Genomic DNA, 72,089 nt, shown 5'->3' with positions numbered 1-72,089 from the left:
TTAACCCAGAATCATCACAGGCCAATCCTAGTTGCAGAACTTGAGGACAGCTCCTTTTCTTCATTCTGCACTTCTAAATCTGATGAAGATCAAGAAGACACTGCCACCGGCCCAAGGAGGAAGCTCGTCGCCAAGAATCCTCATGCGTCTTCATCATCATCCAAGAAGTGAAAGTCTTCACGGGGCATTAGTCCTCAGTTTTGTCCTTTTTGTCACTTGATGACAAAGGGGGAGAAATCTGAAAGTTAGTCTTCACGCGGGATATAGTTTGGGGCTTATGAACTTTATTAAGTTGCAAACTCTTGGTTCTTCTGAAGTGATTTATGTAATGAGTTGTAACTTAAGCCCGATGGTACTTTGATGCTTTTGAACGTTTTTCTTCGCATGCTTATTCCTCAAAATATTAATGCACGCATGATGAAATTCGTCAGATACCATTTCTCATCATGCATCCTCAAATTCTTCATATTATATGTCATATGTATGCATGATTTACAAGACTCAGGGGAGATCTCCATGATATAAATCATCAATTTGCATTTGCTGTGAAAAGCAAAATCGTCAAGATATGCACATCTTCAGGGGGAGTCTCTCTGTATCTTGATTTCAAACTCCTCAAAATGAGTATTTACCCTTCATATTTTTATCCCCGTTGAAGACTTAACCTAATTGTCATCAACCACCAAAAAGGGGGAGATTGTAAGTGCATCTAGTGCCCCTTACTGATTTTGGTGGTTTGAAGACTTATAGGTTAAGTATCTAATGTGTTCATGAGTGTACACAGGATCTATAAGTTGCTGAGGAGTTTGAAATATACGATGAATATCGACCCCTAAAAATGTATATCTTTGGCTGAAGAAATTGGTCTTCTGCTGAAGACTTTGATTGCGAAGAAATTGCAATGAAATTGATATTCCTCATGAAGATATTGAAAATGAGGAATTTGGTTTGTCCTGAAGAAAATCAATCCGAAGACTTTGAAGCGTGAAGATTTATTCTTTCTATTTCATTTTCTTCACTCATGAGTCATAGGAACACCGTAATGTTAAAGGGGGTCGAGGTAACACTTTGGAATAAATTTCCTCATGATGCTCAACCTAAGCCTAATCCTACCAAAAGCCTCAAGTGAGGAATATGAGAGACATGTGGACTCTCACAGTTGAGGATCCCGACCGTTGCCGCAATTCGCGCCACATCACCGTTCTTATCCACACCAACAGTCACATTATTTAAGGGCATTAATGTCGAATCATGTCGGGATGCTCCCAGGCTATAAATAGCCGCCCCCACAACCATTAGCTGGTTGGCTACTCCGTGAGAAACTGGCACTTGTCATTTAGAGCAACCCAAATTCCTCAGTCTTCGAGAGTAAATCATCGGTGAGGAAATACCCCAAACACCAAACCACAAACCAATAACCAAGTAATTGAGCATCACTGAAGAATTTGTTCATGTGTGGCACTGAAGGCATTTACCTTTGAGGACAGTGCATCCTCCAGACGGTTAGGCATCATGGTCTAGATCAATCCAACAGTCAATTCTGGATCGCCAGGTGACCAAGTTTGTGAGGGTTTGGAAGTCTGCCCTGAAGACTTACCATGAGTGTTGGGCGAGGACTGTGTGTTGTTAGCTCAAGGAGAATACGGTAGGGACTGTGTGTCCTTTGGATTCAATACCAAGCCGCTCCAAACTAGACGTACAACTATCACATCAGTTGGAACTGGGTCATCAACCATTGTCTTCACTGTGATACGGGTTCTATTTCTTCAACTCTTTCAATTCCTCAATATTGTATGTTGAAGATTTTCATTGTCACTGCTTGAAGAATTTCTCTAAAAATCTTGAACCACAAATTCTTCATGCGAGTTAATCCTCACCTGCTTTCTCTGTGCCTGCGTACTATGCAAACTGTTTTTATATTCCTCATCTTGAAAACTGCTGTAGTGATACTTTGCATCCCTGATCCTTTGCTGTTTCCGCTGCAAGTTAGTCATCAGTGAGGAATTTCCTCAAAAGGAATTTCCTTAGTGATGAAATTCTAAAAATCTCCTATTCAAGCCCCCTCTAGTCAATATAATGCACTTTCAGTCCTTGCAGTGGGCGTGGGCGTAGTCATAGGTGGACTGGGTTTACTTCTTGGCTAGCTGTGGGCATAGTCATTGGTGGACTGTGTTGATTTCCTTTCCAGCTGCGGGCATAGTCATTGGTGGACTGTGTTGATTTCCTTGCCAGCTGTAGGCATAGTCATTGGCGGACTGAGTTGATTGCCTCAGTCTTCTCCCCATCGCGGAGCGTAGGTCTACCACTAGGCGTGGGAGGGACCCCTCCGCGTCCTCGGGGGACCCGAGGCATATACAGCCTCAGCTTGTTATTACGCGAGTGTCACGATCTTCTCCCTAGCGCGGAGCATAGGGCTGGGACTAGGCTTGGGAGGGACACCTCCGTGTCCTCGGGGGGCCTCGGGCATATACATCCGCAACTCCTTATTACGTGAGAGTATCATGGGGCGGTGTATCTGGGAGGTCACGAGGACGCTTTGTCCTCCCGAGTGTCCCTACCGCCGAGGCCTAGGCGCCTGATTCCTTTTGGGTCATTAGTTAAGATTGCTGACTTCTTCTTCTTCGGGAGTGAGGCAGGGTGTCTGTTGCCTCAGGAGACATGCAAGGATAAGCTTGAGACGGAGCCCCCAAGCGGGTGGACGACTGCCCAAAGATGCAAGCAAGGTAGAACGTTAGGGTTCGAAGTGGGTGCGATAGAAACAACTAAAGGATACGTAAATGAAAGTGGCGGATGGGGAGTGACCTGAACTCCTGGAGGCCACATGGCACTGTGGGCGCCCTCGGACAGAGTGAGCCACAAAGTTACTTGGCAGCAACCAACAAAAATTCACCTGGCGGCCATGCCGCTGAAGGGCCGAGGGCGCCGACGTCGCCCTATCTCCTGCTTCCACGATCCCGACCCTCACAGTTCCACCGTCTCCCGAGCCTCGGGACCTTCTCTTGGCCCGAGAATCTCCTCCTCTTCCTCACCACGCCCCAGCAGGCAAGGCATGAGCATGGCCCGTTGGAGCCGCCGGTACGTAGCAGTCGCGTTCCCCAGCCCGAAGGGCTTGAGGGTGCCTGTGCCCAGGCACACCCACCGATGGTGAGTTTGTGCGGGCCAGAAGGGGCCTTGAGCCACGGCTCTGTCAATTGCGAGCACGTTGATGCAGATGCGGGGCCGATCGACCATGCCGATGACGGCGACTGCGATTGGTGATGTAGGGCAGTCCCTGCCTCACACGGCCTAGGCCTCTCGAAGTTCTTAGATTGCTCTGATGACGGACTCACGGGAGCTCGGCGAACGCGCGCCGGAGTGCGACCTTGGGTTGTGCTCGAGCGCCACCCTCGCCTCACTGGTCAGACCAGGAACCTCCTCGGTGGGAGCCCCAGGCCTGACCCAAGGGGGGCACCAAGCGCGCCTTCCTATGTGATGGGAGGCATGACCCTGTCCCCGGGCATGGAGCCCACAGTCCCAGGGCGCTCTATGAGGAGGAGCTGCTTCTTCTTCTTGCGTAGGTCCTCGCGAGGTGGCTCGTCTTCTTCGTCGTCTGAGCGTTCCGCCGCCGCGGCACGGTAGGCGTGCTCGAGTGTACAGATGACATCCTTCTCATCGCAGGCGATGGTGATGATGTCGCCGCTCCGTGGCATCTTGAGGATGTTGTAGGTGGGTCATTGCCATGAACTTGGTGAGACCCTGGTACCCAAGGATCGCGTTGTAAAGCAGGTGGATGTGCTCGACGTCAAAGACGATGATTTCAGTGTGGTAGTTCTTGCGCTCGCTGAAGGTGAGTGTCAGACGCACCTGCCCGATGGGCACGGTGGACCCGTCTGTGACTCGTGAGGAGGGCTTGGTCGGCATGAGTTGTTCGTACGGCAACTGGAGTGTATCAAAGGTATCGACCAAGAGGACGTTGAGCCCCTCTCCACTGTCGATAAAGGTCTTGGTGATGAGGACGTTGCTGATGGTCGGGGTGAATATCATGGGGAGCTTGCCGACCATGAACGAGCACCTGAGCTGATCACTTGGGTCGAAGGTGATGGTGGTCTGGCACCAGTTGAGGGAGTGCATCGCTTCAGGGTTCGGGAGAGCGGAATTCACCTCTCGGGCGAACTGCTTGAAGGCGCGGTTCGAGGCTGGGGTCTGGGCGCCGCCCCGACCTCCTCGAAGCCCCCAACCCCATCATTATGCCTATCTTCGCCCCTCCTTCTGGGTGGTGGAGGCAGCAGAGGAAGCCCAGCATCACGAGGGCGAGCCTCACAAGGTCGTCCCGAACCTGGTCGCGCCAGCTGTCCTCCTCAGGCTGGTCGTGCCAACGGTCTTCATGAGGTTGTTCATGCCACCCCTGACGCAGCTCCAGGTCATCCCAGCGCCCTTCACTGCGACCACCGCCGTGCGCGGGGCCTCTCTCTCCCAGTCCGGGGCGCGTGCTGAAGTGCTCGGCATGGACCAGTCGGATCTCGTGGCACTCAAAGGTATCATGGCCGCTGGTGCCATGGAAGTTGCACGTTGGCACCCCTCCCGACGGGCGCTCTCCCCCTCGGCCGCGCTTCGCATCAGGCTCGGCTGCGAGCACCGCCGAAGCCTTGGTCTTTGTCTCCTTGGCCTTGGTCTTCTTCTCTTCTGGTTCCGCCGCCTGGGGCCCGAGGCGCGACAGGCGACCTTCTTAAGCCCTGGCGCACTTGTTTGTCAGGCTAAACATCTCTAGTGCAGTGCTCATTTCATCACTCATGGCAAGCTCCTCCTTCATCTTGAGGTCGGTGACTCCGTCGGAAAAGGCCGAGATGACGGACTCGTCCGACACCTTGGGGATCTTGCGGCGCATGGCTGTGAAGCGTTGTATGAACTTGTGCAAGGTATTCCCCTCCTGCTTCTTGATGCGCCGCAAGTCGTTCATGGTGGGAGCGCGGTCACGGATGCCCTGGAAGTTGGCGATGAAGCATTCACATAGATCATCCCAGGAGGTGATGGACGCCCTTGGGAGGTTGAGGAGCCAAGAGAGCGCGCCGCTCTTGAGCGCCATGAGGAACGAGCACACCATGACCTTGTCGCCCCTCCTGCCACCCTGATACTCAACGTGTAGAGTTGCAGGAACTCGGCTGGGTCCATGGTGCCGTCGTAGCGTGGGGGAACGTCGGGCTTGAACTTGCCGGGACATGCAGTTGGGTAGAGCTCAGGGGCGATGGATAGGCACCCCACCGGTCCAACGGGTGCAGCGCGCGCGACGGCAACCTGCTCCTGTTGCTCCAATGGGTCGGCTTCGAGCGGGGCACGCTCGCGGCGCGGGATTTGTAGTGCCGGTACGGCGCGCATGTCGGCGCGTGGCCGAGGAACCACCTGACTGCTTGCTTCATCTCCTGGCCTCGCCCTGGACGAGCTTCCTGCCTTGTCTCGGGGGGCACGGCACGCTGCGTAGGTCGGGTTGGAATGTCTTGCTCCTCGTCGTTTGCCAGGGACGGTTGGGGTCCAAACGAGCAGGAGAGCGTCGCAGGATCACTGGTAGCGACGACGAGCTTCTTGATACGCCGGAGCTAGTTGTTGTGGCGATCAGGGGCGGGCCGATAGCGGAGCAACTAGGCGGCCATGGCAAGCGCGCGTCGGCCATGCGGCATCTCCGGCCGGGCGCACGAGGCCGACTAGGAAGCCCGAACGAGCGACGGAGTTGCGGTGCGGCCCTTGGGCATCTCGGTAGCCGGCTGGGAGGAACCTTGTTGTTCTTTAGCGTCGGGTTATGACCCACAAGTGTAGGGGATCTATCATAGTCCTTTTGACAAGTAAGAGTGTCGAACCCAACGAGGAGCAAAAGGATCTGACAAGTAGTTTTTAGCAAGGTATTCTCTGTAAGCACTGAAATTATCAGTAACAGATAGTTGTGTGATAAGATGATTCGTAGCAAGTAGCAAGTAACAATAGTAACAAAGGTGCAGAAAAGTGGCCCAATCCCTTTTGTAGCAAGGCACAAGCCTGGACAAATTCTTATAGGAGGTGATGCGCTCCCGAGGACACATGGGAATTTCTGTCAAGCTAGTTTTCATCATGTTCATATGATTCGCGTTCGCTACTTTGATAGTTTGATATGTGGGTGGACCGGTGCTTGGGTGCTGCCCTTACTTGGACAAACTTCCCAATTATGATTAACCCCTCTCGCAAGCATCCGCAACTACCAAAGAAGAATTAAGACAAAATCTAACCATAGCATTAAACTAGTGGATCCAAATAAGCCCCTTACAAAGCAACGCATGAACTAGGGTTTAAGCTTCTGTCACTCTAGCAACCCATCATCTACTTACTACTTCCCAATGCCTTCCTCTAGGCCCAAATAATGGTGAAGTTTTATGTAGTCCACGTTCACATAACACCACTAGAGGAAAAACAACATACAACGCATCAAAATATCGAACGAATACCAAATTCACATAACTACTTATAGCAAGACTTATCCCATGTCCTCAGGAACAAAAGTGACTACTCACAAAGCATAATTATGTTCATGACCAGAGAGGTATTGAATAGCGTCAAGGATCTGAACATATAATCTTCCACCGAGTAATCCAACTAGCATCAACTACAAAGAGTAATTAACACTACTAGCAACCTTACAAGTACCAATCGGAGTCGCGAGACGGAGATTGGTTACAAGAGATGAACTAGGGTTTGGAGATGAGATGGTGCTGATGAAGATGTTGATGGTGATGAGTCCCCTCCAATGAGAGGAGTGTTGGTGATGACGATGGCGACGATTTCCCCCACCGGGAGGGAAGTTTCCCCGACAGGACGACCCTGTCGGAGCTCTAGATTGGTTCTGATCAAGTTCCGCCTCGTGGCGGCGGCGATTTCTCCCGAAAGCCTCCTCTTGATTTTTTCTGGAACGAAACCCTCCTTATAGCAAAAGAGGGGAGCCAGAGGGCCAACAGGGAGCCCACAAGCCCCCTAGGCGTGGCTAGGGGGTAGGCCGCGCCTAGCAGGCTTGTGGCCTCCTGGTGGCTCCCCTCTGGTACTTCTTCCGCCCGGTATTTTTTATGAATTCCAAAATAATTCCTTGTTGATTTTCACTGCTTTTGGAGTTGTGCAGAATAGGTATCTCAAACTTGCTCCCTTTTCAGACCAGAATTCCAGTTGTCGTCATTCTCCCTCTTCATGTAAACCTTGTAAAATAAGAGAGAAAAGGAATAAGTATTGTACCTGAAGTGTAATAACAGCCCATAAAGCGATAAATAACAACATAAAAGCATGATGCAAAATGGACGTATCAACTCCCCCAAGTTTAGACCTCGCTTGTCCTCAAGCGAAAATCGAGATCAATAAATATGCCCACATGTTTAGAGATAGAGGTGTCGACAAAACATAATAGAGACATGCAGGCATCATGATCATAATCAGAACAACAATATCATCATATAATCTCTTATGCTAAAGTGATAATTCCTTCACAAAGTAAAGTATGGATCAAGAACCTTATTTAGAATTAACAACCAATAGCCTTTAGTCAGTGAAGCAATTGCAATTTATTATAACATCGGAAAGAGTCAAATAAGAGCTTGTAAAGAAAATCCACATACTCAATCATCCTTTCGTCTTCTACAATTTCTACAACTCACGTGGTACTCGTGAGATCAAAGTTTCAGTCAGACACAGAGAAAGATAGGGTCTTATAGTTTCGCCTCCCAACTATTTACCTCAAGGGTAATGTCAACAATAATAATTCATGAATACTTACTTTCAAGTTGAAATATGAATATAGATCTTTCCCTAGCATATGACGTTAGCCAAGATAAAGGCGAAATAAGGAATTGGTGTAGATCACCATGACTCTTTCAAGGGCAAAAAGTAAAGGTACAAGATAGGCCCTTCGCAGAGGGAAGCAGAGGTTGTCATGCGCTTTTGGGGTTTTGATGTGTGTCCTCTTAATGTGAAGGAACGTCACTTTATATTGCCTCCTGTGATAAAGAACTTTATTATGCATTCTGTCGCTTTTATGTCTTCCTCATCACAGGTTCGTACAAAGCTTATTTTCCACACAATAATAGATCATACATATTTAGGGAGCAGTTTTTATTGCTTGCACCGATGACAACTTACTTGAGGGATCTTATTCAATCCATAGGTAGGTATGGTGGACTCTCATGGCAAAACTGGGTTGAAGGTTTATGGATGCACAAGTAGTATCTCTACTTAGTGCGGAAGTTTGGCTGAGAGGAGGTGGAAGAAAGCGTCACATGCTAAGGGGTCTCTAGTCATATAACATTGTTCGGAACCAAGCAAACATAATTCATTATGTTGTCTTCCTTGTCCAACATCTACTTCTAAGCATACAATAGTTTAATGAGTGTTCACAATCATAGACAGTGTCAAAGATGATATATTTATATGTGAACATCTCTTTCTTTATTACTTCCTACTAATTGCAGCAATGACCAAGGTCTACGTTTGTCCAACCACAACAAGTTTCAATCAACATTCTTTTTATATGTGGAGCCATCACTTCCCATAAGATCATTACATGATCTTTCATGCTTTTGTTCTTTTATCATTCTTTTCTTTAGATCATGGCATGAAGCAAGGCCCTTAACTAAAACACTCATTATTATAAGACTCACGAACTCGAATACATAGGGGTGACACAAAGCAAAACTCAAGCCTAGATCACTAAGAACTTTATTCTACTAGAGAAAGATGAGACCAAAAAGGATCGAACTAAGAAAAGGTAAAAGCAAAAGATGTGATGGTGATAGGATACCGGGGCAACTCCCCCAAGCTTGGCACAAGCCAAGGGGATTGCCCATACCCGTGCTTAGTTGTCTTCCTTTGGAGGTGATGGTGGTGGAGTTGTTGCAACCTGGGTTTGATCCTCCGTCTTCCAAGGCATAGGTGCTCCATCATGGAAAGATGATCGAGTCTCCGGAATCCTCAAATCTGCAGCCAACCGTATTGATTTAAATCTATACTCATACTCACAGTTTTGGTTCTGCAGGTCATAGACCTGGGCTTCGAGGTGATCAATTCTGTCATAGAGCCTGGAGAGGTGCTTCCCGATGTCATTGGCATCGATCTTGTGCTTGTTGGTGAACTCAGTGATCATCGTGTGGTTGGCGTTGAGTCCGCGTTCCACCATCCCTTGGCACTTGAAGACATGTTGCTCCATTGCTTCGAGCCTCGCCTCCACGCTTCCGGCCTTCTTGGCCCCCTCAATATCATGGATGTGCAGCACCCCCTCACACATCTCGATAGATTGAGGCTGTTGCAGCACTCCCGCGTGGTAGGGAATGATGATCTTCTTGAAGAACTTGTCCCTCAGAGCTTTTGGGGACGCCATAGCGATCTAGATCTGTCTACACAACAGCTCAAAACGAAAACAGAGGAAATTTGCGTGATACGAGGGTCAGACCTTTCGGGAGAATATATAATGATTTTTTTCTGACCAGAAGGAGTACTCCGCAAGAAAACGGAGTCCGGGAGGCACACGAGGTGGTCACAAGCCCCCCAGGCGCGGCCAGGGGGGTGGCCCGCGCCTGGCAGCCCTGTCGCCTCCTCGTGCACTTTCCAAACTACTTTAAATTTTTCTAATTTTTTAAAAGTTCCAAAACAGAGAAAAATTCCTAGTGGAAAAGTTTTGGAGTTGGTTTACTTACCGAATCACATACCTCTTCATTTTCGGATTCTAAAACAGGCTAATAATTATCCCTTATGTACTCCTCCGGAGTTATGGTATTGATAATATTGCTTTCAACATTTATGGGAGTACCTGAGATATAATTCTTGATTCTTTGCCCATTTACCAATCTCGGAAAATTACCTTCCGTGTTGTTGATCTTGATGGCACCGGAATGATATACTTCCTCAACAATGTAAGGACCTTCCCATTTAGAGAGAAGCTTGCCTGCAAAAAATCTTAAACGAGAATTATATAGCAAGACATAATCACCTACATTGAACTCACGTTTTTCTATCCTTTTATCATGCCACCTCTTAACCTTTTCTTTGAACAACTTGGCATTTTCATATGCCTGAGCTCTCCATTCATCAAGTGAGCTAATATCCAATAACCTCTTCTCACGAGCAAGTTTGAAATCAAAGTTGGGCTCTTTGATTGCCCAATAAGCCTTATGCTCTAGCTCAAGAGGTAAATGACATGCTTTACCGTAAACCATTTTGTACGGAGACATGCCCATGGGATTCTTATAAGCAGTTCTATAAGCCCACAGTGCATCATCGAGCTTCTTAGACCAATTATTTCTAGACCTATTAACAGTCTTTTGCAGAATTAGTTTAATCTATCTATTACTTAGCTCTACTTGACCACTGGACTGAGGATAGTGGGGAGATGCAACTCTATGGTTGACATCATACTTAGCAAGCGTTTTACGGAAAGCACCATGAATGAAATGTGAACCACCATCAGTTATTAGATATCTAGGGACTCCAAATCTAGGGAAAATAACTTCTTTAAGCATCCTGATAGAGGTGTTGTGATCAGCACTACTAGTTGGGATAGCTTCTACCCACTTAGTAACGTAATCAACAGCAACTATGATATGAGTATACCCGTTGGATTTTGGAAAACGTCCCGTATAATCAAAACCCCAAACATCAAATGGTTCAATGACAAGTGAATAATTCATATGCATTTCCTGACGTTTACTGATATTTCCTATTCTTTGACATTCATCACAAGACAAGACAAACTTACGGGCATCCTTGAAGAGAGTGGGCCAATAGAAACCTGATAGCAATACCTTGTGTGCAGTTCTATCTCCCACATGGTGTCCTCCGTAAGCCTCGAAGTGGCACTTCTGTAGGATCTGTCCATGTTCATGTTCAGGTACACAACGTCTAATAACACCATCTACTCCTTCGTAATAAAGGTGAGGATCATCCCAAAAGTAATGTCTCAAATCAAAGAAGAATTTCTTCTTTTGCTGGTATGTGAAACTAGGTGGTATATATTTGGCAACGATATAGTTTGCATAATCAGCATACCACGGTGTACTACGTGAAGTATTGATGGCATTCAATTGCTCATCAGGAAAGCTATCATCAATAGGTTGTTGGTCATCAAGAACATTCTCCAACCTAGACAAGTTATCTGCTACGGGTTCTCAGCACCCTTCCTATCGACAACATGCAAATCAAATTCTAGTAGCAAGAGAACCCATCTGATAAGTCTAGGTTTAGCATCTTTCTTTTCCATGAGATACTTCATAGCAGCGTGATCAGTGTGAATAGTGACTTTGGAATCAACTATGTAAGATCTGAACTTTTCACATGCAAACACGACTGCTAAAAATTCTTTTCAGTAGTAGCATAGTTTCTTTGGGCACTGTCTAGAGTTTTACTAGCATAATGAATAACATTCAACTTCTTATCAACTCTTTGTCCTGTGAAAGCACCCATAGCATAATCACTAGCATCACACATGATTTCAAAAGGTAAGTTCCAATCAGGTGGTTGACCTATAGGCGCAGTTATCAAGGCCTTTTTAAGTATTTCGAAGGCTTCCTCGCAATCATCGTCAAAAACAAAAGGAATATCCTTTTGCAAGAGATTGGTAAGAGGCCTAGAAATCTTAGAGAAGTCCTTAAGGAACCTTCTATAGAAACCTGCATGACCAAGGAAACTTTTTATACCTTTGATATCTGTAGGGCATGGCATTTTCTCGATCGCATCAACCTTAGCCTTATCGACTTCAATACTTCTTTCAGAAATTTTATGTCCTAAGACGATGCCTTCATTAACCATAAAGTGGCACTTCTCCCAATTCAAGACAAGATTGGTATCTTTACATCTCTGCAAAACTCGATCAAGGTTGCTGAGGCAATCATCAAAAGAAGAACCGTAAACGGGGAAGTCATCCATGAAAACCTCAACAATCTTTTCACAAAAGTCAGAGAATATAGCCATCATACATCTTTGAAAGGTAGCAGGTGCATTACATAAGCCAAAAGGCATACATCTGTAAGAAAAGGTACCGAAAGGGCAGGTGAAAGTGGTTTTCTCCTGATCAAATTGTGCAACGAGTATTTGGGAGAAACCAGAATAACCATCTAGAAAGCAGAAGTGTGTGTGTTTAGACAGTCTTTCTAGCATTTGGTCAATAAAAGGCAAAGCGTAATGATCTTTCCTAGTGGCTTTATTCAATTTCCTAAAATCAATCACCATCCTATAGCCAGTGATAATCCTCTGTGGGATCAATTCATCCTTATCATTAGGGACAACGGTAATACCTCCCTTCTTAGGGACGCAATGCATCGGACTTACCCAATCACTATGAGCAACATGATAGATAATACCTGCTTCCACGAGCTTTAGTATTTCTTTTCTTACTACCTCTTTCATCTTAGGATTTAATCTCCGTTGATGATCGGCAGATGGTTTGGAATCAGGATCGATTTTAATTTTGTGCTGGCATAGAGTGGGACTAATGCCCTTAAGATCATCAAGAGTATATCCAATAGCAGCACGGTGCTTCCTCAGAGTTTTTAGTAACTTCTTTTCTTCATGCTGTGAGAGGCTAGCACTAATAATTACATGATATATCTCTTTTTCTTCAAGATAAGCATACTTAAGAGTATCAGGAAACTGTTTAAGCTCGAACACAGGATCACCCTTTGGTGGGGGTGGATCTCCAAGCAGTTCAACAGGCAAATTATTCTTAAGGATAGGATGTTGTTCAAAGATAACTCTATCTATCTCGTTTCTTTCATCCATATGCATATCATTTTCATGCTCAAGCAAGTATTGCTCTAAAGGATCAGTAGGAGGCACATCAATAGAAGCTAGAGCAATAATTTCATCCTTACTAGACAACGCTTTTTCATGAGGTTGTCTACCAAACTTGGATAAATTGAACTCATCTGACATGCCTTCAAAGCCAACAGTTACAGTTTGCTTCTCACAATCAATATGAGCATTGACAGTATTGAGGAAAGGTCTGCCAAATATGATGGGACAAAAGATATCTTGTGTGGTAGCAAGAACGAGAATATCAGCAGGATACTTCGTTTTACCACACAAGACTTCAACATCTCTAACAATTCCCAAAGGGCGGTAGTATCTCTATTGGCAAGCTGAATAGTGACATCAATAGGTTCAATCTCAACAGGTGCAATCTCGTCTTTAATTTCATCATATAAAGATTGAGGTATTGCACTAACACTAGCACCCACGTCACATAAACCATGATAAAAATGATCTCCTATCTTAACAGAAACAACAGGCGTGCCAACAACAGGCGTGCCAACAACAGGCCTATGTTTGTCTCTAGCATGTGGTTTAGAAATTCTAGCAGCATCTTCACAGAAGTGAATATCATGGCCATCAACATTGTCAGACAGGAGATCTTTGATAATAACAATGATAGTTTCAACTCTAATTTGCTCAGGGGGTGTAGGTGTTCGAATGTAGCCCCTACATATCACAGTTGAAACTTTAGAATGATCCTTTCTCCTAACAGGGAAAGGTGGTTTCTCAATGTAAGCACTAGGAACAATAGGATCATTATAAGCAATGACTTTCTATTCAACTGGATTGGGTTTAACTACATTGACTTCTAAGGTAGGATGATATTTAAACCACTTCTCCTTAGGGAGATCAATATGAGCAGCAAATGATTCACACAATGAAGCTACTGTCTCAGAGTCAAGTCCATATTTAGCGCTAAAATCACAAAAAGTATTTGTTTCAACAAAGGATTTAACGCAATCAAACTTGAGATTCATACCTAACTACTTACCTTCATCAAACTCCCAATCTTCAGAGTTGCATTTAATTCTTTCCAATAAGTTCCATTTGAAGTCAATATCTGTCTTCATAAAAGAACCGGTACAAGAAGTGTCAAGCATGGTGCGATTATCATGAGAAAGCCGAGCATAGAAGTTCTGAATGATAATTTCTCTCGAGAGCTCATGGTTGGGGCATGAATATAACATTGATTTAAGCCTCCCCAAATCTTGAATGATACTTTCTCTGCCACGAGGCCAAAAATTATAAATATAATTCCGATCACGATGTACCAAATGCATAGGATAAAACCTTTGATGAAATTCCAATTTCAATCGGTTGTAGTTCCATGATCCAGTATCATCACATAGCCTATACCATATCAATGCTTTATCCCTCAAAGATAAGGGAAAGACCTTCTTCTTCACCTCATCCTCGGGCAAATCTGCAAGCTTAAATAAACCACAAACTTCCTCTACATAGATTAGATGCAAGTCGGGATGTGATGTTCCATCTCCTGTAAAAGGATTAGCCAGCAGTTTCTCAAGCATACCCGAAGGAAATTCATCGCAAATATTTTCAGTAGCTGCAACAGGTTGAGGAGAAACTCCTTGTGCTTCCGTTCAAGGTGAAGATACCCCGAACAAACTCCTCAAAGTATTAGTTTCCATAGTAACAAGTGACAATAAATTTCAGCACACTATATAAATGTTTCCTTGCCAAATCCCACTTACCAAAGGCGCTTCACTCCCCGGCAACGGCGCCAGAAAAGAGTCTTGATGACCCACAAGTGTAGGGGATCTATGGTAGTCCTTTCGATAAGTAAGAGTGTCGAACCCAACGAGGAGCAGAAGGATCTGACAAGTAGTTTTCAGCAAGGTAATCTCTGCAAGCACTGAAATTATTGGTAACAAATAGTTGTGTGATAAGATGATTCGTAGCAAGTAGCAAGTAACAATAGTAACAAAGGTGCAGCAAAGTGTCCCAATCTCTTTTGTAGCAAGGGACAAGCCTGGACAAACTCTTATAGGAGGTGAAGCGCTCCCGAGGACACGTGGGAATTTCTGTCAAGCTAGTTTTCATCATGTTCATATGATTCGCGTTTGCTACTTTGATAGTTTGATATGTGGGTGGACCGGTGATTGGGTGCTGCCCTTACTTGGACAAACATCCCACTTATGATTAACCCCTCTCGCAAGCATCCGCAACTACGAAAGAAGAATTAAGACAAAGCCTCCTCTTGATTTTTTCTGGAACGAAACCCTCCTTATAGCAAAAGAGGGGAGCCACAGGGCCAACAGGGAGCCCACAAGCCCCCTAGGCGCGGCCAGCGGGGTAGGCCACGCCTAGCAGGCTTGTGGCCTCCTGGTGGCTCCCCTCTGGTACTTCTTCCGCCCGGTATTTTTTAGAAATTCCAAAATACTTCCTCGTTGATTTTCACGGCTTTTGGACTTGCGCAAAATAGGTATCTCAAACTTGCTCCCTTTTCATACCAGAATTCCAGCTGCCGGCATTCTCCCTCTTCATGTAAACCTTGTAAAATAAGAGAGAAAAGGCATAAGTATTGTACCGTGAAGTGTAATAACAGCCCATAAAGCGATAAATAACAACATAAAAGCATGATGCAAAATGGACGTATCATCAGGCCCCGTGGCAGCGTTCACCATGGGCGATGGTGACCGGCGCGCACCGGCGGGGCCCACTGGCATTGTCTGAGCAACGCAGCTTGCGCGGCACTCGGTGCGAGCTCGGCAAGCGTGAGCCATCGGAGCGACGAAGCTTGGTGAAGGTGGATATTGGAGGAAACCTTGATACGAACCCTACCTGGCGCGCTAAATGTCGGATTTCGGGCTTCGCAAAAGCCGAAAGGCTCAAACTGAGGGGCGTGTACGAAGATCTCTCACGGGATCGCCTCACCTAACTCTCTACTCGCTCGGGATGGCAGAGAACTCACTCGATGGTGATGAAGACATAGAATACGATACTTTACCCAGGTTCGGGCCGCTGATAAGCGAAATACCCTACTCCTGCTTTGGTGGATTCCCTCTCGTGGAGGTTGGTGGATGAACTAGTACAGTGTTCGAGGGCCTCCGGAGGCTGGGTGGCCTTTGTGTGGTGCGAGGTAGCGAATGAATGAATCCCCCCTATGAAGTAACCTACTCTCTATATATATAGTGGTGCCCCCGGTCCTCTTCCCTTATCGTTTCGGCGGGAAGGTATCCCACAATAGCCAATTTTGAAGGGGAACAGGGGAACATGCTCCCCTACCCAAAGGTAGTCTTCGGCTGCAAAGTGGCTGCCAGCGCTGTAGGGACGGGTCCAGGGATGACATATGTCCTGCTGGCGGGCGGTGATTGCCTTGTTGCACCAGAAAGGAAACCTTTGGAAGATGCCTTGGGAACCCCGGTTCGTCCTTGCCCCCTTTGCACTAAAGGGGAAACTGCTCCCTCCTGCTGTCTCCTGCTCGCCTGTCCTTCCTTCGTGTCATCCTTGACTCCTGAGGCCGGGTCTAGCCTCGAAATATCCGCCGCTCCAGAGGGGTCTTGATGAGGCTTGGGCCCTCGCGAGGATCTTGCCTTGAGTGGTGTCGCGCCCGATTGTGCTTACTTGATGAAGTGGGCTAGCCCTGGGCCACAGGCACGCAAGTCTGGGTACCCCCATTCCCAGAACGCAGATAGACATTATGTTCACCTCCTTAATTATTATTATTATAGCTCTGATCTTGGACATGTTGATGTTGTGTGAGTAGTAAGTATTGTTCCTAAGGACATGGGAGAAGTCTTGTTATAAGTAACCATGCAAAGTTGGTATTCTTTCTATATTTTGATGATATGGATGTTGTTACTTGTATGAGTGGTGTCATGTGAACATCGACTAGAGACACTTTACCATGTTATGGGCCTAAGGGAAGTCATTGTGGAGTAACAAATATATGATGAGTTGCAAAAGTGTAGAAGCTTAAACCCGAGTTTATGCATCGCTTCATAAGGGGCTGATTTGGATCTACATGTTTCATGCTATGGTTAGATTATTCTTAATTCTTATTTTGTAGTTAGGATGTTATTTAAAGTAATAAAAACACCTTAGCACTGGTCCACCCACATATCAAATCATCAAAGTAGCGACCATGAATCAACTTAATATGATGAACCTAACTAGAAAAAAAATCCATGTGTCCTCGGGAGCTCTTGCTTACAACACTTGCAGAGAATTCCTTGTTGAAAACTACTTATCATTTCCTTCTGCTCCTCATTGGGTTTGACACTCTTACTTACGGAAAGGACTACGATTGATACCCTATACTTGTGGGTCATCAACACCCCCACTTAGCTTCATTTGAACTTTCATACACTTATAGCTCTAGTGCATAACTTGCATGGCAATCCTTACTTCTTTCATTGACATGTCCCGATGGGCATCTCCATAGCCCATTGGAACGCCTAATTGATGTGAGACAGTCTTCTCCACATTGACCCTTTGATATCTACCACCATATTCTATGCCACCTTATGCTATATCCATGGCTCACGCTCATGTATTGTGTAAAGAATAAAAAGTTGATTCACTTTGAAAAAGTATGATCCAATTGCTTTACTTGAACATCGTCGTGCTTAACATTTGTATTAATGTGGAAGAGACGGAGCCATGCTTTGCTATATGAAAGACTAATGGGGGTGAACATTATTTTAGTATCTTATACTTTCAAAGATCGATGATTTTGTTGCTTGTGCTTATAACTATTACTATGTTGATCTTTGTTAATTCATCGTTTCTTAATGAGCATAAATGCAAAAGATTACATATTGGATAGCATGTTGATGACCCACAAGTATAGGGGATCAACTGTAGCCTTTGTCGATAAGTAAGAGTGTGAAACCCAAGAACGAGCTAAAGGTAGAACAAATATTCCCTCAAGTTCTATCGACCACCGATACAACTCTACGCACTCTTAACGTTCGCTTTACCTAGAACACGTATGAAACTAGAAGTACTTTGTAGGCGTGATAGGATAGGTTTGCAACAAAATAAAGAATACATAAATAAAAACTAGGGGAACCTAAGATAAAGAAACAACTTAGTTGGTCTTAGTAGAGATCTTTTTGTCACAAGAAGGTTATTTGTCCCTAGGCAATCGATAACTAGACTGGTAATCATTATTGTAATTTTATATGAGGGAGAGGCATAAGCTAACATACTTCCTCTACTTGGATCATATGCACTTATGATTGGACCTCTAGCAAGCATCCTCAACTACGAAAGATCATTAAGGTAAAACCTAACCATAGCATTATAAGGTATCAAGTCCTCTTTACTCCCATATGCAAGAACCCACCTACTCGGGTTTATGCTTCTGTCACTCAAGCAACCCACCATAGGAAAATCATGAACACATTCAACACCCTACAGCGGGGATCCCTCGCGCTTGCAAAACACGGAGAGCACCATAGGATAGCACCAATAACAAACACATGCAACTCAAACCAATCATGATCATCAATCAACCCATAGGACAAAACGGATCTACTCAAACATCATAGGATAGCCATACATCATTGGAAAATAATATATAGCGTTGAACACCATGTTTAATTAGAGATTACGGCGGGGATAAAGGGTGCTACACCGCTGCATAGAGGGGGAGATAGTTGGTGATGACGGCGACGAAGTTGTTGGTGTAGATCGACATCACGACGATGGCCCCGGTGGTGTTCCGGTGCCACCGGGGGAGAGGGGAGAGAGTAAACCTGAGAATGGTTTCATACTTGAACCATACTTAAACCATACCCATACATTTATCTCTCAAAACCATACTTAAACCATACCCATTTTATGTCATTTTCAACCCAACCAAAACTAAACCCATTATTTTTTCCACCCAAACCAACTTAAACCCAATACATAATCGTGGGTTTAAAACCAATACATAACTATGGGTTTGATTTAATGTACATATAATTGCACAAATTGACAAGTTAAGAAGCAAATGAGATAGAAAAGGTTTAAGTGCATCTACAACAGTTTGAGAACAAAATTATCCTTGAGATACAGTTAACACACAACAAAAGGCAAAAAAAATGACCACATGTGAACAACTCACTAACAAGTGTATTAAAACAAAATTACTTGGCCAAAGCACAAGCAAACACTTCCAATTTTCATGTGGTATTTCCCCGTAATACATAATTACACAGTGCATTACAACATGCATGCGGATCCAAGATATTCGTTCTCGGTCATCGTTGATTATTGCACATAACCAATGCCTAGAAACCGGTTTGGACCCATAGTTTATAACCGTTTATAACCAAACTGTTTAAACCCATAACCAACTATACCCAAACTGGTTTCTCCACATACCCAAACCAAAACCAAACTAAAAAAAGCTCAGCCCAATAAAACCTAAACCAATCAAACCCAAAGTAATAACGGAACCGTTACACCCGGTTTTCCAATAACCATTCCCAGGTTTAAGAGAGAGAGCCCCTCCTTCTTCTTCTTCCTTGGCCTCCCTCTAGATGGGAGGAGGGTTTCTTTTCTGGCGGCAGAGGGGCGAGAGCCCCTCCGAGATTGGATCTCTCTCTATTTCCTTTTGTTTCTGCGTTCCCAGATTCTGGCCTTTCACCGTTTCTTGTATTCCCGGAGATCCATAACTCCGATAGTGCTGAAATTTTAACACAATTTGTATCCAGAAAAAGAAGTGCACCAACTGCCTTACGGGGTAGTCACAAGCCTGCCTGGTGCGACCTACCCCCAGGCTGCACCCCTATGGCTTGTGGCCCCCTCGTTCACCGCCTTCTGTTGATTCCAATTCACAAAATTCACAAATATTCCCAAAAAACTCTCCTTAAGTTTTTGTCCTATTTGGACTTTATTTGATATGGATTTTCTACGGAAAACAAACATGCAACAAACAGGAACTGTCACTAGGCACTGGATCAATATATTAGTCCCAAAAATAGTATAAAAAGTTGCCAAAAATATATGAAAGTTGTAAAATATTGGCATGAAACAATCAAAAATTATAGATACGATGGATACGTATTAGCATCCCCAAGCTTAATTCCTGCTCATCCTAGAGTAGGTAAATGATAAATATATCATTTTTGATGTGGAATGCTACCTAGCATAATCTTGATCCTACAATCTAATCATGGCATGAATATTAAGACACGAGTGATTCAAACTAATAGTCTAGTTTTAACATAATGACTTCAATACTCAAACATGTCAACAAGCAACCTTGTCTTTCAAAATATCAACACTAAAGAAAGTTACCCCTAGCCCATCATGCTCAATCATTGATCCATTCATGAAACACACTCAAATATTAGCAATGCCCAATGCTTAAGTACGATCATAGTGTTCCCTAGTTGGTGCTTATAAGGGAAGATGGAGACTCAAAGAAAAAATAAAAATTACATAAAGTAAATATATAGGCCTTCGTAGGGGGAAGTAGGGATTTATAGAGGTGCCAGATCTCAAGGTTTAAATTGAGAGAGAAAAATTCTTTTTGAGTAGCACGCTTTTCCTGTCAACAAAAACGACAAAGTAGCTCACAATACTTTCAATGCTAGATACATTATAGGAGGTTCCCAAACAGAATGGTAAAGTTTTTACTCCCCCTCCACCAATAAATCACACTCCATGGCAAGCCAAATCCACGGGTACCGTCCATACCAACAACATCCCTGGGGGAGTTTTGTTTCATTATATTTGATTTTATTTTTTTGCATGGAACTGGGCATCCCGAATACAACCCACTTTCTCGTGAATGATAGTGACTCAACACATATCGTAAGAATAAACCACCTAGCATGGAAAAATATTGGAAACTCCCCACCGTTTCATGAGCAGTATGGGCACACAAAATAGAAAAATTATTTTGAAAATTTAGAGATGGCACATACAAATTTTCTTGGAACAGCATGGAAATACCGCATATAGGTAGGTATGGTGGACTCGTGAGGCAAAACTTGGTTTAAGGATTTTGGATGCACAAGTAGTATTTCTACTTAGTACAAATGAAGGCTAGCAAATAGATTGGGAAGCAATCAAACCAAGAAATGAAAATTCACATAAGTGAGCATTGAGTCATAACTAACACCGAATAATGCACCATATTAGGATGTAACTTCATTGCATAACTATTGACTTCCGTGCATGCATAAGGAATCACAAACCTTAACACCAATATTCCTACTTAAAGAATAATTGCTCACTAACATGACTCTAATATCACCATCTTTATATCGCAAAACTATTGCAAGGAATCAAACATACCATATTCAGTGATCTACAAGTTTTATGTAGGATTTTATGACTAACTATGTGAATGACCAACTCATGTTAACTCTCTAAATAGATATAAGTGAAGCATGAGAGTTTAATTATTTCTACAGAAGATATGCCCATGCTCTAACAAATATAAGTGAAGCAAAAGAGCATTCAACAAATGGCGGTTTTCTACATGTAGAGAAAGAGGCAATCCAAACTTCAAATGATATAAGTGAAGCACATGAAGCATTCTATAAAGCCATACTCAAAAGATATAAGTAGGTGCAAAGAGCCTTCTATAAATCGACCAAGGATTTTATCATACTAGCATGGTGCATTATTAAAATAAAAATAAAAAAAGCACACGACGCTCCAAGATTTATGCATATCATGTGACAAATAAAAATATAGCTCCAAGTGAAATTACCAATGGTTGTTAGAAGAAAGAGGGGATGCCTTCCGGGGCATCCCCAAGCTTAGTTGCTTGGGAGTCCTTGAATATTACCTTGGGGTGCCTCGGGCATCCCCAAGCTTAGTCCATTTCCATTCCTTATTCCTTCATCCCTGGTGATCTCACCCAAAAACTTGAAAACTTCAATCACACAAAACTTAACAAAACCCTCGTGAGATCTGTTAGAATTAATAAAGCAAATTACAACTTTAAGTACTTTTTCCAACCAATTCGTAATTTTATTGCATTGTATTTGTTGTAATATAACTTTTCCATGGCTTATACCACCGATACAATCGATAGTTTCATCAAAACGAGCAAAACAATGCACCAAAAACAGAATCTGTTAAAAACAGGATAGTCCGTTGATAACCCACAAGTATAGGGGATGAATAGTAGCCTTTGTTGATAAGTAGGAGTGTCGAACCCAACGAGGAGCTAAAGGTAGAACAAATATTCCCTCAAGTTTTATCGACCATCGATACTACTCTATGCATGCTTAATGTTTGCTTTACCTAGAACAAGTATGAAACTAGAACTACTTTGTAGGCATGATAGGATAGGTTTGCAAGAAAATAAAGAATACGTAAATAAAAACTAGGGGCAGCTAAGATAAAGAAACAACTAAGTTGGTCTTAGTAGAAATATTTTTGTCACAAGAAGGTTATTTGTACCTAGGCAATCGATAACTAGACCTGTAATCATTATTGTAATTTTATATGAGGGGGAGGCATAAGCTAACATACTTACTCTACTTGGATCATATGCACTTATGATTAGACCTCTAGCAAGCATCCACAACTATGAAAGATCATTAAGGTAAAACCCAACCATAGCATTATAAGGTATCAAGTCCTCTTTACTCCCATATGCAACAACCCACCTACTCGGGTTTATGCTTCTGTCACTCAAGCAACCCACCATAGGAAAATCATGAACACATTGCAACACCCTACAGCGGGGATCCCTCATGCTTGCGTGACACGGAGAGCACCATAGGATAGCACCAATAATAAAACATGCAACTCAAACCAATCATGATCATCAATTAACCCGTAGGACAAAATGGATCTACTCAAACATCATAGGATAGCCATAGATCATTGGGAAATAATATATAGATTTAAACACCATGTTTAAGTACATATTACAACGGGGAGAAGTGGTGTTACACCACTCCATAGAGGGGGGGGGGAGTTGGTGATGACGGCGGTGAAGTTGTTGGTGTAGATCGTCGTCACAATGATGGCCCCGCTGGCGTTCCGGTGCCACCAGGAGAGAGGGGGAGAGAGCCCCCCCCCCCTCCTTCTTCTTCTTCCTTGGCCTCCCCCTAGATGGGAGCAGGGTTTCCCCTTTGGTCCTTGGCCTCCATGGCGGCGGAGGGGCGAGAGCCCCTCCGAGATTGGATCTCTCTCTCTCTCTGTTTCCTTTTGTTTCCGCGTAACCACATTCTGGCCTTTCACCATTTCTTATATTCCCGGAGATCTGTAACTCCGTTGGGCAGAAATTTTAACACGATTATTATTCGGAAATTATCTTTCTTACAGCGAAAGAAGGGCACCGGTGACCACAAACCTGCCTGGCGCGACCTACCCCCCAGGTCGCGCCCCTATGGCTTGTGGCCCCCTCGGACACCGTCTTTTGTTGATTCTACTTCCCAAAATTCACAAATATTCTTGAAAAAATCTCCATAAGTTTTTATCCCGTTTGGACTTTGTTTGATATGGATTTTCTGAGAAACAAAAAACATGCAACAAACAGGAACTCGCACCGGGCACTGGATCAATATGTTAGTCCGAAAATAGTATAACAAGTTGCCAAAAGTAAATGAAAGTTGTAGAATATTGGCATGAAGCAATCAAAAATTATAGATACGACAAATACGTATCACATGTCACTTAAAAAAAATTGTTTTTATTGTTTACGTACTCGAAGACAAACATGAATTAAGCTTGGTGATGCTTGATACGTCTCCAACGTATCTATAATTTGTTATTGTTCGATGTTGTTATATTATCATCTTAAGATCCTTTTTGGGTCATAATGCACCAATTTACATTATTTTGAGTACTAACTTATTAACCTAGTGCCCAGTTCGAGTTGTTGTTTTCTACTTGTATTTTTGTTTTTCAGGTTTTTAGTACCAAAGGAAGTCCAATTGCTATGAAAGTTTTTAATGACTTTTTCTGGACGAAAAGAAGACCTGGAAGCTTCAGGAGGAGACATGAAGCCACACAATGAGCCACAAGGCAAGAGGGCGCGACCAGGTGTGGTGGTCGCGCTCTCATGCCTTGTCGCCTCCCTCTGGCCCCTCTTACCTCGTTCTCTGGTCTATAAATTCCCAAATGTTCCAAAAACCCTAAATATATCCACGAAAAACACTTTTTATGCTACTGCAATTCTTTGTTCCACGGTGATCCCATCAGGAGCTCCGTTTTGACCCTCTGCTGCAGGGGATCAATCACGGAGGGCCTCTTCATTAACATTGGTGCTCTCGTGATGATGTGTGAGTAGTTCACCATGGACGTGGGTCCATAGTTAGTATCTAGATGCCTATCTCTCTCTCTCTCTCTCTTGATCTTCCATACAATGATCATCGCATCTTCGCTTTGATTTATCCAATATAATTCTTTTGTATGGTGCATGATATGTCTCCAACGTATCTATAACTTCTGATTGTTCCATGCTAATATATTATCATTTTAGGGTACTTTTGGGGTATTTATTTACCAAATTATATTATTTTTCAGCACTAACCTGTTGACCCAATGCCCAATGCCAGTTGTTGTTTTATGCATGTTTTCACATTTCAGGTTTTCCATACCAAACAAAGCCCAATTGACGTGAAACTTTTTGGTGATTTTTTATCGACCAAAAGAAGACCGAGGGTTATAGGAAGAAGGTTGTTGGCCGCACTAGGGGCCCACAAGCCAATAGGGCACGACATGGGAGGGGGTGTGATGGCTTGTGCCTCCCTCGTGGCCCTCCCGACTCCATTCTTTGGCTTATAAATTCTCTTATAGCCTAAAACATCAGAAGGAGTCCCGAAACACTTTTTACGCAGCCACATGTCTCTGTTCTGACGGGAGGCCATCTGGAGCTCCAATCCGGCACCCTGCCAGAGGGGGATCGACCATAGAGCGCCTCTTCATCAACCTTGGTGCCCTCATGATGATTTGTGAGTAGTTCAACACAGACCTACGGGGCCATGGCCAGTACATAGATGGAAATCTCTCTCTCTCTTTGATCTTCAATACAATGATCATCACATCTTCATTTTGACCATGATGTAATTGCTTTTGTGCGGTGCATTTGTTGGGATCCAATAAATTGTGGGTTTATGTTAAAATTATTCATGATAAATATTTGAGTCTTCTTTGAATAATTATATGATTCGTATGTGCATGATTATCATAGCTTCATAATTCTCTCCGATCTATTTATATAGTTTGGCCAACTGGCTAGATATTTCTTCTGTGGGAGAGGTGCGGTGTAGTAGGTTCAACCTGGCAAATATTCCAGTGACAGAAGGGGACAAGTTTCGTCTTTGTGTTGCTTCTACTAAGGATAAAATGATGGGGTTTATTCATATTTCTTGAGTTTACTTTGTGTACATCATGTCATTATTCTCCATGCATTACTCTTTTTTACTTAATACCCTAGATGCATGCTGGATAACGGTCGATGAGTGGAGTAATAGTAAGAGGTGCACGCAGCAGTGGGTCTATTTGTTTGTGGACGTGATGCATATATACACATGATCATTGCCGCGAATATCACATAACTATCCACTTTTCTGTTAATTGCCCAACAGTAATTTCTTTACCCGTCGTATGCTATTTTTCATGAAAAATGCCATTACGAAAAACTATGGTCCTCGGGTCTATTCACAACATATTGATAAAACCTTCAATAACTTGATGCCATTTACTTGTTTTTATTTTATCTTGCTATCTACAATTATCTACACACCTCACTCGCTTGCAAATAACAAGATCAAGAGGATTGACAACTCTCTTGCCTGCATTGGATGCAAGGTGTTTGTTCTTTTGTGTGTAGCCACTTAAGACGGTTGTGGTTGATATTCCTATTGGTTTGATAAACCTTGGTTGATATTCCTATTGGTTTGATAAACCTTGGTTTTATAACTAAGGGAAATACTTAACCAGATTGTGATGCGATAACCCATTCATGTTCACAGAAAACCCAACACATATCACAAGTATTCGTGCGTTTGTTGGGATTTGCTAAATTGTGGGTTTATGTTCAGATCATTCATGAAAAGTATTTGAGTCTTGTCTGAAATTATTTTGATTTTTATTTGCATGATCATCATACCTTCGTAAATCTATCTGATCTATTGATTGCGTTGGCCAAGTAGTTTGATCTTTCTTCAGTGGTAGATGTGTGTTGTAGTGGGTTCAACCAGGCAAATTTCTATATCCCAGTGACAGAAGGGGACAAGATGTGTCTTTGTGTTGCTGTCACTAATGATAAAATGATGGGGTTTATTCATATTGATTGAGTTTACCTTGTCTACATCATGTCATCGTTCCCCAAGCATTAATCCGTTTGACTTAATACACTAGATGCATGATGGATATCGGTCGATGGATGGAGTAATAATAGTAGGTGCAGGCAGGAGTCAGCCTGTTTGCTTATGGACATGATGCCTATATACACATGATCATTGTCGTGAAAATCGCATAACTATCCGTTGTTCTATCAATTGACCCACACTAATCCGTTTACCCACGGTATGTTGCCTTCATTTGAGATGCCACTAGAGAACACTATGGCCCCTGGTCTATTCACTTATATATTCAGAAAACTTATAATTTCCTTTCTATTGTTATTTGTCTTTTATTTTATTTTGCAAGTCAAAACTATTTATAGATATCTCTACACCTCATTTTCTTGCAAATAACGAGATCAAGGGGATTGACAATCCTCTTGCCTGTGTTGGGTGCAAGTTGTTTTCTCTTTTGTGTGCACCCACTGAAGACGTTGAGGATTGATATTCGTATTGCTTCAATAAACCATGGGTTCTTAATCGAGGGAAACACTTACCCGCATTGTGCTGCGATAACCCATTCCTCTTCACGGAAAACCCAACGCATATCACAGGCATTAAGGCGGCAACCACCGAGCCGGCAACCGGCAAGCCAGATTTGGCTCCGGCGAACCAAGGGGCCGACAACACAAGTACAATTCAAGGAGCAGAACAATAGATCATGCAAAAGAATAAGATGGTGCAGCGATGTAACGCCCAAGATCCGATCCTATCCTTATTTTGGCTCGAGGGCATCGATAGGGATAGAAGGCATCTCGCGTTTTGCAAGAATGGATATTGTTACAAGTACATGTACAGAAGAGTTGAGTATATGGAATGTCCTTACACTAGCCACAAGCTACAACATGAACATCTCAATTCAACAATACATTCAATCATCATGCAAAAGAGCAGGGTCCAACTACAAATGAAATCAAATGATAAAAGAAACGATGTCCATCCTTGCTATCCCAAGGTGTCATCCTGGAACCCATCCTAGATCGATGATGAAGAAGAAACTCCAAATAGAATAATCATCGCGCTCACGTCAAAGTATCACTTAACCTGTACTTACAACTATTGTTGTAGTAATCTGTGAACCACAAGGACTCGGCAAACTCATTTCCAAAGGTATCAAAACTAGTAAAGTTTAATGGGTGTGTTGTTGTTAAGTGGTGAGGCTGCAGTAAGCAACAAAGCATTTATTTGAGTGGCCAAATTATGAGTACAAGAATAAGAGGGGGTGATCTGCGCATAAATGAACATGAACTAGAATGATCACCAAGTGATCCTGAACAAATATTCATGTCAAACATAACTCCACCGTGACCTCTCTCGGATACACAACTCACAAGAAGAGACAGTCATGGTTATGCACATAGTTGGCAAGTTTTAATTAAGTTTACTTCAAGTTTTTGATGATCGGGTGTTAAACAAAGTTTCCAAGTTGCCAAATAACCGCGGGCACGACTCTAGAAAGATTTAACACTGCAGGGATACTCCAATTAGTCCATCACAAACTACCACAAGCTCCGTCGGAAACCTTGACCACGGGAAACCCGTGATCTCCTCAGATTCTTGGTGGAAAACCTCAACTTTGATATAGCCCAAAATATCCTCGTAATCCCTCCCACAAGACGTTTGAGAAGGGTAAAACAAATCCAGCAAGGCCGCCCAGCGTGTCGACGATCCTAATAGGAGTCGCGTGTCTCTTTCTCAGGACAAGATGGATGAGCAATACGTATGATGGCCAGATAGAAATCCCCAGAGTTGCCCTCGGTGGGCCCGCAAGTGGCTCGGTTTGGGACCAACACCATCAACACTACCCCCCCCATATTATGTTGAATTACTCCTCGGGTTCAGGATGCCCTATGTTTTAATAACGATGTACATTATTACTATGTTGGGCAAATATAGTACCAATGTTGGGCCTTGCCAAGAAGAGTTTTATCCCAAAATGAAAGTCAAGGGGTTCCCATAACAACCTCAAGCATTTTAGGAGCACTCAAATATGGAACATAACACTAGTACATAAGTAAATAGGGTGGCAAATATGGAACAAAACACCGGTCTAGAAGGCCAAGCCTTCCACCTTTTAACAAGTATATAGGTGCATTAAATTAAATAGTAGTTATACGGTGATATAAAAAGAATCCATATTGGCACATGGAAGCAACTGCACCTGCAACTAGTAATGCTATAAGCAGGCTGAGCAAGCGGTAACATAGCCAACCAAGGGTTTGCTGGGCTGTGGAAGGGTTAGACGCTTTTCATGGCAATGTTGGGAGGTTTGCCATAACATGTGGTAGGCAGCGAGACATAGCAATAGAAACGAGACAACTAGCATAGCAATGATAGTAGTGGCATCTAGGGAAATGATCATATTGAGTGTGATCTCGCTTGGAAGAAGAACGTATTAGAGAAGGAGACGAGTCGAACGAATCCTCACACTTCGAAGCGGTTTGGAACTCTATCGAGAAGAAACAATACGGAAACAAACAATCAACACACGATAAACACCACAACATATTCATGACATGATGTGCAAGCAAATATGATGCATGTTGAATTAATTGTGCATGGTATGACAAAACACAACAATCAAATCCTACACATTGAATGAAGCTCACTATCCAACGATTTGCATATTGACGAAACTCCATAATTGAATTACTTAGTTCACTCCTGTTTAGGTACACCCCAATATTAAATGTTGTTAAACATGGCAAGAGGTGAAGCATAAATAAACTACACTATCTAGGCATTTTAAATGAGGTCAGAAACAAAAAATAGCATTTCCGAAATGACCCCATATGTTAATTCCGAAATTGGTCTAGATCTAAACTAAAGATATTTGATATTTGTTAAATAGCAAAATAAAGTGACCACGTGATCCTACGTGTCGTTCTAGTCGATTTACATATATAGATCATCTAAAACGGATTTACGGTCTAAAAGATATGAGCAACACTAGATGATATGCCATGAATTCGAAATGTATGCAAATGACAGCCACAATCATGTTAAAATGGATGCAACAAGATATTATGAAACTACACGAAATTATAGGCAAACTTAAATGAGGCCGGAATAACGAACACGAATTCCGGGAAGTCCCCGTATGCAAATTAAGAATCGGTAATGTTCTACCTATTAAATAATTTTAGAGTTGTCCAACAGCAAAATAAATGCCACCATGTTGTTATGCACATTTTTCTAGACAAGTTACATATGTGGGTCATTTTAATCGAAGCTACGGTTAATTAATTATGAGACAAACCATTTTAACATGGCCTCTACGCAAATTTAATTAAATAGCAAGTTTAAACATTTTAACATGTTTGAAAATAGATATTTTTAATCTACACGAAATTCTAAACATTTTTATGCATAAAGTTTTTTAATCCGATGCACGGGTAATTTGTTATCAATTAAATCATTTTAACAAGGCATCACGAAAAACAATGCAAACGACAAGTTTAAATATTTTTAACATGTATGAAATTGGTAAATTATTAATCTACACACAATTCTGGACATTTTACATATTCATGCTGATTTAATACGATGAATGGCTAATTCGTTATTAGCAATTTTTAAAAAAGCATTTTTCCGTAAATAAAATGTCCTAGATAATTGAATAAATTTGTGGATCTGAAAAACAACTTCTACGTGCCGAAACTCGCATGGGCCTAAATAGAGACATAGGGTGCAGGATAGCTATATGACACCCGAGCGTTGGATAGAGGAGGCTGGCGCGCTTGGGGACTTGGGGAGCTCGGACAGGGTGAAACGGGTCGGCTCGGTGCGGGGCTGGGCTGCTGCAGTGTGTGGGCCGGTCCACGGGGCGAAGCGCGCTCGGTTGGCTATTGCTGGGCGAGGCCGTGGACTAGGCTGGCGCGATTGTCGGCTCGTCCCTTCCCTCCCGCACGAGAAGGAGGCAGGAGGCAGCCATGGCGACAGGGCGACGGGGCAATGGCTCGGGTAGGGGACGTGGCGATCTTGGGCGGCAGGGACGGTCGGATCTGGGCAGCGGCCCCCATTCCCGATTGCGATGACGCGGTGGCGGCGAGCTTAGGTTGGCCCTGGCAGGGAGCTCCTACAAGAGGAAGACATGAGATATGGATTAGCACGGTGGGAGGAGGAGAGTGTGGCGAGGGCACGGAGCGCGGTTCGGCAACCTGGTTGGCCGACAGGGCGGCGGGGATGCGGCTGGAGGCGAGCCTCTCGTTCGCCAGGGCGGCCTCAGGTGGTGGTGCTCCCATGTGTTGCTGCGCATGGGAGGCGCGGGAGGTTGTGGTGGTGGTGATCCGGTTTGTTCTCGGGGCAGGGAGCTTGGGATCCTCCCGTGGTTGGCGGCGCATGATGGTTGGCTGTGGTCACCGGACATGTGCGGGTGGTGGCGCTGACATTGTTCGGGGTGGGGGTTTTGGCGATTCTTAACGCCAAATTTCAGATCTGAGAGCCAGATTTGGCTGGGGGATAGAGCTACAGTATTGGGAGGAGGTGGAGCTAGCAGGTAGAATTTTGAGGGGGGTAGCTGCAAATTTGACAAGGGGAAACCCTAGTGGAGTGAGAGGCTCCCTCCACAAGGTGGGTTTATATAGGAAATGGTCTATGGTGGGTTGGATGACGTCCGTGTGATCGCGATCCGAAGGCCACGAATGGAGGGAGGGGCAAGGTGGATCTAGGTTGGGATGTGTGGAGTGGTTGGGCGGAGAGAAGAGAGGGAAATGAGCAGCCCGTGACAGACTTTAAGCACCAAAAATGTGTGCGGTTTAACGGGCTATAGTGTCACTATACGTTTAATGTTTCAGTATGAAATAGACTCTGGTTGCAAATAAATTTGGTAGGAGCCTTACCTACACTATAAGAATACCGCACGCCAACTTTCAACCCAATCTGAGGAAGTTTTATACAGACTTCTAAAAACAATATTTTAACGATGTCGCGGGCGCATGTGTGTGTGGTTGGTCCCAAAACGGTCAACGACAAAAATAGAGAGAAAATCGGCAACTAACAACGGATGCAAGTTTTGAAAAACAGCGGAAACGTAGTGCTAGTGCAATCTGGATGATGCGCATGACGTGATGATGAATGTGACAAACAAAATAATCACACGGTGATAACAGAATTAAAAGGGGAATCTTCTGGAGCGTCGGTTCCGGGTTGTTACAACTCTCCTACATTAACAAGGGATCTCAACCCGAGATCTAAGAATGAGAAGGGGAAGGGGATGAGAAAAGGAAGAGGTATAAATTAGTTTCTTCTTTGACAAACGAGTGAAACCAATGATCATTGAAGGTTGCAAAGAGATAAAGACTGACATGGGGAACAATCAGGATTTCAATAGAAATTTCGGCAGCACTTCGGTAGGAAAGAGAGTCAAACACTACTAGGAAAAGGGCTATAGATAATATAGACACTAATGGCGCACCAGACAAGTGGTGCGCCACTACTATATAGCAGTGGCGCACCATGTGCAAGTGTGCCATTAGTGTGATGGACACTAATGGCGCACCACACACACGGTGCGCCACTACTAACAAACTTTTTTTCCAAAAATACTAATGGCGCACCGGGGCAGAGTGCGCCATTACTAGTTTAACTAGTAATGGCGCACCACTCACCCAGTGCGCCACTACTATATATATATATATATATATATATATATATATATATATATATATATATATATATATATATATATATATATATATTGGAAAACTACTAGTGGCGCACCACCAGCTGGTGTGCCATTAGTAACCAGGGTTACTAATGGCGCATTTGTAGGTGGTGCGCCCTTAGTAGTTTTGCAAAACAAACAAAAAAAGATATCTCTCTGCTCCTATCGCGACCGCGAACCAGCAGGAAGAGGGAGGTTAGGTTTCCCACCTTGCTGTTTCAGACGGCGGCGGCGGCCATGTCCTGCTCCTCGCCTTCCCGGAGGCGCAGGGCCACCTCAACCCATGCTGCAGCTCGGTCACCGCCTCGCATACCACGGCCTCTGCCCCAGGCTCGTCACCACGCGCCACCTCCTCGCCACCGTCCCGCCCCCTTTGCCCCCCTTCCGCGTCGCCTCCATCTCCGACGGCTTCGACGATGGCGACATGGCACCTTGCCCGGACTTCAGGGAGTACGTCCACCGTCTCGCGGCCGCGGGGTCTGAAACCCTCGAGGCGCTCTTCCTGTCCGAGGCCGGGGCGGGGAGGCCCGTACGCGTGCTCGTCTACAACACGCACCTGCCCTGGGCGGGCCGCATGGCTCGCGCCGCCGGCGTGCCGACGACCGCGCTCTTCTCGCAGTCCTGCGCGGTGGACGTCGTCTACGAGGAGGTCTACGCGGGCCGCGTCGGCCTTCCGGTCGTGGATGGGAGCGCGCTCCGGGGCCTGCTGAGCGTTGACCTGGGGCCGGAGGACGTGCCGTCGTTCGTGGCGGCGCCGGAGTCGTACCGTCTGTTACTGGACGCGGTGGTCGGGTAGTTCGATGGGTTGGAGGATGTCGACGACGTGTTCATCAACTCGTTCCATGATCTCAAGACCAAGGTGAGGCCCCTTGCGCGTGCACACCACCTGTTTGTTGTTTTGCCAACTTAGATAAAGATTGATCAAAGCGCAGACGTGATGATGCTCAACACACATATGGATTCAAACAGGAGGCGGACTATTTGGCATCAACATGGCGTGTTAAGACCATCGGCCCGACGCTGTCGTCGTTCTACCTGGACGATGATCGGTTGCCGTCCAATAAGACTTATGGGTTTGACCTCTTTGACAACACATCACCGTTCATGGCATGGCTGGATAGGCAGCCCCCTTCCTCAGTGGTCTATGCCTCCTATGGGACGGTCGCTAACCTCGACCAAGCCCAGTTAGAGGAGATAGGCCATGGATTGTGCAATTCCGGCAAACAATTCCTTTGGGTTGTCAGGTCCGTTGATGAACACAAGTTGTCACAACAGCTCCGTGACAAGTGCAAGGTGATCAGCATAGTTGTTTTGAGCAACCAGCACTCCGGTGATGATGGCTCTCCGCTCAAGCTCGTTTTCATATGCAACTCGTCTCACGAACGACATTACACGGCTGATCCTGACACACCGGTTCGACAGACGGGCCCCATTCCCCCTCCCCTCCTCCGAGTCTGAAGCCTGGAGCCTGAGCATGAGCTCATCTGCAAGGTGAGGAACATCCTCTGTTTCTTTGCAAAAAAATCATGTAGATTTGCTATGTAGCTACCGATTTGTGATGTTTTGATCTTGAAGAAATATTGTGATGAATGCTTATGTATGATGTTGAATTGAGCTGATACTCGTAAGGTAATTTACAGAACCCTCATTTCTTGCCATGGTTAAAAGATGTCTTGGTTACTCTTCGTGGCGTAAAAGAAGATTCTCACTGGCCATGGTTAGAAAGTTACTGATACTCGTGTTGAAAATAAACTACATACATCCAAATTGGGTTAGAAATAATCTCCTACAGTACTTAAGTAATCCAAATTTTGTTTGACCGTTAAATTCGACAATAGTTTACCGTGTGTCTTGCAGATGGTGAGTTCAGAGCATCTGCGATCGCCGAGTTTGTTTCGGCGAACAAAATCCCATTGATCACCACCCTCACACAGGAAACCGCCCCTGCGATTTTTGATAATCTGATCAAGAAGCAAGTATGTCATGTTGTATGCCATGGGGTTTTATTTTCATCATGTTCTCGGCCCATGTATTATTACTCCTTTGCTGATGTGTTGTATCCTAATTTCAAAATCAGATTTTGCTATTCGCTGTTGCAAAGGAGTCCTCGAAATTCCTGCCCATCTTGAAGGAAACAGCAAAGTCATTCAAGGGAAAGGAACTTTGTTTTGTTGATCGGACCAGTGTTTCATGAACTTTTTCCTCTATCATGTTCCACGTTTTATACTCAAATCCAAGCCATCACTTATTTCCTTTGTGGCTCGTGCGTTTTTGCTGAGGTGGAGTCTCACTAAGCACTGATGTGGCTTGTGTCTGAAATGCAGCTTTTATTTGTTTTTGTGGAGCGTGACAATGAGGAAGTTGGTGAACCTGTTGCCAATTACTTTGGAATTACTGGACAAGAGACCACGGTAATACCTCTTATTTATTTTTCATGTTTTCTATGTATCGATTTATTGCACATAAACAGCATGCAGCAACTTGGCTTTGGTTTTAATGTGTCTGCTCTTTCTATTTTGGACATTCTGATTCGGTTACTTTGCAGGTTCTTGCTTACACTCGGAATGAAGACGCTAAGAAGTTTTTCTTCAATGGTGAAATATCACTGGACAACATTAAGGTAATTTCTGAAAACATTCTTGCAAATTCAGTACCAGATTAGAAGTAAAATGGTAAGAGCATGGTCAACAGTTGCAAGACAATATTTTCTTTCTGGGCCTTGTGGGTGTGTGAGAAGAATGCATATGCCCTATCTCGAAGAATCATCTCCAGTTGCACAAGGAAACACCTCTCAAAACGTTTTCATAACTGTGATACAGACTGTAAATCAAAGTCAACTGGAGTATCTAGCTTAATTGGTTGCAATGTTACCTTTGGTTGCTTGATGCCTACAATGAGGCCACACTCAGACAGGCCGTCTGAAATCACGCACCTAGCATCCTCATACTGAGCATCATGGTGTATCCTCCTTGTGCTTGGCTGTACGATGATCCGGTTCACACCGGATTTTCTCCTGCCTCCTCCGAGCACAAGACGGGCGCAATGTGAAGGGGTTAACGGTGCCCTTCTCTCCCACATGTTGACAGTCTCGGCGAGAATGCCAATGACCCCATTGCCCAGCAAGCTGTCATTTCTCTGCTGAGTGAGAATGAACAAACATGCCATTATTGTCAGTAATTATCACAAACTGGACATAACAACAACAAAGAGATCGAGCAACGCACTTCAGTGGTCTCGGAGCCCATAGATGATGAGCGCAACTAAGGCGCGACGATCATGAACCTGCCACTGGGCTGCTCCTGAAAATGAGCAGAGCACCTCACATTCAGGATACCACAATTCAGAGTGCAGTTAGATTTCCTGTCATAAGGATAGAATTCTCGACAAATACCACATTGCAGATTAGTGGTGGTTAATGGAGAGTATGTGCTATTTGTATGTTGTTCATTTGTCAAACATGTGTAAAAACAGTCATGTTCACATGAATGAAAATAAAATACTTGTGTTTATTTTTCAAGGAAAGGTACGTGCCAGGTAGAGTAATAAGCTACTAGCCAACACTCTCTTTTGCTGGCTCTACCTTAGTTGTGCCCTTACTTTCTTCCAGGCATCCGATTTCCAAGAATAGCTTCCTGAAAACCCATTTCAGTTGGAAACAAAAAATAATAATGTTTGAATACAATCAGACTATGTTTGGTGTAGACAAGAATTTTCTCATGCATTATGTTTACATGACTACAAGAAAAGCGACATAAGGGGTGTGTGGTGATCATTGTATGAAGGAAGGAAACCCAAGGTAATATTTGTCGCAACACAACTTTAAATCATATGCGACACATGCATTCAAAAATTACAAAGTACATATCATGTGTGCATAGTGATTATGAGAGAGGGAGGGCACGGAAGGACAACACACGAGTGGTTTCCACCATATAAACATGAATTCCGTCTATGTTGGACTTGACTAATGAGCACACACATCAATCATTTTTTATGTTCCGTGGCAACGCACGGGCAATCGACTAGTAACCACATAGAAACGATGTTGTTAACTATGATATCATGACAATCTTTGTTTAAGATGCTCAATGCATTCATTGTTGATAAAATTACAAGCACTGGAACATAGTTCTATATAATAGCATGTGAGATGATTATAACTTTTATAGAAACTATATTGTTAACTATGATATCATGATAATCTTTTGATCGAATATTTTTAATACCCATATGAGATTTTAACAACTTGATCTGGTTCCACTTTCTTGACAAATTTGTGCAAAATGTTTTCAGGTACTCAACCTATTCATGCACATGGACAGGATGACTCTCTAGCGTTTATGGACCAACCAACCTGTAATCATGGACCTTATTGTCTTGTAGACCATTTGGTGTTTCGAGTGTTTTGGAGCTTGCACTTTGTGCATGTAGATACAAACTTGTGTGTTATGGACGATCTGAAGTCTCTCATAGTAACCAATAGTCCTTATCTTTTTGTGACTTGTGTGTTCTAGATGTTAGAGCATATATCTCCACATGTGGTTTTCGTAATTGATGACAATTCCTATGGACTAATGGTTGCCTTAAGTTATATTTATAGGATTTGTCCATAGGCACTTCTTGAAGTCCATCTGTCGGGTTCAAGGAGTTTATATGATGACCAAGATGTTATTCAAGGTATTATCCAAAGAATGGTCATAGAAACACTAGGTTGATCAAGATCTCAGACAAAGAGTAAATCAAGATGATCAACACACAAAGCGTATAAGATGTACCGAGAGGGATCAAGTGATCCCATGGTATGGTAAGCATTGTCCATTACGTGTTTGTGTACTAACCCATGGTCTTTGTGAGACTCCTGTGTGGGGGTTAGGTGTGCTTCCATTGGGCTTGCGTCAAAAGGAAGATCTCATACAACCAATGAAGGATGACGTCAAGTGGTGATCGTCATCAAGATTGTGGTGTGCAAGTTCAAGTGGATCAGCACGAATATATCATTGAAAATATTGTCAATGATCATGTGCTGATAAGGACAACTTCATGTGCTAACAAGGACAAGATCAAGATAAGAATTCCTGAGCACTACATGCTTGATTCTTGTGGATGTTCACATGATGGACAAATGAAGATGAATACATAAGCTAGGCTTTCTTCATTGTGTATGGGAAAGCTACTTGAAGACTTCATCATGTCTTGCTTTCAACTTGAGCCAAGAAGGAACTACAACATCAAGCTCAGGTGAAAGGGCTAACTCAAAGGTATCAGTTCCTTTGACGTTAGTTGTGCGAAGTGATGATCAGCGAATAAAAGTATACACTCCAGTATGGATCATCAGTACTCTTTTATGATTCTTGAGTCCTTAGGGATCCCACACTATTAAGAGGGGATCACAAGTTTTGCGATGAACTTGCTCAAACTACATCATCACTTTCTGCTCAGACCACATCTCCACTGTTTTGTTGTTATCTAAAAACAGAACCAGTGCCTCGGACATCCGGCCTTCTCCGGACGTCCGAGGACCGAACGACCGACTAGTTCGGAAATCCGGAATCCTATACCAGAGAAATCAGAGCCATATAACTCGGACTTCCGGCTCCCTCCGGACGTCTGAGGCCCGGATGTCCGGCCAAGTCCCGGAAATCCGGAAGCCTGCACCAGTAGAAGTTGAGTTCTATATCTCGGAAATCTGGCTCCCTCCGGACGTCCGAGCACCGGACGTCCGGCACCCGTCGGAAATCCGGAACCTACCACCAGTAGAAGTTGAGCTGTATAACTCGGATTTCCGGTCCTCTCCGCACGTCCGGTGGCTGATAAATTCAACATAGGTTCAGTCGTATCTACAGGTCTCGGACGACCGACCCCTGTCGGACGTCCGGTCGCTGTTTAGTTCAAAATAGTTTCAGTCGTATCTACAGGCCTTGGACGACCGACCCCTGTCGGACGTCCGACCCCTCGCGGACGCCCGGACTTCCGACAACTGTCGGACGTCCGGACCCTGTGTGACTTAAAGTGTCCCCAACGGCTCTTTTTCTCTCCCCACTATAAATACCCCCTCCCACTTCTTGAGAGAGTTGCGCAACACAGCCTTATCCTCATAAGAACACATTTCCACCTCACACACATTTGCTCACTCCAAATCTTATATCCCAAGAGCATTTGTGAGCCCCTTTGAGAGTTGTTCCAATCAAAAGATAGATCGTCTCCCTCTCCTTCCCTCAACCCAAGCTATTTGTGATTTGAGCAAGTTTTGAGCATTCCCCGTGATCTTGTTACTCTTGGAGGTTGGAGACTCCTAGGCGGTAGGAGTTCTTCGGAGAGGAATCAATCCGTGTGATTTCCCCCGGAAAAGTTTGTGAGGGTTTGGAAGCCACCTCAAAGACTTACCACTAGTGGTTGAGAAACGCCTTCGTGGTGTTATCTCAAAGGGAGAATAGGGTGAGCCTTCGTGGCGTTGGTGTGCCTTCGTGGTAACATCCACCTCTCTAACGGTGACTAGCTTCCCTCCAAGGAAGTGAACATCGGGATACATCTTCGTCTCAGTGACCTTGGTTATCCTTAACCCTAACTCCTTACTTGTGGTTTACTTGTGTTATTTGAGCATACATACATTGCATATTGCTTGTGCTCATTATATTGTGTTGGCCATTTCTTGTACAAGATTAATCATTCAAGCATACCCTCTATATCCACACGTTCATACTTGCATCCCTTGATACATCGTGTTGATATAGTGTGATCTAGTATCTTGTGTTGTTCACCTACTTGTCGTGTGATATAGCTCAAGTAAGTCTGTGTAACTTACTTGTGCTTGTTAGTAACTGTATTGTGTCCATCTTGGTAGATCGTGTTGTTGATACACGTTGCAGTGCCTAGTGCATTTAGGATTTGTGCTTGACAAGTACCCTCTTAGTTTATTTCCGCATTAGGTTCAAGCCAAATCCAAAGAAGTTTTTAAATAGCCTATTCACCCCCCCTCTAGGCACCATCGAGGTCTTTTCAATTGGTATCAGAGCTAGGTCTCTCTTTAATTAGGTTTCACGACCTAGAGAGTATCGATGTCGACTATTGGATTAGTGCACAATGGCATCTTGGACTTTGATGGCACAAATTATACCCTATGGAGAATTCGTATGCTTCATCACTTTCGGGCCATGGGCCCAAATACTTTAAGAATTGTTCTTGAGGGATTGCCGACAAAAAGGATGATGCATCTTCATCTACTAATGAAATGTATCTTGATTGTGAGGCCTTTCTTGCCATTCATCGAACCATAAGTCCTGAAGTGTTTAAGTCTATCTTGACTTGCAAGTCAGCTCATGAAGTTTGGACTAAACTTGAAGATATATATGGTGGGTCCAATCTTGATGAAGACGGTATTATGATGAAGGAGTTGGTGCATGAACTCTTCACTCTTTTCGATCTTAAAGAGTCCACCACTACTTCCATATCTCATTGCTTGCACACCTCAGCATCTTCAATCTCACAAGGTAATGACATGGTGAGTGAAGAAATATATGTTGATGAAAATGTCATAGCCTCTATGGACACGAGCATATCTAGCACCACACATAGTGTAAATTATTGTGCTGATAGGTCATGCATTTCACCTAAAGATTCCTTGACAAATGTCTGTGGTGATATGCCTGCTTCCTCGTGTCCTCTTGATCAAAATATCTTGTTTCTCCCTAGTTGCTCTATGACTAATCATTTAGGGGATATCAAGAAATATGAAGTACTTTTGACTAATGAAGAATATGATTCACCAAAAGAATCATCATCAACTCCTCCAGTTCACATGTGCCTCATGGCAAGAGGTAATAATGAGGTATCATCTTCCCTGTGCAATAACGATAATATTTGCGATTAGGATGATGATGATGACTTGACTGAAAATATCTATGTGATCAGTAAAATTCTTCATAAAGCTAAAAATAACGCTCTTCAAAGATTCCAAGATGTTCTTGCTTACTTTAAAAATTGTAATGATTCACTTAATCATGAACAAGCTAAAAGTGAACAACTTGAACATGAACTTGAGAAGAGTCATCAAGCATGTAGAGACTTAAGATCTTCAAAAGGAGAGATTGAAGTTGCTCATGATAAACTTAAAAAGGATTTTGAGGTCCTTCTCCTTGAATGCAATAATGTCAAGGAAGAGCTCATCAAAACCTCTAAGATCTATGAGGAGCTTCAATCTACTCATGAGAAGTCTCTATTTGCTACTTACTCCTCTCATATTGTTGATGATACTTGTACGTCTAACTCTACCTCATTTGAAGTATCAACATTGAAGGAGAATGTTGAGCTACGTGCTCAACTTGATTTACTAACTAGCAATTATGGGAAGTTGGAAGAAAACCATGTAATGCTCACAAGCTCTCATGCCGATCTTCTAACATCCCATAATGTGCAAAAGTTAGCTCATGAGGCTATCATCACCAAGGTAACATCAAGCGAGTCTCATGTGGACAATGGCACTACTTCTAGTCAAAGTACTATATTTCCATGTGCTAGTCCTCGTAATTCATCTACTCATAATGTTGCTACCTCGTGTGATGAATTACTTTCCTTGCCTTGTTGCTCTAACATTGAAGCTTACACTTCCTCTAGTACTTGCATTGATACTAACCGTGCAGAGGAAATCAAAGAGCTCAAGGCCCAAGTCACTTCTTTGAAGAAAGACTTGGAACAGTGTCTTGAAGGGATGCCCACACTCAACAACTTCCTGTGTAAGCAAACATCTCCGAATGACAAAAATGAGTTTGGAGTAAACTCAAACAAGAACAAGAGGGGCCTAGAACAAGTCAAGAATTCGGCCAAAATCATTTGCTTCAAGTGCAAAGTTAAAGGGCACCATGTTAGATCTTTCCCTCTGAAGACGAAGTCTCAAAGTCACAAGCAACAAGGGAAGCGGCCACAAACTCAATCACATATTCAACTACAAGTTGAAGGAAGGCCTCTTCCCAATAAGACCCAAGCCAACACTCCCCAAGGTGAGAAATCAACTGGGAAGAAAGCAAAAGGTAGATGTTGCTACTTATGTCGTGAGAAGGGTCACGTCGCTTCGTCTTGCACAAGAGATAACTTATCCAACCCAATCACTATTGATGATATCTATTCCCTTGGGAAGGATAAGGTTGGCAATGTGTTTGCCAAGTTTGTTGGTACTCAAGATGGTGTCAAGAAAAAGAACCATTTGGGTTGCCAAGCCTATTGTGATTAACCTCTTAGGACCCAACGTAGTTGGGGACCAACAAGCTCAAACTTGATCAATAGGTGACTTCGGAGGACATTAGAGACTTGGATACATAATTAAGAATTAAGGGGTCTTCATCATTCATATTATCTCAAGCCAAGTCATCTGGATTATCGAGTTTCTATCTTATATCCAATGTGCCTCCTTGCGGTAACTTATACTTAAACTATTTACATTGTTAGGTGCTTGCCCCTTTGCATGTTGTGGTTTTGTACCTTGCATGCGTTTGTATATCTTGTGCTTCCAACTTGCTTATCTTGAGTAATCGAGTATGTGTATGTTGGTTTGCACATCATGTACATGTGAGTCTTGTATTGAGCCTATTTGCATCTTGTCTGTATTTTTGTTGGCTCTTGTGAGAGATTAATGGACTATCCCATTGTCGGGGAGTGATGTGCTTTCCACGCCTCACAATCCTATAAATGTGTATACATGGGGAATACCACTTACTTTTGATGCTTCAAGATTATCTAGTGTCTATGTGGTATGTCTTACTCATGAGAAATTCAAATTCTATATGGTCCATTAAGTATCTCTTGTTGGTTTTAATTTGCCACTTGTTAATGTTATTGGTTTATCACATTATGGGGGAGTAATATGCTATGTGCATATTACAAACCTAGAAAATGTGTACATTTAACGTATTGCCACTTAGTGTTGATATTGTAAATTATCTTGTTCCTAGGTGGCATGTTAGCTCTACAAGTGTCATTTGCTTGCGTTTTATGGGTAAATATGATCTTGGATATATTTGTGATCTACCAATGAGTATCATTTCAAAAATACTTCTTGTCCTTGACAATTGGTATTCCCATCATGTGATTGGAATTGCTAATCATCTTTACATTGGATTTTGTGTTTCGTTTGTCTTCCTCGCCTCTTATGAATCTATTTTTAACATGTCTAGTGTTTTTATAGATATAGAGAAAGTGATGATCCCATCGTGTGCATTTTGTATTCAAATGCAAGTTCTATATAATGCACGTCCCTTGGGGGAGCTATCATATTCTCTTTAAAACACTCTCTTTATTCACCCATCATAAAATCATTTGATCCCCATCAAGTGTGTGTTGATGGGAGGGAAGTCTTGCTCCTTATGATGCTTTGTGCCATCATGAAATTTTGTAGAGGACTTTGTTTGTTGGAACCTAGCTCTCTCTTGGAAACTAGATACTTCGTGTTTGTTTTCCTTCAATTGGTTTCTTGTTGCCTTCTATTTGGCATGTGTCAATGGATATCTCATTCCTTGAGGTATCTTTTAATTGATATCCTTCAAGTGATAGTTCTTTTGTTTTAGGATCTTATTATCACTTGATACCTTGTCTTTTGGTGACTTATCAACTTTGTGTTGAGTTGATTCTTGAGAGTCTTGAGCATGCGTATCTAGCTACTATATACAACTTCTTTTGCTTGCTTTCCTCCTTTGACCCAATATATAAGGGAAACTCCACCCTGTCATAAATTGGCTAAAGTGTGCATGAAATTCAAATTTATATCTATATGCACATATGTGTGTGGAGTTTGTCCTATGTATTGCTGGTTTTCTAACTCTTTAGTCCCAATGAGTTTGGGCACCATTTTGTTTGTTTTGCTGTTCCAGGAACAACTGGAGATGCATTGGATGCTCGGCTCACCTATAAGGAAGATGTTGAGACCATATGATTATTGGATCCAAGTTAGGATGATCAAAGAACAACTATCTACTACAACAATCCAATGTTGTCTCGGTAACAAGTATCCACTTCATGCATTCTTTTCTTGCAAAGGACCCAACCTGTCTTTTCTTTTCTAGGTTGCATCATGGCATGAATCTCTTGATTCATTCTTGTAGTACTTGTTTGCTTTCTCAAAGCATCCGAATGATGATGTCTTACTACTAGTTGGGATGTCTTTGATGTTCGTATGTCGGAAGTTCATATTATACAATAAGAAAATATTAGGCCATGTGCTATGCTTCCAAGCAAAAGATCTCATTGATATATTTATGACTTCCTTTAGGATATCTAGTTTGTTCCTTCTTGTAACCATTTTGTGTGTATATCTTTCTTTGTGGATAAATATCATCATGATTGTCTTCTACTTAGAGTCTTTTACACATGAGAGAAGTTACATCTCTAATTGATATCCTCTTTTCTTTCACGTCCATCATTACATTTCCTTTCATCAGTTTTTGGTGGCTTCGTGAAAGAATTTGTTTTGAGTGCGTATCTTATTTTCCTACATCTTGATGCACTTTTTGGCCGTGAAGATTATTTTTCCTCATACTTGTCTTGATGAAGGTTTTGCCATTTTCAATTAGTATCCCTCCTCTTGACAAGGTACTTCCTTCCCATCTTCACAATGGGTTGTCACAAGCGTTGGTTCTTATTTTGTTTATTAGTAAGCTTGTGAACCCATTTTCTAGTATGTGTGTGTGGGAATGATATGTCTTGCACTTTGTATCTCATTTCATCAAGACTATGTTGATGAGTAATTCTCATCCTTATCTTAAGTCTTCTCAAGTGCTTTGCCATGACTCACACACATTACTTTGGTTGAGCTTATTCCTAAGTTGCTTCCTTTACATGTTGCTCAACCATTAGTTTTGTGCAATTGATATGCTTATTGTCTCATCTATCTTCTTGCACTCGTTGTGTGTTTCTATTAATTCTGGGGGAGCAACGATCCTATTTTGTGCACGTGTGTCAAATACAAAAATCTCATATTAGTTCACAAATCATGGGGAGCTTATCTAGTTTTTGATAAAGCACTATGTTGCCTCTATCATAATATCTTTTATTCATGTGGTTCGAAGGACCATATGATTGTTTGTTCCATCTGGAATTCTTTGATTGCTTGCCTCTATCTTTGTATGTCTTTGTGGCATACGATCCTTTTATCTGCAATCTTTGGGTCCTCAATATAGTTTGTTTTCCTCCAACTACTTATCATTGTATTTGTGTATTTTTCTGCACTCATTTGCTGAGGAGTACACACTTTTTGGAGGACCACCTACTATTTTGGCTTTCTAAAACTTGTCGTCCATTTTTGCAATCGATGCCAATGGGGGAGAAGTTTAGAGAGTTTACTTTGGATATGTTTAGAGGGTTTTTGCTTTTATTGCATAAGCATTTACATCTTGCACACATGCATTATTACCTTGTATGTGTGCGCTTGGTTATGCTTATTTCCTTATATAAACTCTCTTGAAGTGGTTGTCTTCAATTACCAAAATGGGGGATATTGTTAGAGCATATATCTCCATATGTGGTTTTGGTAATTGATGACAATTCCTATGGACTAATGGTTGCCTTAAGTTATATTTATAGGATTTGTCCATAGGCACTTCTTGAAGTCCATCTGTCGAGTTCAAGGAGTTTATATGATGACCAAGATGTTATTCAAGGTATTATCCAAAGAATGGTCATAGAAACACTAGGTTGATCAAGATCTCATACAAAGAGTAAATCAAGATGATCAACACACAAAGCGTATAAGATGTACCGAGAGGGATCAAGTGATCCCATGGTATGGTAAGCATTGTCCATTACATGTTTGTGTACTAACCCATGGTCTTTGTGAGACTCCTGTGTGGGGGGTAGGTGTGCTTCCATTGGGCTTGCGTCAAAAGGAAGATCTCATACAACCAATGAAGGATGACGTCAAGTGGTGATCGACATCAAGATTGTGGTGTGCAAGTTCAAGTGGATCAGCATGAATATATCATTGAAACTATTGTCAACGATCATGTGCTGATAAGGACAACCTCATGTGCTAACAAGGACAAGATCAAGATAAGAATTCCTGAGCACTACATGCTTGATTCTTGTGGATGTTCACATGATGGACAAATGAAGATGAATACATAAGCTAGGCTTTCCGCATTGTGTATGGGAAAGCTACTTGAAGACTTCATCATGTCTTGCTTTCAACTTGAGCCAAGAAGGAACAACAACATCAAGCTCAGGTGAAAGGGCTAACTCAAAGGTATCAGTTCCTTTGACGTTAGTTGTGCGGAGTGATGATCAGCGAATAAAAGTATACACTCAAGTATGGATCATCAGTACTCTTTTATGATTCTTGAGTCCTTAGGGATCCCGCACTATTAAGAGGAGATCACAGGTTTTGCATTGAACTTGCTCAAACTACATCATCACTTTCTGCTCAGACCACATCTCCATTGTTTTGTTGTTATCTAAAAACAGAACCAGTGCCTCGGACATCCGGCCTTCTCCGGACGTCCGAGGATCGGACGACCGACTAGTTCAGAAATCCAGAATCCTATACCAAAGAAATCAGAGCCATATAACTCGGACTTCCGGCTCCCTCCGGACGTCCGAGGCCCGGATGTCCGACCAAGTCCCGGAAATCCGGAAGCCTGCACCAGTAGAAGTTGAGTTCTATATTTCCGATTGCTTGCACACCTCAGCATCTTCAATCTCACAAGGTAATGACATGGTGAGTGAAGAAATATATGTTGATGAAAATGTCATAGCCTCTATGGACACGAGCATATCTAGCACCACACATAGTGTAAATTATTGTGCTGATAGGTCATGCATTTCACCTAAAGATTCCTTGACAAATGTCTGTGGTGATATGCCTGCTTCCTCGTGTCCTCTTGATCAAAATATCTTGTTTCTCCCTAGTTTCTCTATGACTAATCATTTAGGGGATATCAAGAAATATGAAGTACTTTTGACTAATGAAGAATCTGATTCACCAAAAGAATCATCATCAACTCCTCCAGTTCACATGTGCCTCATGGCAAGAGGTAATAATGAGGTATCATCTTCCCTTTGCAACAACGATAATATTTGCGATTAGGATGATGATGATGACTTGACTGAAAATATCTATGTGATCAGTAAAATTCTTCATAAAGCTAAAAATAACGCTCTTCAAAGATTCCAAGATGTTCTTGCTTACTTTAAAAATTGTAATGATTCACTTAATCATGAACAAGCTAAAAGTGAACAACTTGAACATGAACTTGAGAAGAGTCATCAAGCATGTAGAGACTTAAGATCTTCAAAAGGAGAGATTGAAGTTGCTCATGATAAACTTAAAAAGGATTTTGAGGTCCTTCTCCTTGAATGCAATAATGTCAAGGAAGAGCTCATCAAAACCTCTAAGATCTATGAGGAGCTTCAATCTACTCATGAGAAGTCTCTATTTGCTACTTACTCCTCTCATATTGTTGATGATACTTGTACGTCTAACTCTACCTCATTTGAAGTATCAACATTGAAGGAGAATGTTGAGCTACGTGCTCAACTTGATTTACTAACTAGCAATTATGGGAAGTTGGAAGAAAACCATGTAATGCTCACAAGCTCTCATGCCGATCTTCTAACATCCCATAATGTGCAAAAGTTAGCTCACGAGGCTATCATCACCAAGGTAACATCAAGCGAGTCTCATGTGGACAATGACACTACTTCTAGTCAAAGTACTATATTTCCATGTGCTAGTCCTCGTAATTCGTCTACTCATAATGTTGCTACGTCGTGTGATGAATTCTCATAAATACTTTGGATCATATATTCCTCAAATATGTGAAAACCCTTCCTTCCATAGTTCGAAAATAATTCCGCAATATTCATTTTCCTATTCTGTTCAGAATAGCACTTTGTGAAGGAAGTGTTATTTCTATTTCTTTGATGACCCTCAACTTTTTTGGGCACTCTTTCCTATCCAAATCATTGCCTCATGAAAAGTTTCATAATCATTTGCCTAGTAAATCTTTCTAAGCAAATTTCCAAAGTTTGTGTTCACCTAATAGCTTTGTGAAGTAAGTACTAGATAGGAATATCGTGATGAGTTGAATTTTTTCCACATCTTCTATGTGCCCAAGACGTAGCTCTCCACAAAATTTTAGCCCCATCTAACAATCCGTGTGAGCTCATCATCCAATCTTTGTTTCTGGTAATATTTTTAGTTTGTGAAGAAACTACATTTTATATTACTTTATAGTTGATGAAAATTTATCATGTAATAAAAGTGGCCATAAAACCTCACTCCACCAAATTTTAGCTCATTTAATTCAGCCAGTTTTCCTCAATATTTTTCCCAATATTCTATTCAGTAGAGAGCATTGTAAAGGAAGTACAATTTTTGTTCATCCAAATTTTATGAATTTTTTATAGTGCCTTAATGTACCCAAATTATCATCCTACTCCAAATTTCAGCTCAATCCAATCATCTATGTGAGCCCAGCTTCAATTTCCATTTTTTGTCCAGATTGACACATTGTGAAGGAAGTGTCACTTTAGCATGTCCAAATGGTATAATTTTTTTACAGTGTCTTCATATGCCCTAAGTAACATCATACACCAAATTTCAGCTCAATCCATTGATTCATTTGATCCGAGCTTCAACATCCATATTTCTGCACAGTGTGGTACTTTGCAAAGCAAGTGTCACCTAGGTTCATCCAATTGAGCTAAAATTTTGGCAAGAGAGTCTCCTTAGTCGATGATATTCCTCAGCCAAAATATAGGCCCATTGTCTATGTGCATTACCCGCACCATTAATCAAACACTTGGCTGCTAATTCATGTTTGAGCTTAGTTCGGTCTCCTCGTGAGATTCTTCTGTTGTATTCCTCTTCCTGACACCTACCGAGGGAGTGTCTAACCCACCAGACATGCCTATTCCACCCAGAATGCGCGGCAACTCAACGGTAACGCGGTGACCACGCGGCTCGCATGCAAGTTCACACGCTCTGGAGTTGGGGCCCTCGGCCACCATCGAAACCTCGGCGTCAAGCCACCACACCATGTAATTCTTATTAAATAGATACTTATGTACCTATAAATGATTTTTGCGGAAAATAAAGAGCAAATTATAATGCAGCTGCAGTTCAAATTTGACCCGCTTCCTACTGAATGAGCGGCAATTTGTCTTTTTCACTAGAGGTGGATAAAAGCTTTTAACACCCAATCATTTTGTCAATTGTACATTAAATATTGCCTAATATTTTAGAAAAATGATTTGGTACAATTTTAAAACAAATATATGATAGATCCTTAAAAAAAAACTCATTTCGGGCACTTGAAAAATGGAAAATGAATTTTTCACACAAGGAAAATGAAAACTTCCTTAATCAACATTGTTTGACATTCCAATACGCACCATTGTACATAATATTAGATCGTTTCAACAAACTATGTCATGAATGTGGCAATAAGATTGATTATTTGGCTTGAAAGCCATGAATCTTCACACACGATAGCCCATTTTTGAGAACACTTTTTAAAAATAATCACTGTATTACAAGTTTATTATTTTTCCTGGTAACTTGGTCACATATTATGACACAACGCGAATGTTTTGCATTGATTTTTTTTAATTTGTTATGCCCTTTTCAAAATGTGGTCGAAACGTCAGACATGACCGTTCATAGCTAGGGATTGAATCTTGCCAAAATTTTGTTGGATATCTGATTAAAGAGATACTTCTTTATCTAAAAATGATTTTAGGAAAAAATCATGAGAAAACTATGAGGCACCTCTAGTTCAAATTTGACCTGCTTCCTACTGAATCGGCGACAATTTGTCTTTTTCACGAGAGGTGGATAAAAGCTTTTAACATCCAAACATTTTGTTAATGGTAAATTAAGTATGTTCTAGTATTTTAGAAAAATGATTTGGTCCAATTTTGCAACGAATATATGGTAGATTATTCACAAAAAAACTCATTCTGGGTACTCGTAAAATGGAAAATGGATTTTTTGTGGAAAGAAAATGAAAAGTCCCTTTGTCAACATTGTTTGTAATTTCAAGATGCAAACTTATCTACTCCAAGAGATCATATTTAGATTTTATCATGTGAAAAAGTAGAAGCAAAATAATATGAAAAATAAAATTACATATACTTTATTTTAATTGGTGGAATTGGGTGTGACATGGATCGATGATATGGCGTCCATCCATCTCTCCATCCCCATCCATTCATAGATTCGTCGGTCGTACTCTCTGGAAGAAAACATCTCCCTCCGCCCCCTCTCTCTCTCTCTTAGAAAACATCTCCCTCTCTCTCGCGCACACGAACCCTAGCCCTCTCCCGATCCAAGTCCGCCAACCACCTCCCTCTCCCCTCGCCGCCGGTCTACACCCTCCCTCTCCTGGCCGGTGTCGCGGGTGAATCTCGTGTAAGCTCCCCTCCCCTCCCCTCCCCCAGATATCCCTCCCCCTCCTCCAGATCGGCCCTCGGCCGACCGATCCGCACGGCGCTGACGGCGGTGCGTGTGTGATGCAGGCATGGGTGCGGGGATCCGCTGGTGAGCAATCTCCGCCGCCGCCCCCAACCCACAGAGGCCACACACGCGCCAGCGATGGGCAGCTCATCATGGCTCCCTCCTCCACCTCGCTAACATTTCATTTTCGTCAGCCGCCAAGAATCTTTCCCTCACTCACACGAGACAGATGCGCGAGACTGACGGACCAGTAAAGTCCACTGCCTCTTCTGCCGCGCCGGTCTGCTTCCCGTCGTCTTTGCTCCAAGGTGAATAATGGCGTCTCTCGATCCCTTTTCTGGTTCATCCATGCCGATACATGTCCTTCCCTTCGACGCTTGCGGGCGCGACGGCGGTTGGCTGTAGATTTGCACGGCGGGGCTTGAGCGGCCCGCAAGGTTGGACTTTTTAGGAGGGACTAATGTCGAGCAGGTTTGCTGATGCGTTTCTTCGAGAAGTGCGGCTCAGATTCGGTGCGGAGCTGCAGATGGGAGGAGAGGGGTTCCTTTTCTGCTGACCTCGTGGTGGGATTTGATTCCCATCTGCGAGGGTTCATCCTCTCCCCGAATGATTTAGCTGATTCAATGATAATGCGATGTGTGATCCCAGAGTAGATTTAGATTCTTATTTTCTTGTCTTGTCGTGTTCCTATTGAAACTTAGGTATTGAAGTTGAATGTGAATGAATGGAAACTCCACTGGAAGTAGATAGGATGTACTCCTATTACTGTGTTTTCTTTCTTGGACGGATTTGATGCATAGGTCTAGGTTACTGTGGCTTACCGATGCTCTATTGCTGTTCCAGGGTGCTTACTAATCTCCTTTTAGTCTGCAGAGGCCGTAGATTGCTTGCTTTGTCGAATTGTTGTTCAGTCTCTTTTGTTATATGGGGTTCTAATTCATTCAGTTTCATCTCCTGGCAGGCATCTTTTGTTGGTGCCATGGCGATCGCGGACCTGGTCAAGACCACACTGGGGCCAAAACGAATGGGATGTGTGCTGTTCCCAGAGAAAATGTACATTTGGACAAAATATGGCAGCCATTCGAATGCCAATGTTAGTGTGTTTCCCTTACATGTGCTGACTTGGGACGATCAGCTACACTAGGGAAATAGTTCAGATTTGGTACCACGTTGGTCGTATCTATTGCCAAGATTGTCAATTTTAGTTGTAGTGTTCTCGCTTGACGACCAAACAATAGATAAATAGTGTTTGTGTGGCTTGCCCTGAGGTTGAGGTCCTTGGTTCCTTCTGTAGTAGGTCGTGTATGTATATTTGTGTCGACCTCACTTGCATGCTGCAGGTTCAGTTCACACGTATGTTCTGGGTTTAATTCGTTTGTTATGTGATATTGCTGGAACAAACTTTTCATAGGTTTATACTAGATCGTGTATGTTGGTCTTAGCCTCGTCCTTTGTGGATATAGATTGAATTTTCATTCTCTAAAACAACATCACGATGCTCCATTCAGTCTGTGTATTGCGTATGTCATTTTGTAAGCAAGATGACTTACAAATATATGCATACTTAAAAAAAATCTCAGTGGGTTATGTTCTTTGCTCTCACTGGCTTGATAGTTGTTTGCGGTACACTTAATAGACAAGTAGACGATTGGGGCTTGAATGTTTACATGTGCTGGAGCAGTAGCTGCCAATTCTAGTAACCACGATGTAGATGGTTAATGCCGCTCCCTCTCTTTCTTTTGTTTTTGTAGGTGATTTCTGAGAAGCAGAGGTGCAACCACGATCGCCTCAACACCAAGAAGGCACAACAGCTTGTTGAATGTTCCTGTAGTTTTCTAATTTGCAAGTTCATTAGAATCCACTAGACTAAATTTTGCATGACTAATTTTCTAGTGTGGATATATATTCTTCTGAAGTCCTAATCACAGTACATTTTTTTAGAGAACCTAATCACAGTACATCAATGTGAAGCAAGCGATTTTCTTCAGAATTCGAGATTCATTGCGCAGGACTCTGCTAAGTAACAGAGTTCTGTTTCCCTCTAAAGATATTAAGTTTGAAGCAAGATGTTAACTTTTCAACACCCTAATAAAATGTGTCTGATGTCATTTCCAACAGGATTGTGCTACTAACAACAATGTCGTATTTCCGTTTTTAATTTTATTTTCTGGTTATGATAAAATGTGTTTGATGTCATTTCCTACCTTGGGTTTTGCTCTTCAGTTACTGCCATTTCCACAGACCTATATCTGCCTTGTTTTGTTTCTCCTATGTGTGTGAGTCTGTTTATCACATTTGTACGCACAGTCAACTGTGGTTACTGTATATGGTACTCCCTCCGTCCCAAAATAAGTCTCTTAAGCTTAGTATAACTTTGTACTAGCTCTAGTACAAAGTTGATACAGTTATTTTGGGACGGAGGGAGTATGTTTGTTTGATATAAAGTTGTGACTGGATTTTCTTTGCATATACATGAGATTCTTTGTTAGTTCTTTTGTGCATGCATTTTCTTTGAAGCAATGAGTTCTCATGCAGAAACTACTTTACAGGTCTAGAATCTCATCGAACGTTGTCTTCAGCTTTACATGAACCAGAGACTACTTACATGTCCAGAATCTTCTCTATTGCCAGCTTCATCTATTTTGATCTCTAGAATATAGTCTTTATGCTATTTAATTTCTGCAGTTATTTAAGTTGAAATGCATGATGCTCGTGACTAAGTAGAAAAGTTATTTGAGTTTCATACGTTGAGTAAAACATTGCAATCTTTCATTGAGTTTGTATATAATTCTGTGATATCATTTTCGTACTGTGATAGTTTCTCATATTTTTGTATTATACTTGTATACGTTATTCCTATTTGAAGTTATCGAATCAGACGTTATAAACATTCCTGCCATGTGTTGCTTCCTTTTTCACGCTCTCCTCCCAGATCATTTGCTTGAACTGTGATGATTGTTGTATTTGTGCTTATAATTATGTTTCTATGTGGTTGTTGCAGCATGACTTTCAGGCCTTCATCAAGCTCAAAGTGTTGCATTACCTCTCTTTTATAGGAGCTCCAGGATGAAGAAATTTGAAGAAGCCTGAATCCTGAAACCGGACAAAGCTGAGAGTAGCTAGTTATAATGTAGTGCTAGTTATGTTGTACAGTAGTTGGCGTATCAGACTGTATGAACACCGCAAAGACTGTAGTTTCGTATGTTTTAGTGGAAATTTTTGGTATCATTTCAAGAATTTCGTATGTTCTCTTGCCATTTGAAATATTTGTCATTTCTGTACCGTGAAAGTGTGAGAACTAGAAGCTGACTAGTGGGACCAACTTATTGAAAAGGCCGAGGCCCAAAAAGTAAATGGATAATAAGAAGGTTGTGGCCCAAAAGAGAAACGGACTATAAAAAGGTTGAGGCTGAATAAAATGGAATATAAATTCCACGACCAGGAAATAAATATATTAAATTGTTGGGCTAGGCTAGCTGCATTTTTTCACGAGAATTCTTTTTATTAAAAAGGCTGAATTAATGGTCGGCCCATCTAAAGCACCGAACTGGACCGGGCTGATTCTAATCTACGACCAATCCATTTGGTCAAAATTTTGCCACATCAGCTTGCCACGTTGGATCCGATGTGGCTGGGGCAGACTTCTAACGACCAAAACAGTTGGTCGTAGAACCAACGACCTTTTGTTTGGTCGTAAAATTCTACGACGATTCCAACAGAAAGGTCGTTATAGTTCATTAGAGACTCTCAGCTTTTGACCGTCTGTTTTTGGTCGTAAAAAGATCGCAAATGGAAATCAACGATCATTCGGTGACCAATATTGAAGGTCGCAAGTTAGCATATTTCTTGTAGTGCCTCACCGTAAAGTTTCCTACGCGTGACAACAAGTGCCATGTACATGGGTCTTCATCATATCATTCTAAGGCTTAAACAAAAGCTTCAAAGAACGTCGTCTCTCACTATGGGTAAGTCTCTCTGATTTACCATTCCGAATAGCAAGAGAATGATAAGAGTAAGTCGTCATGGTGGCCAATCCATGTCGCACTAAAATCATTACCTTGTATAAGGCTTAGTGAATCTCGTATTCTAACACTTGGGCATCCTCACAAGCATTGCAGAATTTCTCTTGTACCCGAACGAAGTTCGGATAAATCCAATGATTCTGCAAGCCGAACAAACATCCATCGTTTCTTCACAACTCTCGGGTTTTCGTATGCTCCTAAGAAAACGTTTGCTGATCCATCATTGTTTCTTCCAAGTTTCTTTCTTCATAAAGATAGTGATTGATCCTTATTAGTCCCGGGGTTTGTGTGTTGCAGGCCCACTTTAACTTATACTTGGAATTACTCCGCCTTTAAATCCTATGATGTTTCATTCCATCATACTCTTGGGGTAACCATCATATAATAAAAATCCTCAGACTTATTTTTGGTACACACTCCACTCTATGGGATACTCTTTTTTTTCCATTGGTGTGTTTACCATTAAAAGGTATTGGTTTATCCATATATCATATTCATTTCATATTCAATCCTTTATTACATCCTTAATTCCTTCTCAAAACTCCAATTCAAAAGTACTTTATTACAAATGCTGCCATCCACATTGTTCGGTATGGTCAAGCATTTCTGCCAACTTTATTCATTTGTCTCCCTTGGAGATACTTTAGTCCCACTTGGAATTTTCCGAGGTGCTCCTTGAAATGATCCATCTTTTGTTTTATCATGGTGGCCATGAGCTTCATCTCCATAATCTCCGCATGCACTTCACTCAGGTATTCCTGGGTATGACAGAGTCTTGCTTCAAGTATTACTCCAATCTGACGTATGGCTTCCATGGCAGCTTCACGAACAACATCGAAGAAGGTTGCTCGTGGTACACGTGAAATGAAAAAGTATTGCCCCATAGTCTTTGGACAAACTCCTTTCACATGGTGGAGGTGTACTTCCACATACCAAAGTTCCACTTCACTTTCTGTGAATGGGTAGCCTTTGTAGACTGCATCTCCTTCAAGATGAATGTGCTTTATCATGTCCTTCAGGATTTTCGGGTAATCATGATCACTAGTCAGGGTCATGATTGTTTCTGGGCCCTTAAGGAAGTACTCGTAGAGGGTTGTCATTTGCAGGTGTCAGAAAATGGGTACTCAGAGGAATGTATGTGTCTCCTTGGTATGCATGGTACATTCCTACTCATTGGATCCTGTGGGTTTACCGATTACTACCACACTTAAAATGAAATATACTCATGCCTGCATAGACCATATTTTCTCATGTCCTTATAATTGTTCGGAGATCTTTGTTCATAGAGAAACAACGCATACAGTTTCAACATAGGAAATCATGACACAATAAATTTATTGATGCATGAAGTTATTACAATCTCGGAGTCTCCTATTACAAAATTCAACTCCATAATCTCATGAATACAAGAGTGCTTCATGTCACACTTATTGTCATTGTTAAAACTTAACTACTCCATTTTAGCTTTCTTCCCCTATGGATAATTACTAGCATAATGTCCTGCTTCCTTGCAATGAAAACAAATGAGTTCTGATAAGTCTCGGGGATTCTTGGAGTTGGCTATTACTCCTTGGTTTGCCTGCTTCCTTTTTGGGCACATATTTTTGTAGTGGCTAAATTCCATACACTTGAAACATCTGATATGACTCAGCTCTTTATGTGTAGGGATTTGACTCTGGCTGGCGTACTTTCTCTTCTTTCCGGACTCCTTCGTTCTGGCCAGTTCTTCCATTTCATGTGGATCAAACTCTACTTTTTCTGTTGGGAAGTTTCCCAGATATTTATGGCTTTCCTTCGTGCAATCCTTTGAGAAATGTCCTTCTTCTCCACATGAGTAACAGGCATTGGAGAAAAATCTAGTTAGGCCTTGTCCATCAGGGTCTTCTATATTTTCCTTCATCACAGGTTCTTCTAAAATCTTCTTCTTGAGTGTTTCCTTCATTGCTTCTTTTTGTTGCTTGACAACTTGTTGCACCTTGGGGGTAAATGTATCACTGGGCTGGGTAGTGGGTGGTTCCTTTACACAAGAAACAAGTCACCTGACTAGTTGGGCATTCCTCTGATGAGTGCTGTTCTTCATAATGAGGGCATCCATCATTGTGTTCTTCCTGGGTGTGTCCTATTTCTCCACAGATCTTGCATGCACAAGGCTTCTTCATCGGATTATCATAGCTCTTCTGAATGAGACGGGATCTTAATAGAGTCTTCTTGAATTTGTCCCAAGTTTCTGCTCCACTAAATCCTTGTATGGCATGATGCATTTTCCACCAAATAGCAGCACCTTGGGTAAAGTTCTGAAGAGCGTGTGCCACTTCATATTTCCTTGAAATCAAATTGCTCCCGAAGTGGTTCTCCATGTTCTGAATCCATATATCAGCCTCCAGCTGGGTCATTGGTCCAGAGATTACAAGTCGAGCTTCATACTCCATCTGGTAGGGTTGAGATTTTGGGGATGAGATGGGTAAGAGAGAGAGGGAGATACACATAATACAAACAATATTTTTGAGAATAGGTTTTATTTGTGGCTGTCGGAAAACACACACCAATGACGACTCACAAATCATCGTATCTAACGTGGGTATATAACAGGGATTTGGACTTCTAATGGTCATATAAATATTCGAACGCTTCAGGGTCTTTGAATTCTTCGAGTCTTGAGAGTCTTCAATTGGTGCAGCTTCAATTCTTCAAATGCATGTCGAAATTCTCTTTACTTTGAAGTGGGACTCCGTTGATCCTTCATGTGTTCAAAGGGGAAAAGGTATTGTCTAACTATTTGAGGCGAGAGAGAACATTCGATGAAATCAGAAGGGATGAGAAGTAAAGGATGTTCTTGAAAATAATTTTTTTGAGAGATCCTTTCCTAAGGGATTTCCAGTTTCTAGGGTCACGTCCTACAGTCAACATGTGCTCTAATACCATATCTGTAGCGACCCGACTCAAAAAGAATCAAGCCTCTATGTTTCTATGCCATCCCTAGATCAGTATGCTGGCACACACAGTACATCAATGTATATATCAAAGTGCAATCACATGTAAATAACATAAAACTAATATATACCTCAAAGTCTCAGCGGAAACAGTCAAGGGAGTGGAGTCCCAATAAACACCAACGACAAGTTGAGTGCAGACCGTAACCCTGAATCGTACTCTTACTCGTCGAAGAAAGTATGTGCAACATAAGGCGTTGCAGCCGTGTAGGTCAGCATATTGAATATGCCGGCAAGTCACAAAAGAGAGAGGTGAAAAAGTATCATCTATACTATATGCATATATGGCAGGTGGGGCTATAAGTTTTTAGCGGAAAGCAAAGTTTTCTCCTACAACAAGAGAGGGCTAAAAGCAAAATATTACTACATGGTTGGTTGTTAATGAGATGGTTCCACCAACCAATTCTCATACCCAAGTTGTCATCAATTTCCACATCATTAATATTATTTGTGTTGAGAATTCTAGATAATTTCAGTTCCTTTGGCTCAAGTCGTCCATGACCATGGACACGGCTAATCGATTAGGTTTGAGTACTATGCAGAGTTTTGCACACGTTCCCCCCAAGATTTGATCGCCTCCGTTGGAGTCCTCGCACTTCAGGATGTTTGAGAAACCGGATGATCAAAACATGGCCTTTCAACGGGTTCCTATGAGCCTCTGATGGTGCCCATCCAATCCTACCGTTCTTCTACATCTCATAGCACCGCCTGTCCAGAGTCACTATGTTGTCCAACCAAGACAGAGCCCATAATGACTTGTGGCTGTGCAGGTAAGCCTTGGGTCTTGAAGTATCCATCCATCTCTTTGTGCCTGGTTGAAGCTTTCTGCAAGGTGTAATGGCACTTCTCCATGCATCCCGGGTCCTCCGCTGGTTTATCCCATGGAGCCCATCAGAACCGTCCTTCACCCAGAGGTATAATTCGTTCTGAGGTCTTCCAGGTCTTGGAGTCTTCAAGTCTTGATTATTAAGTTCTCACAACACTCTCGATAAACACTCAACTAAACCCCGTCTACTAGAAGCATAGCAAAATAACGTCCCAACCAAAGTAAGAAGGTGATGGGTGCTTATGACATGATACTACACCAAGATCCAAATTTCCAAGTACCTACTTTGTATGCAATTTGGGTGAAGGAGGTAGAACTACAATGCATATAAAATCATAGGTAGAAATATGATCAACGTGACTTGCCTTGTTGACGATTGTCGAACTCGAGCGCGTCGGATAACAAGTTTCACACTCTGGATAATCTAACGAAGCAAACAATTTCACACAATAAGCATCACAAGATCAAAATAAAGCAATAAACAAAAGTAGCTATAACATGTGAGAGGAAAAGCTGTCTTTCATGAACCAAAACAGAATTTGTTTTGTTGAAAACCCCAAGATAAAATACTCTAAAAATTCTGAAACTAAACCTAGTGATAAATAAGATCACTAGTGATCAGTAGCAAAAAGAATCAATTAAAAATCTATTTTAAACTCCCGGTACTCACAAAGTAAGATTTGAATCGAATCTGTTTTAACTCAAATTTTATAAATTCAAACATAGTCAAATTTGATATTTTTAGAACTTACAAGAAGTTTGTGATCTAATGCAAAAAGAGTCACCTTAATTGGATTTGTATATTAAACGTTATTAAGAAAACAAAAATAGAACTATTTATGTTACAGAATTAAAACAGAAAAAGAAACGGTGACGTGGCATGCTCTCATTGGCTGTGGGGTGTGCACGTTTTAGGCCATCTAGAGGGAGGCCGCAATATAAGAAAAACCCTTTCGGTTTAAAATTACCAACAGGGAACAAGTTTGATTTTCTAACTAAAACCGAAGGGGTAAGTTACTCTAATCTACACACTTGAAAATAGATCTAGTGGTGGAAAGAAAAAAAGAAGGAAAGCTTACCTGCGCTACAGGAGCTTCCAGCGATGGCAGGAGGATGGGGCGGCGAGGTGGGCACTCCGGCGAGGGAACCGACGGCGGGGAGGGGTGGAACTGGCGGAGGGGACCTCGGTGGGTTGGTTTTTTTTGTGACGGGGAGGTTCCAGGCGATGGAGGGGTTCCAGGCCTCGGGGTCAGCTTCCTGGCGAGCTCCTGGTCCAGCGGTAGGAAGGAAGCGGCGAGGTGGGGTGGGTCTCCAGGCACGAGGAGGTGGGAGGAGGCGGCGGTGGGAGGCGCGGCAAGGGTGGTGGCGGCATAGAGGGGTGGTCCAGGTGGCTAAGGGGCGCCCTCGTGATGGGGTTCGATCTCGTGGAGCCTTTGTTGGTTGGTCCCTGCCAGGAAGACGATGGTGGTGGCGTGGTGGCTACACGCAGGGAGGAGGGAAAGTTTCGAGGGGAATGGAACGAGGAGAGTGTGGGGGTACTTATAAGGGTGGTGGGAGGAGCGGGGAGGCAAGGGATCTCGCGAATCCCACAGGAAAGCTTCCAGGAAGGTGCTGCCATGGCCAGAGAAAGGAAGTGACGTGAGGAAGAAGAAGGTGGAGTAATGGGCATGATATGTTTCCTAATGTGGCCTAGATAGCTTTCCTAATAAAAGCTAGTTTCCTATTTATTAAAAACAGGAAATAATTCCCCAAAAAGGAAATTAATCTTTTTTTTCAAATAAACGGGTCTTATATACCAAAATGCTTTGAAAAATATTTCCCACCACGTGGATATTTTATTTTTCCCAAAATAAAAACTTCATAATTTTTTTTGAGAATCCAATAAAATCCAAAATTTGTCTTTAAAACTTTAGGACTATTTTTCTTCTGACTCTTTATTTATTTTGGGGTGTCATGTTACCTCCTCTCTTTCTTGCTTGGCAATCATACTGTGAGGAAGAATTTTAGTCGGTGAAATCTTGTGCCAAAATAAATTTGAATCAACTACCGGAAGAATCTCTAATGTCACCATGATTCAAATACTTTATAGTTGAAGAAGTCATGTTATCTTCTCTCACGGATTTTTAAACGGAGGAATTTGAATTCACAAGAAAAAGGGGAAAGCCATTTTATTCCCTCTCATTCAAAAGTTTTTAAAAAGTTTCAAACTTCACTCAAGTTTCAATCACTCAAACAAAAAATCAATCAATCTAATAATTGTATTAACGTTCCAAAATTTGGGATGTTACATGAGAACCTCGAAATATTTTGAAAAGACTTGAATGGAAACATGGATCTTCAAAGATATCTTCAGCACTCCAGATAGTATTTAGTGGTTGAATAAACAAGAGAGGCTTCAATAAGAATTTCCAACATCCAAGAAGTTCCACAAATTCATCTACCTCAGACCTTCAAAAAGACAATGATACCAAACCCGGTAGATCATCCGATCTATCTCCACGACTACTGGGGAAAATTCATGGAACTATTTCCCACCAAGCAAAGTATAGAAGCTTTTCCATTTCCGTGTCCTGAGATACGAAGGAAGTTGAACAATAATGATGTGTCGAAAACCCCTTGGAGCTAACCTCCCGAGAAGAAACCAAGACAGACAGGAGGTACCAAGTCAGAATTTCATCACATCGTCATCATATAGATTCCAAAATACCTGTGTGATCCTAAATTGTTTTGAGCGAGAAGAGATGTAGAATTAAAATTCTTACATCAGGATTCCTCACTAGAGCATATAAGAGTAGTAAAAAGGATCCTACTCTCCAATATATAACTAGACTCAAATTGTTTTTTGACTAGACTTGACTCGGCTAAGTTCGATCAATCAAGGGGGCTCCTAGGTCGGTGCTGCTCTGATACCAACTTGTAACGTCCAAAATGCAATCCCATCCTTATTTTGGCTCGAGGGCCTCGACAGGGATAGAAGTGCATCTCGTCGTTTTGCAAAAATGGATATCGTTACAAGTAAATGTACAAAAGAGATGAGTATATGGAATGGGCTTACACTTGCCACAAGCTACATCATGAACATCTCAATACAACAATACACTCAATCATCATGTAGAAGAGAAGGGTATGACTGTGGACGAAATCAAATGATAAAAGAAATGACGTCCATCCTTGCTATCCCAGGCTCTTGGCCTGGAAACCATCCTAGATTCGTGATGAAGAAGAAGAAAGTCCAAATAGAACAATCATCACGCCCACGTAAAAATATCGCTTAACATGTACCTACAACTGTTGTTGTAGTAATCTGCGAGCCCGAGGGACTCAACGATCTCATTTCCAAAGGTATCAAGACTAGCAAAGGTTAATGGGTGTGGTATGGTTAAGTGGTGAGGTTGCATCAAGCAACTAAGCATTTATTTGAGTGGCTAACTTACGAGTACACGAATAATAGGGGGTGATCTACGCATAAATGAATGTGAACTAGAAGGATCACTAAGTGATCCTGAACACATACTCAGGTCAAACATAACCCAACAGTGTCTTCTCTCGGATACACAACTCACGAGAAGAGACGACGAGGGTTACACGCATAGTTGGCAAGTTTTAATTAAATTTACTTCAAGTTTGCTATGACAGGGTGTTAAACAAAGTTTCCAAGTTGCCACATAACCGCGGGCACGGCTCTATAAAGATTTAACCCTGTAGGGATTCTCCAAGTAGTCCATCACAAACTACCACAAACTGCATCGGGAACCTCGACCATGGAAAACCCGTAATCTCCTCAGATGCCTGGTGGAACACCTCAATGTCGAGATAATCCAAAGTATCCTCGGAATCCCTCGCACAAGACGTTCGGGAAGGGTAAAAAATATCCAACAAGGTCGCCTAGCGTGTCAACAATCCTGATAGGAGCCGCATATCTCGTTCTCAGGACACGATCGATGAGCATTACATATGATGGTCGGATAGAAATCCCCCTAGTTGCCCCGGGTGGCCCTGCAAGTGGCTCTATTTGGGACCAACACCATAAGCACTAGCCCCCCTGTATTATGTTGAATTACTCCTCAGGTTCATGATGCCCAATGTTTTAATAAGAATTCTTAGTACTATTATGTTGGGAAAGTATAGTACCAATGTTTAGTACTATTATGCCCTTTGAAGTTTCTAGAAGAGAGCTTTCCATGAGTTGCAAACAGTTCAATGCCTTCTTCAACATTTGCAAAGAGAGCAGTCAAGCAAGGATGTCTGGATTTTGAGTGGGGACAGTAAGGATTACTCTGCAAATAAGTATTACATGCATGTCCATCAACCCATTCTTCTCAACCCTCTTCTTAGTTGGATCTGGAAAAGTTGTTGCACCATGAAAATTAAGATGTTTGCCTGGATGCTCATTATGGACAGGCTGAACACTCAAGATATGCTTGAGAGACGCCATGGGAATGTTTCAGGTTCCAACTTGTGTGTCTTATGTCATGAAAATGTCAAGGAGGACAGGGATCACCTCTTCTATAATTGCATGTTCAGCACCAGGGTTTTGAACTACCTTAAAATTTCTTGGCAGGGAAAGTCCATGTGGGACATTTCTAGAACAACCAGGACATATTTCCAGCATTATTTCTTCCCTGAACAATGAGCGTCCCAGATTCAACAGATGGAAGTCTAGCTTCATTCATAATATTTCTCTTTTAGCTTACAAGATTAAGGCTGGATTTAAGGATGATCAAGTGGATTTCCTTTTTACCTCCATGAGGTTTGTACACCCCACACTCCCCCTCACTTGTATATTCTATTCCTTTCTTGTACATAAACCTCTTGTATTATGATGGAAAAAAAGAAGAGGCTGTGGGGTGATTACCCTACAGTAGTTGGTCAAAAAATGTTGGGGCTTGCTAGAAGAGTTTTATCCCAAACGGATGTCAAGGGTGTCCCCATAACAATCCCAAGCATGTTAGGAGCACTCAAATATATAATGTAACACCGATACACAAGTAACTAGGGTGGCTAATATGGAACAAAACACCAGGCTAGATGGCCAAGCCTTCCACCTTTTACCAAGTATATAGGTACATTGAATATAAATATTGGGAGGCTTGTCATAACATGTGGTAGGCAGCGAGATATAGCAATAGAAATGAGACAACTAGCATGGCAATGATAGTAGTGGTATCTAGGGAAATTATCATCTTGCATGTGATCCTGCTTGGAAGAAGAACGAATCCATGAAGGAGACGAACCAACATAGTCGAACGAATTCTCACACTTCAAAGAAGTTCGGAACTCTATCGAGAAGAAACAATCCGGAAATAAACAATCAAGACACGATAAGCACCACAACATATTCATGACATGATGTCCAAGCAAATATGATGCATGTTCAATTAATTATGCATGATATGGAAAAACACAACAATCAACTCCTACACATTAAATGAAGCTCAATATGCAACGAGTTGCCTATTGACGAAACTCCATATTTGAATTACTTACCTCACTCCCGTTTATGGACATGCCAATATTAAATGTTCTTAAACATGGCAAGAGGTTAAGCATAAATAAACTACACAATATAGGTATTTTAAATGAGGTCGGAAACAACATATAGCATTTCGAAATGACCCCATGTGTTAATTACTAAATTGGTCTAGATTTGAACTAAAGATATTTTATATTTATTAAACAACAAAATAAAGTGACCATGTGATTCTACACGTCATCCTAGTGGATTTACATATATAGATCATCTAAAATGCAGTTATGGTCTAAAAGATATGAGAAACACTAGATGGTATGCCATGAATGCATAATGCATGCAAATGACAGCCGCAAGCATGTTAAAATGGAGGCAACAAGATAGTATGAAACTACATGAAATTCTAGGCAAGTTTAAATGAGGCCGGAACAACGAACAACAATTCCGGAAAGTCCCCACATGCAAATTAAAATTTGGTATTGTTCTACCTACTACACAATTTTAGATTTGTTAAATATCAAAATAAATACCACCATGTTGTTCTACACATTTTTCTAGACGAGTTACATGTGTGGATCATTTTAGTTGGAGCTACCGTTAATTAATTATGAGACAACCCATTTTAACATGGCATCTATGCAAATTTAATTAAACAACAAGTTTAAACATTTTAACATGTTTGAAAGTTAGATATTACTAATCTACACGAAATTCTAAACATTTTTCATGTATAAAGTTTTTTAATCTGATGGACAAGTAATTTTCTATGAATTAAATCGTTTTAATAACTCAGCACACAAAACAATGCAAACATCAAGTTTAAATATTTTAAGATGTATGAAAGTAGAAAATTATCAATCTACACAAAATTCTAGACATTTTAAATATTAAATCATTTTAATCCAATGAATGGTTAATTAGTTATTAGCAATTTAAAAACATGCATTTTTCTGTAATTAAAATGTCATGGATAATTGAATAAATTCGTGGATCTGAAAATAAACGTCTACGGGCCGAAACTAGCTTGGGCCTAAACACAGACATAGGGTGCAAGATAGCTATATGACCCCCGAGTGTCGGATGGGAGAGGCTGGTGCACTCACCATGGGTTGGGCCTTGGGGAGCTTGGGTCAGGGTGAAACAGGCCGACTCGGTGCGGGGATCCGCTACAGCAATGCGTGGGCCGGTCGATGGGGCGATGCGCGCTGGTCCGGCTGTTGCTGGGCGAGGCCGCGGCACAGGCTCGCGCGGTCCTGGTCATCCCATCCCTCCTTTATGAGAAGGATGAAGGAGGCGGCCATCGCGAGAGGGCGATGGGGCGATGGCACGGGCAAGCGGCGCGACGACCTTGGATTGCGGGGGCAGGCGGATCTGGACGACGGCCCCCATTCCAGGTGGCAAAGACATGACGGAGGCGAGCTTCGGCCGACCCTGGCAGGGAGCTCCTGCAAGAGGCAGATAGGAGAGATGGATTAGCATGATATTGAGGAGGAGAGCGAGGTGAGGGCATGGGGCGCGGCTCCGCAACCTCGCTGGCCGACGGGGTGGCAGGGATGCGGCTGGAGGCGAGGCTCTCGTTAGCCATGCGGGGCGGCGCACAAGAGGGGTGGGAGGTTGTGACGGTTGTGATCCGGTTCAAGCTCAGGGCAGGGAGCTCGGGATCCTCCGTAGATGACGACATATGGTGGTTTCCTGTGGTCGCCGGATATATCCGGGTGGTGGCTCGGACATTGTGTGGGGTGGTATTTTTGGGTGATTCTCAGCCCCAGATTTCAGATCTGAGGGCCAGATTTGGCTGGGGGCCAAGAGATGCAGGATTGGGAGGTGGTGGAGCTAGCAGGTGGGTTTTTTAAGGGGGGTGGATGCAAATTTGGCAAGGTTAACCCCTAGTGGAGTGAGAGGCTCCCTCCACAAGGTGAGTTTATATAGGGAAGGGTCTACGGTGGGTTGGATGATGTTTGTCTGATCGCGATCCGAAGGCCATGAATGGAGGGAGGGGCTAGGTAGGTCTAGGTTCGTCTATGTGGAGTGGTTGGTTTTAGAGAAGAGAGGCAAATGAGCAGCCCATGACAGATTTTCATCACTAAAAAAGTTTGCGGTTTGACCAGTTATAGTGCCCTATAGGTTTAATGGTTCGGGTACCAAACGGACTCCGATTGTGACGAAATTTGGCAGTCATCCTAACTACACTATAATAAGAATGCATGCCAACTTTCCCCCAATCCAAGAAAATTTTATACACACTTTTAAAGACAATATTTTAACGATGTCGTGGGCATGTGCGTGTGTGGTTGGCCCCAGAATGGTCAGAGACAAAGACAGAGAGAACCAGCAACTAACTACGGATGCAAGTTACGAAAAATGGCGGCAACATAGTGCCAATTCAATGCATATGATGTGCATGACACAATTATGAATGCGACAAACAAAATAATCACACGACAACAAAAGAATAAAAGGGGAATCTTCTCGAGCGTCGGTTCCAAGCTGTTACAAGGGACCAGTCTACTTTGTCAGCTCTCTCCTGAAGGGGCTAGTTTTAGGTACTCTGGGGTGCACTAGATGCTTTTCGGCCTTCTCATGGCCTCCCAAAAGCTGCGCCATTACTTCCAAGCACATCATATCACCACTCGATTTTCGTTGCAACACATTTTGAGGAATCTAGAGGGAACCATTAGGATTGTCGAGTCGGCATTGGAGCTGGCTAGCTTTGACGTGAGATTTGAAAGCACGGCCAATATAAAGAGTAGAGCCCTGGCAGAATTCATTGCCAAGTGGACTCTAATGCTAGACAAAGAAATTTCAGGAAGTATCCTCCCCGACAGGGAAGCTCCTAAGGAATGGATCATGTACTTTGATGGGGCCTTCTTGCTGCAAGGCGTCGGTGCCAGAGTTCTTATCGATGCACCCATCAGAGAGCACCTCAAGTATGTGGTATAGATGCAGTTTCTCCAGGACATGTCAATGAACAACATGACAAAGTATGAGGAATGTCTTGTGGGTCTTCGGATAACAGTGGATCTTGACATCAAAAAGTTTATATTCTGAGGCGTTGGGGAACGGTGCATGGGAAACAAAAAAATTCCTACGCACACGCAAGATCTATCCATGGAGATGCATAGAAATGATAGGGGAGAGTGTGCCTATGTACCCACGTAGACCATTAAGCAGAAGCATATAATACACGGTTGATGTAGTAGTAGTATTTATGATCCAATCGCGATCCAATCTGATCCAGCGCCGAATGGAGGACACCTCCGCGTTCAACACATGTGCAACTCGATGATATCTCCGCCTCCTCGATCCAGCGAGTGAGGGCGGAGTAGTAGATGGGTCTCAACTAGCACGACGGTGTCATGGAGGTGGTGGTGGAGCTAGTTCAACAGGGTTTCACCAAACACTACTAGAGTTGCGAACAGAGGAGCAACGGAGCATCGGGATAGAGAGGGGTGCCAAGGGCTTGGTGTGTCCTTTTGGGGTGCCCCTACGATCGATATATAGGTGTAGGGGCGTAGGGGACAGTCCCTCGCCCTAGGGGCGCAACAATGGGGAGGAGGTGGAATCCTAGTCCTCTTTCCCTTCCATACAAAGGTGGACTTTCCGCCTTTCCAGACTACATGGGCCTTGAGGGACTTGTGTGTGTGGCTCAATAAGGCCATGGCTTCTCCCCTCAGTCCATGGTGACCCTTGGGATGTGATGGAACACTTGGTGCACTTCCGGACACCTCTAGAAGTTTCTGGAACATTCCCAGCACAATACTAGAAAACACCAAACTTTTCCGGTAGCCAAAATATGACTTCCCATATATAAATCTTCACCTCTGAACCATTCTGGAGCTCCTTGTGACATCCGGGATCTCATCTGGGACTGCGAATAACATTCGATCACCAATATACATACCCCAATAATACTATATCATCAATGAGCGTTAAGCGTGCGGACCCTACGAGTTCGAGAATCATGTAGACATGACCGAGACATCTCTCCGGTCAATAACCAATAGTGGGACCTAGATGCCCATATTGGTTCCCACATATTCCACGAAGATATTTATGAGTCAAACCACGATGTCGAGGATTCAGTAAATCCTGTATACAACTGCCTTTGTCCATCGGTATGTTACTTTCCCGATATTCGGTCGTCGGTATGTATCTCAATACCTAGTTCAATCTCCTTACCGGCAAGTCTCTTTACTCATTCCGTGATACAAGATCCCATGACTAAATCCTTAGTCACATAGTTTGCAAGCTTCTTGTGATGTTGTACTATCGAGAGGGCCCAGAGATACCTCTCCATCATACGGAGTGACAAATCCCACTCTCAATCCATGCCAACGCAATAGATACCCTCAAAGATACTTGTAGAGCACCTTTATGATAACCCAGTTACGAAGTGATGTTTGATGCACACAAGGCCTTCCTCTCATGTCAAGGAGTTGCATGATCTCAAGGTTTAGGAACATATACTTGACATACAGAAAGCAATAGCAATAAACTAAGTGATATGATCAAATGCTATGCTTAAAGTTGGGTCTTGTTCATCACATCATTCTCCTAACGATGTCATTCCGTTATCAAATGACAATGCATGTCCATGGTTAGGAAACCTTAACTATATTTGATGAACGAGCTAGTCTAGTAGAGGCTCACTAGGGACATGCTATTGTTTATATATCCACACATGTATTTAAGATTCTGGTCAATATAATTCTAGCATGGCTAATAAACGATTATCATGAACAAGGAAATATGATAATAAAAATTATTACCTCTAGGCCATATTTCCAACAGTTTCCCACTTGCACTAGAGTCAATAATCTAGTTCACAACACCATGTGATTCACACCCAATGAGTTCTGGGGTTTGATCATGTTTTTCTTGAGAGAGAGGTTTTAGTCGACAGGTGTGCAACATTCATATCCACGTGTAATTTGCAAATCTATATTTCATAGTGTAGATGTTGCTACCACACTCCACTTGGAGCTATTCCAAACGACTACTCCACTATACATAGGTTTCCCACTCAGAGTCATCTGAATTGGTGTCAAAGCTTGCATCAATGTAACCCTTTATGACAAACTATTTATCACCTCCATAACCGATAAACATTTCCTTTGTCGTCTTTAGGTACCAAAGGATAATTTTGCATGTTGTCCGGTGATCCACTCCTGGATCGCTCTTGTACACCTGCCAAACTCATGGCAAGGCACAAATCAAGTATGGTACACATCATGGCATACATTACAAAGCCTATGGCTAAGGCATAGGAGACGACCTTCATACTTTCGCTTTCTTATGTTGTGGTCGAGATTTTGAGTCTTACTCAATCTCACACCTTACAATATAGGCAAGAACTCCTTCTTCGGCTGATCCATTTTGAACTCCTTCAAAATCTTGTTAAGGTATGTGCTGTGTGAAAGTCTTATTTGGCATCTTGGTTCAACAGTTCGAGGACGAAATTAGTTGCTTTGGGGGAAGTGGAGGGATCTCATGCATGAAGTCTATTTCTTTTCGTGGCCATTGGATTTGATTTTACTATGTTTCTTCCAAAGTCCTCTGCTCATCAGGTTCCCAACGACATTCTTCACGGAAAAATTACAGAATCCAAGCTTTATTTCTGGCACGCAACACATTAAATAACCCGACTTCAATGGCACATTGTCCCCATCCAAGTCAGGGTAGTAAACCCATGCTATTGCACATTTTAAAGTACCTCCATAATGTGTAAGCATGGCCTTCACTCCCCCATGTCCATAAAGATCAGATATAGCACCATCATGTCGAGCTACAACATCTTTGTCGTGGTGTTGCCATACAATAAGTGCATCATCCATGCCGGCATCCCCTTGTGTCTCCTGCCTATCCCTCAGCATTAGTGTCTTCTGCTGCATATATGAATCCTCAACTTCCTTTCGAATTCTAGGATACATGTCTCTCTTAATAATTTCGCACAACTCTCTCCCCTTATCATCACTCATCGCCCTTTTCGTGTTGAGCCTCTCTTCTTTCCTTGGTGAGAAAGCCCACTTGTGTGGGATATTGACCCTAATACCCTTGCATGGGGATCTTTGGTAGTCGAAGACTCAGATAGATTGTCACATGGCCATGAGTTCGTGTAGAACTTTTAGTGTTTTTGGAAGCGTTTGCCATCATATTATACAGTTCTTGGTCTGTTGAGTTTTCAAAGTAACAAGAACCGTCTTCATGCCTCTTTGCATGTGCCTGCAAGTACTCCTTAGTGCGAGTGCCCCTAATTTCGCTAAAGGCTGGTTTACCATCCACAGCTACTGCTTCTTTGTCCTCCTCATCCCATATCGTGTTCACGCCATAGTATCATGACACACCCATACGGTGTGTGTGTGTGTGTGTGTTCTTCTTCTCAAGTTCCAATTGCATGGCACTCTTCTTAATAAACTCGTCACTGACCCTGATCCTTTTGAATTTTGTCTAGTATTCTTTTGTAATTTGTGGGGTATGAGGGGATTGGGTCATTCCCTTGACTCAAGTACTTCTTGTACAACACATGCTTCTAGTTTCTCCAAGCATCCCTCGCCTTCTTCAGTGCAACGTGTTCCACCTGATCTATCCACTCCTCGGGAACGTTGAAGTGCATCATGATCTCATGGACTATCCTCTTTCGTGTTTCTGTATCAACCTTCCCAAACCCGGACAAACTAATGTTGAGCCTTGCCCTGCCAACAAATCCACACACACTCCTTATGATCGTGCCTGCTTTATCTAGTTTAGTTGGATCCCAAGACTTCAAATCGATGTCAGTTACTTCATATATACCTTTAGCCTGGTGTGTGAGATTTCTGGGAGCATTCTTCTGGCTCTTGAGAGGAAGGGTGATTGCGGCAACTCTATACCGTTCATCATTTCTTGATGCACGAACATTCATTGGAGACATGTTGGCTTCAGACTCATATGAAGATTTCTCGGCAGAACTATGAATATCGTCACAACTAATAGTCATCTACAGAGGACATATGTGAAATTCAGAAAATGGGGATAAGCATAAACTAAAGGTAACAGCTTGGCAGCAAGCTGCCTAAACATGGCATGTGATAATTTGGAAATGTACGACTAATTTATTCATTTTGTGTGACTCGTGCGCACATGATATGCAACTCGACAATAGCGAATTGGAACAAATACGACTTATATGTAGTTAGAAGGTAGATGATGAACATAAAGACGCTCTCCATTGTTTTATAACCAATTTGGGGGCAAACAAACCAAATAGGAAACAAGATCGTGACATAATAGAGCTCACCGCGATGGAGGGTAGGAACTGTCAGTTTTTATGGAAATCCGGCAGGAGAGGCAGGGGTACAAGATCGATATGCTCGAGGGCGGCTGGCGAGAAAATGAAGACGGTGAGGCACAGTTAGCCGCATGTTCAAAGCGACAGTGAAGGGTAGGGTTGAAATTAGGAAGCAGGTACACGACCGGGTTGAGCACAACGATGCTGGATAGGGTTCTGGTGAGGATCTAGGGGATGGGAGGGAGTTGTCAATGGCGTTTGGGTATAATATGTGGGTTGTTGAGAAAAATAGGCGAGGGCGTGGGTGGGGGCATGTTGGCAGCTTCAGTGAAAAGGGTGAAAAAAGAGCGTCGGGCGCCCTCCGGAAAGGCATATGCAAACGGTTTTATATAGTAACCCGTGTGCACAAGCAACATAAATTCGTTTGAAATGAAAACCTGATAACCTTTAAATGTAGACGTGGCCTCACCATTTTGTCTCTAATTTTCGCAGACAGTATGTAACTATCGTTGTACCCAAGTATTGATTTTGTGCCGCATTTGATGTATCGTTTGATATTTTTCAACCATTTTTTCATTTACCAAACGCTTAGTGCATATAAATCAAATCGCAAGTACAACTACTTTCGGGTGATGGCAAGAAGGCATAAAAATGAATTTTGTGTCACTTTGTGTGTTTTCATTCGTTGTCTAAGAAATGAAAATAAATTTCAAACATTCCGGGTGCAAGATACGCCCACCTACATAAGGCACGTTGGTAATTTAATTACAGGAAATGCACATCGACTCAAAAAATTACAGAAATCCAGTTTGTCATTGTGGCGTGATCCAGAGACATCGTGGAAATTTTTTGGTAAATTTCGACAGAATTTAGGATGATACCTCCTTGGAAAACATATCATCTTAGTAGAAGGATCATAGTTTCAAAGGGAGAAGTGGCAAATCGAAGTCAAATCCACAGTGTCTCCATCGTGTCTCCTTCAATTTTACCCACTATAGGCAATCATTATTATACACGACGTTTGATTTTCTGTCACATTTCTGGGCTCGTTTGCTATATTTAAGTCATTTCTATCATTTACCGGACATTTAGTGCATATAAATCCAATCCCAACTGCAACTACAATTGTGTGATGGCAAAGAAGGCATTACAAATCATTTTTGTGTCCCTTGTGTGTTTTGATTCGTTGTCTAAGGAATGAAAAGAATTTTTAAATTTTTTGGACACGAGATGCGTGTACCTAGATAAGGCATGTTGGTAATTTAATTACATGAAATAGAGATGGGCTAGGAAAATCAAAAAAACGGTGTGTCGTGGCGTGATCTCGATACAGCATGGATTTTTTGGGTAAAGTTTGAAAGAAGTTAGGATGACCGCTCCTTTGAAACCATAGCATCTTAGTAGAAGGATCATAGTTTCAAAGGGAGAAGTGGAAAATCAAAGTCCAATCGATGGTGTCTTCATCGCTTCTCCTCCAATTTCACCCACTGTAGGCAATCATCATTATACGCCAAGTTCAATTTTCTGGCGCATTTCTGGGCTTGTGTATTATATTTAAGTCATTTTTATTATTTATGTGGCATTTAGTGCATATAAATCAAATCCCAACTCCAACTATGTGTGTTGACGAGAGGGATATGGACCGCCGTTCGGTTTAGGTGCATCCTACAATGCAGACGTACGATCCGTGTGGTTTGGGTTTTGGCCAATCAGAACGCATGACTCACTTTGGATGCATTAGGTGTCATTGGCTAGAGTTTGTAAAGCACACGGATTTAATGAATGAATCATGTGCTATTTGTTTATGCGCAACAATCATATTTTCATTCCAAATGAATTTGTGACTTCATTATTTTTCCTCGAATTATTTTCATCGGCACACAATCACCTTTTAACCCCTGAATTGGTTTTCTGCTTCATTTCATGGCTTGTTTGCTAATTTTAAGATATTTTTTCACCAAAATATCGCTTGTTAGTAATTTAATTGGAGGAAGTGCAGATGTATTCTCAAAATTAGGACAATGGGTGTGTCACTGTGGCATGATGTGAATACTCCATGGAAAGAATTGGTAATGACTCGCGGAAGTTGTGATGACCGCCCCTGTTGGTGTTCTGGGAATGGGGACCTACCTGCCTACGGCCCAGGGTTGGCCCACTTCATCGATCGAAAACCAACATGCCTGGCACCACTCAAGGCAAGGCCCTCGCGAGGGGCCAAGCCTCGCAAGGAGGAACAACTTCAAGACCCGCAAGGGGCCTCCTCAGGACCCCTCCGGAGCGGCGGAGATTCCGAGGTGAGACCAACCCTCGGGAGTCAAGGATGACACGAAGAAAGGATAGGAGGGCAGCGGATTGTAGGAC

At 42.5% G+C, this 72,089-nt stretch overlaps 1 protein-coding gene, 1 long non-coding RNA gene and 1 pseudogene across 3 annotated transcripts; all 3 read left to right on the top strand.

The window, feature by feature from the left end:
• Positions 1-30,239: 30,239 nt before the first annotated feature.
• On the top strand, positions 30,240-33,177 carry LOC123450391 (annotated as a pseudogene).
• An 842-nt stretch (positions 33,178-34,019) lies between these two features.
• On the top strand, positions 34,020-34,412 carry LOC123446309 (protein disulfide isomerase-like 1-4). The gene is made up of 2 exons (XM_045122977.1): positions 34,020-34,130; positions 34,265-34,412. Exons 1-2 carry the CDS (start codon positions 34,020-34,022, stop codon positions 34,379-34,381), a joined length of 228 nt encoding a protein of 75 aa, XP_044978912.1. The 3' UTR covers positions 34,382-34,412.
• A 14,506-nt stretch (positions 34,413-48,918) lies between these two features.
• Positions 48,919-52,434, top strand: LOC123448369. Of its 2 annotated transcripts, none has more exons than XR_006631712.1 (5): positions 48,919-49,237; positions 49,348-49,461; positions 50,115-50,246; positions 50,905-50,955; positions 52,155-52,434. It is a non-coding gene; the product is annotated as an uncharacterized LOC123448369 (long non-coding RNA). The 2 variants fall into 2 exon arrangements; XR_006631713.1 differs by having other exon boundaries at positions 50,905-50,980.
• The last annotated feature ends 19,655 nt before the right edge of the window (positions 52,435-72,089 follow it).

The sequence above is a fragment of the Hordeum vulgare genome, chromosome 4H (genome assembly GCF_904849725.1).
Source record: "Hordeum vulgare subsp. vulgare chromosome 4H, MorexV3_pseudomolecules_assembly, whole genome shotgun sequence".
Classification (NCBI taxonomy): Eukaryota; Viridiplantae; Streptophyta; class Magnoliopsida; order Poales; family Poaceae; genus Hordeum; species Hordeum vulgare.
This window is presented reverse-complemented; position numbering and strand designations above follow the sequence as displayed.

Excerpts from the sequence above, each read along its gene's own strand:
- LOC123446309 (XM_045122977.1), top strand. The coding sequence starts at position 34,020 with ATGTGGCTTGTGTCTGAAATGCAGCTTTTATTTGTTTTTGTGGAGCGT. Across the intron at positions 34,131-34,264 it reads TTACTGGACAAGAGACCACG|GTTCTTGCTTACACTCGGAA; the intron begins GTAATACCTCTT and ends GTTACTTTGCAG.